The 72,089-nt window shown below is 33.5% G+C and overlaps 2 protein-coding genes and 1 long non-coding RNA gene across 7 annotated transcripts; 1 reads left to right on the forward strand and 2 right to left on the reverse strand.

The window, feature by feature from the left end:
* Positions 1 to 28,655: 28,655 nt before the first annotated feature.
* LOC121222992 (uncharacterized) lies at positions 28,656 to 34,702 on the reverse strand. The gene is made up of 3 exons (XR_005920344.1): positions 34,566 to 34,702; positions 29,905 to 29,968; positions 28,656 to 28,884 (listed from the first exon to the last, which is right to left on the reverse strand). It is a non-coding gene; the product is annotated as an uncharacterized lncRNA (long non-coding RNA).
* LOC107886295 (mitogen-activated protein kinase 17-like) lies at positions 34,534 to 39,210 on the forward strand. 5 transcript variants are annotated; one of them, XM_016810195.2, is made up of 12 exons: positions 34,534 to 35,005; positions 35,270 to 35,387; positions 35,954 to 36,362; positions 36,452 to 36,579; positions 36,681 to 36,740; positions 37,121 to 37,270; positions 37,362 to 37,517; positions 37,612 to 37,749; positions 37,855 to 37,928; positions 38,280 to 38,378; positions 38,480 to 38,733; positions 38,820 to 39,210. In XM_016810195.2, exons 3-12 carry the CDS (start codon positions 35,957 to 35,959, stop codon positions 38,924 to 38,926), a joined length of 1,572 nt encoding a protein of 523 aa, XP_016665684.1. In that variant the 5' UTR covers positions 34,534 to 35,005; positions 35,270 to 35,387; positions 35,954 to 35,956; the 3' UTR covers positions 38,927 to 39,210. The 5 variants fall into 5 exon arrangements, with proteins under 5 accessions (XP_016665684.1, XP_016665686.1, XP_016665685.1 ...); XM_016810197.2 differs by having other exon boundaries at positions 38,480 to 38,729; XM_016810196.2 differs by lacking the exon at positions 36,681 to 36,740.
* Positions 39,211 to 39,223: 13 nt separating this feature from the next.
* LOC107886296 (uncharacterized) lies at positions 39,224 to 41,853 on the reverse strand. Its single transcript, XM_016810198.2, has 4 exons — positions 41,375 to 41,853; positions 41,208 to 41,289; positions 41,002 to 41,118; positions 39,224 to 39,531 (listed from the first exon to the last, which is right to left on the reverse strand). Exons 1-4 carry the CDS (start codon positions 41,500 to 41,502, stop codon positions 39,481 to 39,483), a joined length of 378 nt encoding a protein of 125 aa, XP_016665687.1. The 5' UTR covers positions 41,503 to 41,853; the 3' UTR covers positions 39,224 to 39,480.
* Positions 41,854 to 72,089: the final 30,236 nt, after the last annotated feature.

A 72,089-nucleotide genomic window follows, 5' to 3' on the forward strand; every position in this document is an offset into this window, starting at 1 on the left:
GCCAAGAAGTTTAGACCAAATCTTGGAGGTTATATTTACTATTGAAGCGATCCAAAAGTAAATTTGCAAAATGAACTATTAAAACCTCATTTCGAACACAGTTTGCTAAATTCGAACTAAACCGTTTAACCATTTAGAATTCAAAACAGAAAAGCTAAGTTACTTAAAAACATTCGGGAATATGAATCCGTTGTTTCTAAAATTCAATCCAAAATAAAAATTTATACCAAAATTCATATAAAACATTTACAATACAAAATAGTTTAATAAAATAAGAATTGAAGAAAAACTTTGTTAGCTTGATTCAAAATGTATCACTCCAAGACCTTCGGCATACCGAGTCCAGCTTTAGAACATGAGAGTACTTGAAAAGGGAAAAACTAAAGGGGGTGAGATATACGAGCTCAGTGTGAGTCCGAATCGTAAACAAAAGACAAAAGATGAAGTTTCAAAAAGCACAAATTTTAGAGAATAGTACACAGACAAGGTATGAAAAATCTTACACCGGTAGTCAGACATATGAACCATTTCCATTAGTCATTCAATAAGGCCAATACACTACTCCAAACACACAAAAATACTAAACACGTCGGATCATTATTATAAACGCAACAATTTGAGGCTTTCATAATAAGAAGTAAGCATAATATTCCAATAGTTTTTAGTCAAACGAATTTAAATGCAATTAATACAAAACCCACCCAGACCATCCGAACACCACTTCAACCACCCTGCACACCACATATGAGCTATATCAAGCCCATCCACCCTGCACACCACATAGGACCATGTTAGGTCCATCTACCCTACACACCACATATGGTGGAACTAAGCCACTGGAAATAACAATATGCAACTAAGCTAACATATGTTTATATTGCGGTATCACCGCTATTAAGTAATGCAGTTAAACTATCGAATCAGACTTCCTTCTCCTCACATCCCAATCCCAGATTTTCATGCAGATGCACAATGCACACAACTTACTGACAATCATACAACATTCATATGAGAACAGAAGTGCACATATTCAATCGATCAGATTTAGAATCAGTTATGACTATTTTTATTTACTGGGTAACATCACATAACATTTAAACAAACTATTAAATCAATTTTATAATTACAATCAAACGTACAAACCCGAGTGAAACAGAGTCTCGACCACCCTTACTTAGGCCTAACCGAGGGTCGAAACACATAGAAACACAAAAAGAGTCACAATGTGACTCAGAACAAAAATCTGCGAAACAGAGCCACCCTGCCATGTGCCCCAGCCGTGTGGGAGGGTCTAGGCCGTGTGAAGATTTACACGCCCATGTAGGAGAGGCAAATGCCCGTGTGAAGAAGCACACACTCGCATGAAATTAGAGACACGACCGTGTGGCTACAACACACGCCCGTGTGACCGGATGACATGGCCATGCAAACAGCCCGTGTAACTCTCAGTCCAAATGTGTCAAAATCAAGTGCAGAGTAGACATGGCCGTTTGGAAATCTCACACGCCTGTGTGTCGAAGGGATACGACTGTGTGTCCCAAAACACACGCTCGTGTGAATATTGACTAAAAATCCCCAAATCGAAGCCACATAGCCGTGTGGCATCAAAATTTGCCCAAAAACCCTAATTTCCAAAATCACACGGCTATGTGGACCACCCGTGTGCAGCACATGCCTGTGTGGCCACTCATATGGTCAGAAAACCACACTGAAATAGACCAAAAACATGAATATGCATCAGCAAAACCATCCCTAACTACTAAGGATTTAGAAACATACCTTAAATTGGGATCTCAAGCACCAAAAACTGACCGATTCGCCTCCACAACATAGTTCTGAAAAATTGTTTACACAAATATACCAATCTATTATTATCATACCAAAATAACACAAAAGAATCAACCAAAAATTGTTCTACAACCAATCAAAGAACACTACTTACTCTACCTCTGCTCAATTCATTGAATTACCCGAACACCAATCAACGAAATCCAATGGAACCCAACGATTTCAAACAAAAATTAAAAGGAAAATAAAATGGAAGTGACGATAAGGAGAATTCAATGACAAAGAAACGTCAAATTTTAGAAATCTAAGAGAAAAGAAAAGAAAGGAAAAAAATGACATGAGGAAAAAATGAGAGAATAGAGGAACGTCAAAATTAAAAATTAAACATCATTTCCAAAATAATAAAATAAAAAGACTAAAAGTAAATATGTATTTAAACTTAAAAAAAATAGAATGAATTAATTCCTCAAAACACACAAGAGGACTCAAACCCAGAACCCAAATGTAAACTAACACACTCATCACCACCGAACCAGCAGACTCATTCTAACATTACAACGCGGAAATAAACCCAATTGCTCGGCTTACTCACTGACCCTACTACAAACCCCAAAATTTCTAACCCCAAATTCTGGGGTGTTACAAGAATACTTTTTTTCACAAGAGTACCTTTATACTAGAAGTTTTCATGGGTCGGGCCTAACCAAAAATTTAAGCTCGTCTCAGCATGAAAAATGAGCCTAAATTTTTGCCCAAGCCTAGCTTGGATAAAAAGCTAAAGCTGGGGCCTGGCCCGCCTATATTAATTTTTTATATTATTATTTTTATATAATTTTTTAAAAAATGTAATACATAAAAATACTAAAAATATTAAAATAAATGTTTCTCAACAAATTAGAAGTAAATTTTTTAAAAATATGTATACTTAAATAACACTAAGATAAGTGCAACTTAACAAGCAAATGCCTTTAAAATAGTAACAAAATTACCAATAAAACAAGAGTTATACAATATCCAAACAATAACAACATAATAGTAGCAAATAATAGTGAGATAGTAGCAAAATAATGAAAAACAATAAGAAAATAGAAAAAAAAAAAAAATAGTAAGAAACCATTTTGTACATATTTGGGCCAGATTAGGCTCGGGCCAAAAAAGCCTTACTTGAGGCCTGATCCATTTTCTAAACGGGCCTTATGTTTTTCCCAAGCCCATTTTTTGGCCTATATTTTTATCCAAACCCTCCCACTTTTTAGGCGGGCCTTTAGGCCGAACCCGGTGGCCCGGACCATGGACAGGTCTACTCTATACCCATGGATATCAAGTTTAGTACATGTTTTTTATTAATGAATTTCCTTAAGATTGAGGAGGGGATAAGGAAAGAGAATGTCAGTTAACAAGTACCTCGACACCCATGGTATGGAGTTATGTTTTATTTATTTAAACAAATCTTAATTTTCATTGCTTTTTAAAGTATTGTTTATTTATTTAAATAGACCTTGACTTTCATTGATGTGACATTTTGTTTCTTTTCTTTCTTAAATATATAAAACTTTAACTATAAAGTTTTGTATAGTTTTTTCCAATGGAATAAACTCTTAAAAGCTTAAAAAATTGTTGAGAGATTGGCTTTATTTATAGATGAAAGAATGAGTATAAAAGACACCAGAAAGGCTATGTAGAATTGTTGCAAAATTTTCAAATTTCACCAATCCAAAAATAAAATAAAGGGAAGATAAATTAATTTCCCTCAAATGAAAACATTTATATTCATATTACAATGGACTCATGGATTAAACAATATGTTCCATATGCCACTTTTTGTGAGTTAAATGGTGTGTTAACTAGAGGAGGAAAAAGATATTTCATAACATTCGTTGATGATTTTTCTTGATTCACCTATGCATTTCTTTATTAAAACAAAGGATGTAACCTTAGAGAAATTTAAAGAGTTTAAAACTATGGTTGAAAATCAAAAGGAGAAGAAAACTAAAATTCTTTGAAGTGATAAATGTGGTGAATATTTTCAAATTCATTTTTGATGTTTTGTGAATAGAATGAGATAATTCATCAAAGAATGACACCATATGCACTCTAACAAAATGGTATAACCAAAAGAAAGAATAAAAAATTAGTAAATATGGTTAATAGTATGTTGAAAAATGGGAAGTTACCTTATAATCTTTTTGGGTGAAGTATTATTAACATGACATATTACTGATATAGTCTTACTGAAAAGGTTTCAAGTATCATCATATGAATTATGGAACAATGGCAGAATATCAAGTTTAAATTATTTTGAAGTGTGGGGGTGTATAGCTTATTATGAAGTATCTAGTCCTCATAAAACAAAATTAAGCCCCAAAAGTATTAAAAGTGCCTTTGTTGGTTCTGCAAAAAAAATCAAAGGCATATAGATTATTTGATTTAAGATCAATGTTATTGTTGAATCCATACATGCAGAATTATTTAAGAACAAGTTTATTTCTGATAATATTGCTTGTGATGCAAGAAATTTTGATAATATTACTTTGGATGAAAAAAATGAGAAACAAAATGAATTGGACCCCAAATTGGTAATGCAAGAAAAAAATCAATTGTATCAATTGAGCCAAGAAGTCAAAGAATGAGAAAAGAACAACATTTACATTCTTACTTTGTTTTTCCATATTCAATTATCTTCTTAATTAAAAGATACAAAATAAAGTGTTATAAAAAAAAACCAATGCTTCTAAATTTAAAAGAAGATCCTAAGACTTTTAGTGAAGCAATGTTTTTAAGAGATGCAGCTTTCTAGAATGGGGTTGTAAATGATTAAATGAACTCAATAATGCCTAATAATAAATGGCTCATAGTTGATTTACCTAGATCTTATGAACTTATTGGTTACAAATGAGTGTTTTGTGAAAAAAATAAAATAAAATAAAATTAAAAACACACAAATTTTTACGTGGAAACCCTTTCGGGAAAAAACCACGGGCAAAGGAGAAGAAAATTCACTATGTCGAATTCGAATTTAATACAAGAGGAATAGACTATGTCTATTTATAGGCTTGTAAAGCCATATTCTAGTAAGACTGAAACACCTTATTCTAGTCATTATCAAATAGATAGAATTTAATAAAGTTTAAAAAACCTTACTCTAAAATAAAATAAAAGAAGTGTAATTCTATATGGATTCTTCTTTTATTTTATTTTACCATTGTATTTTACTTAAATAAGGATTCGAGTCACTTAATTCTAACAATCTCCACCTTGACACAAATTCTCAATGAACAAGTTCTTCATTGCGAACTCTCAACGAACAAGTTCTCTACCTCTTCCACAAAACCCCTTAAGGGTTTAACTTCAACAATGAACACCAACCAAGTCTAAGCAATGCTCAAACTTGGTTATAGGAAGTGACTTAGTCATCATATCTGCATGATTTTTATGAGTACTAATTTTGCTCACAATAATATCACCACGAGCAATAATATCACGAACAAAATGATACCGAACATCAATATGTTTTGTTCTCTCATGAAACATTTGATCTTTTGTAAGAAAGATGGCACTCTGATTGTCACAGAATACTGTGCTGATTTGAAGGTCTTCATTGAATTCACTAAAGAGTCCCTTCAACCAAATAGCTTCTGTACAAGCCTCAATAATCGCCATGTACTCAGCTTTAGTGGTAGACAAAGCGGCTGTAGTTTGCAAAGTGGCTTTCCAACTAATTGCACAACCTCCGATTGTAAAGACATAACCCGTGAGAGATCTTCTTTCATCAAGGTCTCCAGTAAAATCAGCATCAACATACCCAATGACTCCATCTCTAGTTCTTCCAAACTATAAGCAAACATTAGTAGTACCTCGTAAGTATCTTAGAATCCACTGAACTACTTTCCAGTGTTCTTTACCGGGATTCGCCATGTATTTGCTAACTGCACTAACTGCATATGATAAATCTGGACGTGAACAAACCATAGCATACATGAGAGATCCCACTGCACTAGAGTATAGAACATGTGACATGTACTCAATCTTATCATCTGATTGTGGAGACAAACCGATGAAAGTCTGAAATGGGCTGCTAAAGGAGTACTAACAGGCTTAGCATTCTGCATATTGAACCTGCAAAGAACTTTCTCCATGTACCTCTTCTGACTTAGGTACAATTTACTTGTTTTTCTATCTATGAGAATCTCCATTCCAAGTATCTTCTTTGCTGGTCCTAAATCTTTCATCTCAAATTCTTTACTTAGTTGGGTTTTGACCTTTCTTATCTCTCATTTATCTTTTGCTGCTATCAACATGTCATCAACCTAAAGAAGTAGATACACAAAAGAACCATCACTGTTTTTCTTAAAGTAAACACAACTGTCAAAACTACTTCTTTTGAAATCATGAGAAGTCATAAAGGAATTGAACCTCTTGTACCAATATCTTGGTGACTGTTTCAAATCGTAAAGGACTTTTTCAGCAAGCAAACATAGTCCTCTTTTTCTGAGACTATAAAAACCTCTTGTTGTTGCATGTAAATATCCTCCTCAAGTTCTCCATGCAGAAATGCAGTTTTTACACCTAACTGCTCAAGCTCCAAATTACGCATGACCACAATACTAAGCAAAGCTCGAATCGAACTATGCTTAACAATTGGGGAGAATACATCTGTGAAGTCCACTCCTGGAATTTGACTGTAACCCTTTGCAACAAGCCTTGTTTTATATCTGGGTTCTTCAACTCCTAGAGTCCCTTCTTTCTTTTTAAACACCCATTTACAACGAACAGCCTTTTTACCTTTAGGAAGTTTCACAAGGTCCCATGTTCTATTTTTGTGGAGTGATTCCATCTCTTCTTGCATAGCAAACATCCACTTTTCTGAGTTTTCACAGCTAACCGCCTCAGAATAATTAGATGGCTCTTGATTCGCATCTATATCTTCAGCCACATTTAAAGCATAAGCAACTAGATCAGCCTCGGCATACTTCTTTGGAGGTTTAATTTCTCTTTTAGTTATGTTTTTGGTGATAGAGTATTGTGGTGAAGAAGCAACTCTATTCTCAATTTTTGTTCTGGCTTGAGGAGTTGACTCTGTATTAATGTGATGCTCCACCTACTTTTGATTTTCTTTATTAGAAGAGTCTTTAAGAGATAAGTTAGGCAACATAACAATTTCATCAAAAACAACATCTCTGCTAATCACAAATTTTCTATTTTCAGGACACCATAACTTATACCCTTTTACACCAGCTTTATAACCAAGAAAAAACGCATTTAATAGATCTCGGTTCCAATTTATCATTATCAACATGAGCATACGCAGGATACCCAAAGATCTTTAAATTGGAATAATTAGCAGGATTACCAAACCATACCTCTTGTGGAGTCTTTTTCTCAATGGCAACGGATGGAGATCGGTTGATCAAAAAACATGCAGTAGAGGTTGCTTCTACCCAAAATGACTTCGGTAAGTTGGCATTTGACAACATACATCGAACCTTCTCCATGATCGTTCTGTTCATTCATTCTGCAACGCCATTTTGCTGTGGAGTATGACGAACTTTCAAGTGTCTCATGATCCATTCTGACTTGCACAATCTATTAAACTTATTAGAACAGAACTCTAAGCCATTGTTTGTGTGGAGGTATTTTATCTGTTTTCCCGTCTATTTTTCAATCAGAATTTTCCAAGACTTAAATGCAGAAAACACATCGCTTTTCTGCTTTAGGAAGAACGCCCAAACTTTTCTGGAAAAATCATCAATAAAGGCTAGCATATAATTAGTTCCACCTCGCAAAGGCACTCTGGATGGTCCCCATAGATCAGAATGAATATACTTCAATGTTCCCTTCGTGTTATGGATTCCTCTAGTGAATCGAACTCTTTTTTCCTTCCCAAAATCACATGCTCACAGAAATTTAGTTTGCAAATTCCTTGCCCATCAAGAAGTCCTCTTTTGCTCAATTTTGCCATGCCATTCTCACTCATATGCCCTAGGCGCATATGCCAAAGTTTAGTAATATCATCATCTGACAAGGAAGAGGAAGCGATAGCTGCATCATCAGTAATAGTAGAACCCTGCAAAACATATAACTTGGCAATCTTTCTCTGCCCTTTCATCACAACAAGGGACCCTTTTGAAATCTTTAAAACTCCACTTTCAGTTGTGTATCTGTACCCTTTTGAATCAAGAGTACTCAACGAAATTAAATTTCTTTTCAATTCTGGAACATGTCGTATGTCACTAAGTGTTCTGACAACTCTATCAAACATCTTAACTTTAATTGTTCCAACACCTGCAATTTTACATGAAGCATTATTTCCCATCAAAACAACACCTTCAGACACTGTTTCGTAAGTTGTAAACCAATCCCGATTGAGACTCATGTGGAAGGTGCAGCCTGAATCAAGTATCCACTCCTCGCTTACTTTAGAATCATTGATAGAAGCGACTAGAAGTTCACCATCGCTGTAGTCTTCTACAACATCAGCTTCACCGGAATTTTTTGGTTATTTTCCCTTTTGATTCGCAGCTTCCCTTTTAATCTTATTTTGTAGCTTATAGCACTCAGATTTAATGTGCCCTTTCTTCTTGCAAAATTTACAAGTTTTACCTTTGTTTGAAGACTTTGATCTACCCTTAGATTTACCGCGAGGATTCCGTTCATGTGTCCTTCCACGATCATCAACAGCATTCTGATCTTGTCTCCTACGAACAATGAGTCCCTCTCCCTGAGAGTCAGGTTTAACCATAAGATACTTCATCTTATCATACGAGATCAAAGAATCATAAACCTCATCAACTATGAGAGACTCGCGACTATATAAAATCGTGTCTCTAAAGGTTGAGTAAGACAGGGGCAACGAACAAAGTAGAATCAACCCTAGATCTTCCTTATCATACTGAACCTCCATGGCCTCCAAGTTTGAGAGAATTTCTTTAAACACTGTTAAGTGTTCGTGTACAGACGTACCTTCCTCCAAACGATAAGCATAAAGACGTTGCTTCATATGCAACTTGCTTGTTAGAGTTTTCGACATACATAATTGTTCTAGCCTCTTCCATAATGCAACGACGGTCTTCTCTTTCATCACATCCTGCAAAATTTCGTTGGAAAAATACAGATGTAATTGTGTTAACGCCTTTCGATCCTTACTCTTCTTCTCTTCATCTATTAATGTTAAAGGCATTTTATCTATCCTTAGCAGGGCATCCTCCAGATCCATCTGTACAAGAACTGCTTGCATCTTAATTTGCCACAACACAAATCTAGTGTTGCGATCCAACAACAGAATTTCATACCTCAAAGATGCCATTACCGTGATCGAGATGAACAACCCGGAAACTCTGATACTAATTTGTGAAAAAATAAAATAAAATAAAAATAAAAACATAGATTTTTACGTGGAAACCCTTTCGGGAAAAAACCACGGGCAGAGGAGAAGAAAATTTACTATGTCGAATTCGAATTTAATACAAGAGGAATAGACTATGTCTATTTATAGGCTTGTAAAGCCATATTCTAGTAAGACTGAAACACCTTATTCTAATCAATATCAAATAGATAGAATTTAATAAGGTTTAAAAAACCTTATTCTAAAATAAAATAAAAAAAGTGTAATTCTATATGGATTCTTCTTTTATTTTATTTTACTATTGTATTTTACTTAAATAAGGATTCGAGTCACTTAATTCTAACATGTTTAAAAGAAAATATAACATAAATGTTTCTATACAAACCTTTAAAGCAAGAATGGTTGCTCAAGGTTTTAAGCAAAAGGAAGGCATACACTACTTTGATTCTTATACATCAGTAGCGAGAATAAAGTCCATTAGGGTTTATATGGCACTAGCTTTTATCTATAAGTTACATATGCATTAAATGGTTGTTAAAATGACTTTCCTAAATGACGGATTTGAAGAGTATATATGAAACAACCAAAGGTTTTATACTTCCCAGAAAAGAAATTAAACTTTTCAAATTAGTTAAGTCACTATATGGATTGAAGTAAGCACCTAAACAATAGCATGGGAAATTTGACACAGTAATGCTATCAAATGGATTCAAACATAATAGGGCTAATAAATGCATATACTCAAAGTTCACTATGAAATATGGAGTAATAATTTGTCTCTATGTTGATGGTATGCTTATATTTAGTAATAAAATGATTGCCACAAATGAGACAAAAAGCTATCTAACCTTTATTTTTAAAATGAAACATTTAAATAAGGTTGATAAGATCTTAGGTATTAAAGTTAAGAAACATAGTAATGGTTATATTCTTCACCAAAATCATTATATTGAGAAACTAATGGCAAAGTTTGAACATCTTAATATAAAGAAGTTAATACTCCTTTCAACTCGAGTATAAATTGATTAAGAATCATGATAAAATAGTTTCTCAACTTGAGTATGCAAGTGCTATTGAAAGTGTAATGTATGTCATGCATTATACTAGAGACAATATAGCTTATACTAGAGCAAATATAGCTTTTGTAGTATGCAAATTTTCTATAAGTATACAAGTAAACCTAGTATGATTCATTAAAAAGCCATTACAAGGGTTCTTAGATATCTTAAAATAACTAAAAACTTCGGATTACATTATTTAGATTATCCCACTATTCTAGAAGGATACTCTAATGCAAGATGGATTACTAGTGCAAATGATGATAGATCTATAACATGTTGGCTATTTACACTGGGAGGAAGAGCAATTTGTTGGGCTTCTAAAAAAAAAACTTGCATCTCTTACTCAACTATGTAATATGAATTCATAGCTTTATCCATAGAAGGAAAAGAAGTTAAGTGATTATGGAATTTTCAATTAAATATAGAGTTGTGACCACAATCAATGCCAATCGTTACTTTGTTTTGCAATAGTGCAACCACTATGTCTAGAGCATATAGTAATCTATATATTGTAATAGCTCATTTTTCAGTGGCGTCGAAAATTGTGGTTTCAAGGCCACAAATCTGACAAGTGAGTTTGTAAATATTATTATTTAATATTTAAGTCAAAAATAGTATTATAATAAATTTTGATTTGATAATTTATGTTGTTTGAACTAAAGTTTAAGTGCAAGTGGTTTGTTTCGAAAGTCAAATGGTTTTGAAAAACGAGGTATTAGGACCTCATTTCTATGAACCGAGCCCATACATATTTTATTAATATTTACGGAGTCCTATTAGGGTTATACTAAAATTTGGTTAAGAAATTTTAATGTTTAGATAGTTAATTAAGAAAAAAAGACTAAATCGTGAAAAGTGCGAAAGTTAATCACTACTATAATTTTGGGCCAAATGGGTAAGAAATTAAGGTTACATGGTTTAAAATGGTAAATTGGCCATATTAAGTTATAGTGGATGGTAAACATTTAACTATTTTGTTATTTTTATTGTATTTTATATGTTATATAAGTTAAATTAATTAATAAGGTTAATAAAATAATAGAAACAAATGGAAAGAGGCATTCATCTTCTTCATTCTTTCAACTACTCAATCGAGCCACCCTTTTTGCATCAAGGAAATTTTGGCCAAGCAAGGTTCTTGCATGTAAGCTTAATTTTCACTTGTTTTTCATAAATTTTATATTTTTGAGATTGATTAGCTTAATCTAGCTAGCCTGAGGGTTAATTTGTAAAAATGTTAAAATTTTAGGGACTTGCCATGAATGGTTAAGCGTGTATTTAATTGATAATTTCTTAAGCTTCGATGATAGATAGAAGTATTTTGTTAAGTGATTTTTAGGAATTTTAATGTTAAAGGATTAATTTGTTAAAAGAGTAAAATTCATGAGATTTGATGTGAAATTTTGATGAAAATAGACTGTTTAGATATCCTAAGAAAATCTGTTAACACGGGTTCTCTTTTAAAAATGGTAAATTTGCAAGTTATGGTTCTAAAGTCTAAATTGAATAAAAGGAAAAATGTTGGGGTAATTTTATAAATTTACATTAAAATGTGTTATAGGCTTGAATTAATTATTTGAAGATATTTGAATTATTTAATTAAATGAATTTATATTATTTAGATCAAGAAATGCTACAATTGGATTTAAATCAAGGAAAAAGCTAAGGTTTCGGACTAGTTGTTGACTCTGTTTTAGCAACCGTTCTAATCGAGGCAAGTTCATATAAGAAATAAATTTGTTATTGTTGTTTTAGATGGAATATTAATTAATATTTGTGATATGCATAATTAGATTGATATTTGTGTATTAATTTTGGTATAATGGATTACGTTGTGAAGATAATTAAAATTAAAGTCTATATATGAAAAATATGAACTTCATTCAATGTGTAATAGAATGGTACAATGAAATGAAAGGAAAGAGTTTGGATGTGTATATTGAAAATGTGTACTTTATTAAGCATGTGCGAAATAATATAATATAATGAAATTTAAAGAATTGGATATGTACAAAGGTCTTGTTTGAACCTTGTGAATTCTTAGGATACAAATGATATGTCATTAGGGGTTATATGTTTCGGGTGCTGGTCTTGAATGTTCTGCCAATGGCGGAGGTCCTCAATTTGTTGCAAATTCTCCATAGCTTGTGTGAGTAACATCGTGTGAATAGCATCTTGAGCATTATTGAAAAGGTTATGGTTAGATGCAAAGGCGTTCCCGAGTATCCGATGTTATTCTATACTGTTCAACGGGTAAGAAAAGGTTAATGGAAATGCATGTATAAAAACTTAATGTTACTAATGTTCATATGAAATGGAAAGATGGATATGCATATATGAAATGAAAATGATGAGAATTTATCATGTGATGGATGAAATATGCATGGAATATATTTATTAATATATGTTATGTTTACTTACCATGTACTAATTATGTGGATTCAAATGAGAAAAATGTGTAATGGATATATATATATGTGATGGATGATATAGAAAGCCTAAATGCTTATTATAAATATACCATGATTTACTTGGAACTTACATGTAATGTTATACTTACTAACCTTATGAGATGGTGTGTATAGGAAAGGAAGTTTGGCATATGACATGATGAAAGTAGGTTAGGTTGTTTAATTTAAAATGTTCAGTAAGTTTAAGTTTCCTTTATATGAACTTACTAATCACTAATGCTTACGTAGTTATTTTCTCTATTTTGTAGATCATCAAAAAAGCTCAACCGATTGGAATCTTGTCAGAGATCGTCACACTATCCATTCGTCATTTTGGTAGTTATTGTTGTTTTGGTTAATGGTTATAAAGGGCATGCAATAGGGTTAAAAATGTTATTCCAATGATTTGGCTTGTTTAGGTTATGCTAAGTTTGTTGTGGTTAATGATATTAAATAATGACATGTGAATAATAGCTACAAGTATGTATGGATGAGCTTTATACATGCTTTATAGATGGTAGGTATTATAAGGTATAATGGCATGTTTTTTGAATTACTATTTGGCATGGTTGACATAGGTTCAAACTAGAACTTTGAGATGTGGTATGGGTCTAAAATTGGTGTGTGAAATGTGGTGTCTTTGACTGGCATATTAGTAGGTCTATGTTGAATGATTCTTGACTTGATTTGTGTTTATTTGAAGTTGAAATGGATGAATAATAGGTTTATGGTGTAGATTTTAAGCTTAGTCCATGTCAATTAGATGAATTTACTTGGATGTATATTTTATGGTACCAATGAGGGTACATTGGTTGAATGATGTAAAGGTGTTGCATATATGATGATTTTAGCATGATCTGGTCTCATTTAAGTGCATTTTAATTAGGTTAAAAAGGTTAGCAAATGGTATGCTTGTAGCTCAAGAAAGCATTTTTTGGTAAATGATGCATCGTTGAGAGAAAAAATATATCCTATCCATATAAAATAACAAAAAGAATAGTACAAGGGAAGTAGGGTCAAATCCTTAGGGACTGGATTTGAAAAAATTCTTGTTCCTTGAGATCCCGAGCAGAGTTGTGCCCAAGAAAAACGGCGTACCTAGAAAAAAAATAAAAAAAAATAGAATTAAAAATGTGGACGAATTGAGATGGCGTAAATTAAATTTGAAATTGTAAAAATAAACAGAGTTGAGAAAAAAAATCTTGGATTAAGAGATTCCAGCCTCCGGTTATCTCGATTCTCCTTAGGTTCAATCGTAGGCCTTTAGATGATCCTTCTCATGATAGAATAAGCCAGTTATAGTGGAAGAGGACGCCTATGACCACCAGCTCCACTTAGATTTTAGACTTACAATATGGAGGAACTTGACTCTAGCCAACTGTCACTTTTGTGGGACCGTCTTACACTAGATCATCACTTCTCAATGGCGAATTGCACACCATTTTGTCTCTTGGGCTCGACAACCACTGACGCAGTTCGGACCGACTGTGCAACCTTCCCAAAACATACAAAGCGGTCACCTTTGCACAAGATGAAAAGATCACTTTTGAAGGGACATGGATGGAAGCGTCAGTCCCGTAGTGCAGAGAGACGATGAATATTCAATAAGAATGCTAAGTGCGGATTCTAAGTCTTATGAACCCTTTTTGGGGAACCTCGACAACCTTTGGCTAAATGAAATTAGTGGCTCATGCTTTTTGGGAAAAAATAAGTTTGATAAAATGGATTTTTATTGAATAATAAAAGGAACAAAAGCTAGAGCTTTTGGAAGAAAAAGTTTTTACAGAAAAAGATGAGTGCAATTTGTGTCACTCCATCCCCTATTTATAGTACTTAGAAAACCTAGTTTATTTCGATTTAAATCTAAATAGTAATCTTAACAATAATCCTAATAAAATTCAAATTTAAATGGAGTCTTGTGTTATAAAATCTCTTCTTTGAACTTTTTCCCCCAAGTCTTCCACACTTTGTATTTTTGGCACCACTTCTTTCCTATTTAGCATGCTGGCCCATTTTACTTCCAATTCATGCTTTTTGCCTCTAAATTTCTTTTTTTGTTCAATTTAATCCCTACCAGATAAAAAACCATAAATAGCTTAAATTATAAGATCATACTCAAAATAAACATGTAATTAATAAATAAAAATATGTCATTCCAGAGTATTATCAAATTCTCCCTACTTAGCCCATGCTTATCCTCAAGTATGGTTCCTATCCACTGTGTAATTTAGATTTTACCATGAAAGAAGTATCATTCCAAATTTTTATAAAAATTAGACACAATGCATATGAAAATAAAAAGAACATTTAGCTTGCTTTAAGTAAAACTAGAAAAGTATTCCAATTTAAACACACAAAAATCAAAATTGACTTAAATTATTTCATGAAAATTAGGTAATTTACTTAACTTACCAAGACACCCTATTTGTTTCCACCCTTAGTCCCCAATGTAATTTATTATTATTATTTTTACTTTTTTTTTCTTTTTCTTTTCTTTTCTTAAGAATATATTGAACATTTTGACGCGAAGAGAGATGACAACCAAGAACCCCACCCTAGTTACTCATCCCAACACATTCTTAAAAATTTTTGTTTAAATTCGGTTAGTGGATTTTTACATAACACGTCACACAACCTTTTGACGCGAAGTAGAAAGACAACCCAAGCACCCTACCCCGGTTACTCAGGAAGTCACGTTTTAAATTGCGCTCATAACCACGAAGGCATCAAAATTTATTATTATCATGAAGTAGAATTTTAATTTTGGAGGACTAGGAAAAACAATCAAGTGTCAAAAATAAGTTTCAGCAACCACCTAACAGTCATGAACATAATTTTAGCATGCAATTGTATTAAATTTCTTCTTTGCATTAAGACTTAATCGATTTTACTATAAGCAAGATAGGGTTAACTCTATTAATCATAATTATTTTAGCCTAATAGAAACAAAATAGTGGAGATGAAATCAATATAGCAAAATCATAACTAACTTAATAGATAGGAATCATGCTCGCAGGTCAAACAATGGGCAATTCTGGTTAAAATCTTGGGCATGAAAAGAGGTAGAATATTCTAAAAAAATAAATGTTGGCAGAAACGAGCATAAGGCAACAGCAATAATAACACACACAAAAAAACAAACAGCAGATAAAATGACAAAAATAATGAGGAATGCCTCCCCTACTGAAAACACATTGTCCTTAATGTGAAAGAAAAAAGAAAAAGAAGAAGGGAAAAAAAAGGTGAAAGTAAAGGGTTTAGAAAAACTCCCTATGTAGTCATTGTCGTTCAAGCATAGCTGTAGGGAGGGGAAGGTTTGGCGTCGAGTGGAGGAGAGGAAGGAGGGGAAGGCTACAGTGCGGCTCCTATTCCTAGCCATGGTGGTTCGAAAATCGTCAGTGGGGGTGAGGGAGAGGATTAACGGTGGCTTGAGGGAGTTTTGGGTGAATATGGGTGAAAAATTAGGGTGTGAAAGTGTAAGAGTAAGGGTGTTTGGCTATAAGGTGGGCGTTTGGGCGTAGGTTTGGGTGAGTTTAAAGCAGAGATGCACTATCCCTACCTGAATTAGAGTAGAATATGGGGTTTTGCTAAAACATACCCATTCCTTCAAGATGTCATTCCAATTTTAATTTTTCTTCTCCTCGATTTTCTTGGATATAAGAAGAGAGAATAAAATTTATTAACATGCAAGAAAATAAAAAAAAAGAAAAAAATATATATAAATAAAATAAAATTGGGTTGCCTTCCAACAAACGCTTGTTTAACATCGTTAGCTTGATGCCTCAACTAGTATTGGGGTTGTTCCAACTGAATTATTTCATTCGTATGGGCTTGAAAATTCTACTTTTTTACCATATCCACCATATTTGTGTTCAATCATCCTTGCGCCTCTTGCTTTGGTTTCGTATTTTCCTCCAATCTTATGTGTGCATGTCAAGGGGTTAATCCCTTCTAAGTTGATAATAGTCTCATTATTCTCCAAAAATGTGAGTTTGAGATGCTCAGGAAGTGGTTTTAATTTTAGATCCGTGCCTGCACAAAAGAATGTAGAAGTTTAGTGTCCATAGGAGCCAATAATTCATTAATAGATTCGCAAATAGATCCTGAATCGAAATTATCATCAAACAATGTTTCAAGTTTATCTTCATAAGGTGACTCAAAAGTTTCTTCTGCTAATGAGTCAATTATGTCGACACAGTTTACGTTCAATATTTCACTCGGGTGACTAATAGGGTTGGAAACACAAAAATATACACACTTTTTCATGCCCTTTTTAACTCAAATTCATGCAGTTTCAGTAAAATGCTTGTCGAAAAATATTTAATTATTATAAAATAATTAAATTGTACTTAAATTATTAACATGTTTAATTTTACTTAATTTTATAATAAATTTTGACTAATTTTGATCATTTTTTATAGCTTCACACAAAGGGCAAAAAACGACTCGGTAGACACTGCTAGAAGCACAAAACCGAGAAGCAATTTTGAAGCATCAAGGTGAATTAATTTTTTAGCCTAAGACGGTCCAAATTATGTGTATTAATTCATAATATAATTAATTTTAATTTTAATCCAATTTAATTTGGATTAAATAAATTATTATTAATTAATTATGAAAAGTGGCCCAATTGAGCTGAACCGAGAAAACCGATCCAACCGAGCACTGGGCAGCCCAAAACCATCCCACATACTGACTCAATCAGCTTGCTTGGCTGATTATTTAACTTGAAAAATGGCCTTTGAAGACTCCTTCAAATTGCATTCAAACCCCTCCACTATTTGTGCCTTTCTAGATTTGCCCCTACCTTAAAATAGCAAGTTTGAATTCTTCAAACTTGGCAGGCCATGGGGGGACTCTGTGGGTGCTGATTTTTGCTAATTTTAGCAGCCATCTCAACCTATAAATACCCCATTTTCTGCTCACTTCAAACACATCTCAACCCTTCTCATCTCTTCACCTCTCTCTCATTTTTCTCTCTCATTTCCTTTCATTGTTCTTCATTTTCTTCCCCTATTCCCTTTCTGATTTCACCTCTTGAAAAAGAGTCAATCAACCATCATTTGGAGCAGCATTCAAGTGTTCATAGAAGCCTCGGTTCGACAAGAACAAGCGGAGAAAGAGGAGTGGAGCAAACTAGTCAAGCCACGGAGAAAACACCGGATTTAATTCTTTTTCCCTATCCTTTTAATTTTGTTATTGTTATAATGAACATATCTATGAATATTTGTAATGTTGATATGTTCAATTTAATTAATACAGCTTAAATTTAATTCGTATTAGGTTGATTTCATTTCGTCTACTTAATTTATTAAAATTGTGTTTGTGTTGTTATAGGCCTCGGTAAGATGTTTGATTAAGTAAAACCATGACTAAGTTATTCTTGCATTACAATTGTAAGGTAACTAATGAATTAATTAGTTAAACGAATTGAAATTGTAATTAATTGACATGATACTTAATCAGTGCATGTTTGATCATCTTAGGTAGCTGAGGGTTAAATTAGCAACAGTATCTAACGATACATTAGCCTCGCATAACTTGCAAGATTATTGTGATTAAACTGTTTCAAGGTAGAAATACATTGTTACCTCATGTAATCTTTTATGTGCTTACGAGGTTGAATTAATTGTTTGAATTAGCATAGAGATATGTACAAGAGATCATTTTAATTTCATAAGAATGTATGTGCATTAACACATTTTCTAATTAAAATTTGTTTAATCGATTGAATTGACATAGAGATATAGTCAAGAGATAAATGAATTTTTGGTAAGTAAGTATGTTCATAAGTTAGCAAATTACTGAGTTGCTGTTAATTTATTCGTAATAACACAAACATGAGTTTAATAATTCTAAGTTAAGAAATGTAATTAATCTAAAACAATTATGTCATCTTGATTAAAACCATCTTTTGAAATCGTGCATTGGAACTTTTATTTTATTTTTATTTATTTTACTTAGTTAAAATCCTAGTTTTTAATCACCTCCTCAAATCAAAATATTTTTCTTCACTGAAGTGTTTTTAAAATTGCATTCATAAATAATTCTTTTCATAGTCCCTATGGGTATGATAACTCGACATTTACTCGTCACTTTATTACTTGTTGCAATTGTGTACACTTGCACATTTTCATCATTCCAAGCATCATAAACGTTAAACTTCATCATTCCACAACGCACGTCAATATTAGTATTTACAGTACTAAGAAAAGGTCACCCCAACAAGATGCCTAAAGACCCATGAGTGTTATCCTCTTCCATTTTTATCACATAGAAGTCTACAAGAAAGATAAATTTGTTGACTTTCACTAATACGTCCTCAAGGACTCCTTCGGGATGCACAATAGACTTGTCTACTAATTGAATGATTACACTTGTTTTCATAAAAAAAACCCACATTAAATGATTCATAAATAGAAAAAGACATTACATTTATGGAGGCCCCTAAATCACACATAGCTTTTTTAATTCCTAAGTGGCCTATTTTGCATGGTATTGCAAACATGCCCTATCTTTGCAGTTTGCTAGCATCTTCCACTGCAACATCATAGATACTTTTTCACCAACACTTACTCTTTCATTTCCAGTTAATTTTCGCTTGTTTACCTTGGCATATCATGGAATTTGTTTGATGGCATCCAACAATGGTATGTTGATCTTGACGTTTCTGACTGTTTCAATGATCTCTTTTTCCTCCTTACCTCTCCGACTGGATTATAGGTATTAGCATAAAGGTCATATCGCCATTGGGGTGGTCCAGGAAAATTCCCCACAGCACCTAAATGGGTCATAGTATCATCACACAAACTAGGACATGCGTCTGTTGTATGTTCGGGTGCTGCACAAATTCCACATGGTCGGGTTGGTCTTATTTTTACCACAAAAAGAGAATTCATGATATTAACAAGTCGATCAACTTTATCTTCTAAAGATGAAATACTTAGCTAGTGAACCCTTCTGGTGGGCTTAGGATTGACTTGGAATTACTGAGTATTTGCTGCCATCGTGGATATAAAGTTCTTCGCCTGTTGGGGAGTCATGTTGACCAATGCTCCTCCACTAGCGGTATCTACTATATTCATCTCTATGGGCTTTAAGCCCTCATAGAAGTATTGGAGTAGAGACTATTCTGTTATCCTATGTTATGGGCAACTTGCAAACAACTTCTTGAATCTTTCCCAATAGTCGTAAAGAGGCTCCACATCTTTTTGCCTTATCCCAACGATCTCCCTTTTTAACTCAGCTACATGCAATGCTGGAAAAAACCTGTTAAGAAACAATCGGTATAACACCCCTTACCCGTATTCGACGCCGGAACAGGGTACGAGACATTACTGGACTTAAACACAAGCAAACATACATTTTGAGTTGTAAATTTGGCACCAAATTAAAACTTTTTAATAATCAATCACATCGTCCAAAAAAGAGCCTACGAGGCCCAAAACATGCTTTGGAAGTGGTTTGAGACTAAACCGAGAACCTTAGAAAATCTTACAACACTTAAAACATTTTTGCTAAACAGGGGTCACACGCCCGTATGGGCAGGCCATGTGGTCACACATGCCCGTGTCCCTAACCCGTGTAACTCTCTTTTTGTCTCCCAAGAGCAATTTGAAGTCACATGGCCATGTCACAGGCCTGTGTCTCGTGGTCGTGTCCTTCACATGGCTGAGACACACGGTCATACCCATGTGCTCGATATTAAGCATTCTGTTTTGCAACAATTTAGGTGCAGGAGACACACAGCCGGATCACACGCCCAGGGTCTGACCGTATGTTACACACGGCCTAGACACACGCCCGTGTGTCTACCCATGTGGACAAAAACAAGACTATTTACCAAGCCATTTTGCCACCCTTATTCACACATAGACTTACCCTAATTCAAAGGCACAAAATAAGACATACTTGGGCAACCAAAACATCCACATTCATGGTTAAAACATATCAACTCATGTCTTTATCTAACACATTCACTACATTTATTAAGCTCTAAGTCAAACATACAAATTTCACGTTCATTAGACTTCATTCAGTTACTTTCTAGTTACCAAATTATAATCAAATTTCTCATTTCATCAATAGGTCACATTTCCAAAAATTACACAATCATGCCATAAATCACATTTCCAAACATTTCACATTCACCAAGCATACCATGATCATATCACCATAGACATTAACACATACATGAATATACTTAGGCTTACAACCATGTTAGCCAATATAAGCTAACTTACATGGCCAAATAACAAAACAAGCCTTTGACGATTACTAGCCATTAGATTGACTAAAATCATATAACACATATAACAAAATGACCAAGTCCCTATACATGCCATAACTCAAAATACTTGAATTCATCAATACCCAAAATGATAGCTTGATAGTGTGATAGGATCTCCGACGATCTCCAACCCAAGCTAGCTTGACGGCACTAAAAAACATGGGAAATGAAGGGAGTAAGCTATATAGCTTAGTAAGTCTATATGAACATAATAAGCAACTCTTACCAATCATTTACCAAATCCAATGATATAAATACAAGATGATATAAATTGCATTAAAACTCACAATTATAACTAATTCAGTCACATTGTTTGTTCTATCAATTTGCAAGCATAATTTAACATGTCTTGATATTAGCCTAATAATCGAAATCTTTCCATTATAACCGTTTACCATAATCAACCAATTATTTTAAACCTCATAATAAACATGCACATTAATTATAAGTGTTCACTTTTCACGCATATATTCTAACATCTTTCAATTATTTAAAGCCCATATCTTCTCATTATCATTTTAATAGGCAATTATGTAATCTTTCCTTTTTCTCATATCCGATAAATCATAATTTGTATGATCAAACATGCTAGATCATAACTCAATTTGGCCTGAAAACCAACTACACAGTTGCCAACTAAATTAACCATATATCTCATACATCACAAGTATAGATCAATAATCACAAAGCTTTCGCAAAAACATTCTCATAAAAACCATCAACTCACAATATCATGAAGTCAATGTTTATAAACTTTATGTACATACCTGTACAAATTAATAATACTTACATGCTCTTTCTCTTCTTTGAACCACTTGGAATATTAAAGGATACTTGGGAATCTCGTACACACAGTACCATACCAATGCCATATCCCAGATATGGTCTTACATGTAATCTTGTATCGATGCCAATAGCCCAGCTATGGTCTTACACTAAGTCTCATATCGATGCCATATCTCAAATATGGTCTTACACATAATCTCAGTAACCCTAATGTCATGACATTTGTATCCTATCTATTTTTAAGGTTCAACCGGGACTTTCGCTGTATCGAATCTCTGTCGATCATCTCCGTAGTATTGTACTCAATAGCATTCACATTTCATTTCAATAATATAGCATTTACCACAATTATATCAATTAAGCATTTATACATATATAATTTAATGCTAATTAAACATACGAACTTACCTCGACATAAAAATGGCGAAAAGGACCTAACCGTCAAATACTCGTTTTTCCCTCGTTCTAAATTCGAACCTCATTTTTCTTGATCTATAATATCACATTTAACTTATTTAATCATTATACTATTCAAATCATCCAAAAATCACATTATGGAAAAATTATATTTTTGCCCCTAAAGTTTGACATTTTTACATTTAGTCCCTAGGTTCGTAAAATGAAATGTACTCAATTTCTTCAATACCCATGCCTAGCTAACCTTATACATGCTTATAGTAGCCCACATTTTTCTTTTATTTTCATTTTAACACCCATTTCACAACTTTTTACAAATAGGACCTTTTAGGCATTTTCATCTAAAATCACTTAGCAAAAGTTGTTTATCATACACCAAACATGCATTTTCTACCATTAAACATCAAAATACACAAATATCCATCATGGGTAAAATTTTTTACTTTGATTATGTCTTAAATTAGTGGTAGAAATAGATAGATCATGTTACAAGGATTTCAAAAACATAAAAATCATTAAAAATAGGGCTAGAACGGATTTACAATCGAGCTTGGAAGCTTGAAAAACCCTATCCACGGTTTCCCCTTGTGAATTTCGGCCATGGGAGGAAGATGGACAAAAATTGGCTTTTAATTTGGCTTTTTAATTCATTTAATTACCAAATTACTAAAATGCCCTTAATGAAAAACTTTAGAAACATACTTAACCATTTCCATTTTTTTCCAACAACTTAACCAATGGTCTAATTACCATTTAAAGACCTCCAATTTAAAATTTCATAGCAATTAGACACCTCTAGCATGTAGAACTTAACTTTTTCACTTTTTACAATTTAGTCCTTTTGACCAAATTGAGTGCCCAAACGTCAAAATTTTTGAATGAAATTTTCACGAAACCATTTCATAAAATTTTAGACCATAAAAATATAATAAAAATAAAATTTTCTATGTCGGATTTGTAGTCTCGAAACCACCATTTCGACTAGACCCAAAATTGAGCTGTTACAAACGGGAAAGATCAGTCCAAGTTGTAATAGATCTAGGAGGTAGGTAAAACAACCATTCCCCGATAGATTCTACTAGGGAGAAAGGGAAAGCACACAATTTGATTTGATCCTCAGTTACGCCCTAAGGCTTCATACTAAGACAAACCATATGAAATTCTTTTAGATGTTTGTGTTTCCATATGGTTTGTGTGGATTTTCATTTTGTAATCCGCAGAAAGTTGGCAGTAACTGGATTAATCTTGAATTCAATTCAAAATTAGCATCCATAGTAGGATATGCAATGCATAACGGTGGTTGTTCTATAGGAGCTTCGGCAAATTGCTAAATTGTTTGAGCCATAGGTTGATGTGCTAGATTCGGGTTTTCATTAACCCTAACGTTAAACACTACTTTTAGTGGATTGACTCCTATTCTTTTGTTCTCCAATGTTTGAGTAGGGTTTTTATTAACCCTAGACTCAAGTTCATCGCCTACTTCTATTTCTGGCGGTGGGTTACTTTGGGTCCCTACCACCTCTGACTGTTTTTTACGTAGCTTTGTTTCCTTACTATTAGCTCTCGTAGTCTTCTCTATTTCTGAATCAAACGCAAGAATAATTGGAGCAGATCTAGTCATAAGAAACAAAATAAACAATATTAATACATTACCAGTCCCCGGTAATGGCGCCAAAATTTGATGTGCCGTTGAGAGCACCAAAAATATCCTATCCCTATAAAATAACAAAAAAAATAATATAAGGGAAGTAGGGTCAAATCCTCAGGAAATGGATTTGCACAAATTCTCGTTCCTCGAGATCCCGGGCAAAGTTGTGTCCAAGAAAAACCACGTACCTGGAAAAAAATAAAAAAAAACACAGAATTAAAAATATGGACAAATTGAGATTGTGTAAATTGAAATTGAAATTGTAAAAATAAACAGAGTCGAGAAAAGAGATTCCTAGATTGAGAGATTCCAGCCTCTGGTTATCTCAATTCTTCTTAGGTTCAATCCTAGGCTTTTAGATAATCCTTCTCATGACAGAATAAGCCAATTATAGTGGAAGAGGATGCCTACGACCACCAACTCCACTTAGATTTTAGACTTACGATATAGAGGAACCTGACTCTAGTCAACCGTCATTTTTGTGGAACTTTCTTACACTTAGACCATCACTTTTCAATGGCGAATGCCACACCATTTTGTCTCTTGGGCTCGACAACCACTGACGCAGTAAGCTAACAAACTGACCGTGCAACCTTCCCAAAACATACAAAGTGGCCGCCTTTGCACAAGATGAAAAGATCACTTTTGAACGGACATGACAGAAGTGTCAATCCCGTAGTGCGGAGAAACGATGAATATTATTTGAGAAGATTAAGTGCTGATTCTAAGCCTTATGAACCCTTTTTGGGGAACCTCGACAACCTTTGGCTAAATGAATTTAGTGGCTTATGCTTTTTGGGAAAAAATAAGTTTGATAAAATGGAATTTTATTGAATAATAAAAGGAATAAAAGCTAGAGCTTTTGGGGGAAGGAGGTTTTACAAAAAAAAGATGAGTGCAATTTGTGTCACTCCATTCCCTATTTATAATACTTAGGAAATCTAGTTTATTCCTATTTAAATTCTAAAAGATAAATAAAGATAAAAGCTAAAATTAAATCGAAATAATAATCTTAACAATAATTCTAATAAAATTCAAATTTAAATAGAGTCTTGTGCTTATAAAATCTCTTCTTTGAATTTTTTCCCCCAAGTCTTCCACACTTTATATTTTTGGCACCACTTCTTTCCTATTTCGCATGATGGCCCATTTTACTTCCAAATCACGCTTTTTGCCCCCAAATTTCCTTTTGCCTTCAATTTAATCCCTACCAGATAAAAAACCATATATATCATACTCAAAATAAACATGTAATTAATACATAAAAAAATATGTCATTCCAGAGTATTATCAGTAAACTTGTTTTTCAATGCACTGTGTGTCACACACGGGCTATTTGTACGGTCTTATGTCATTTTTTTAGAATGCAGGTTTCACAAGGTCTAGCACACAGCCTGCTACATTATCGTGTGACCTAACTTCAAATATTCACACGATTTGGCACACGACCTATGACACAACTGTGTAGCCTTATTTCAAATGTCTACATGGTTTAAGCTATGTCACATGGCTGTGTGACCCCTGTTTCACAAAATTTTCATGTTTTGCCTACAAATTCTGATTTACTTTGAATAAGTCCCTGATTGTTTCCAAACTGTCTTTAAGGCCAATCAAGTTCGATTTAAGGCCCATAAAAGTATTTTTATCATATTTAAATTATGTTATTGAAGATAAATATGTGAATTGCATGTTGATCCATGTTTTGATGATTAAGGTTTTGTTTTGCACTATAATGCTCCATAACCCTTATCTGACGACGGAGACGGATTAGGGGTGTTACATATATAATGGAAAGTCTAGACATATTAGTATAAGACATGATTATGTTAGGGAACTAATCTCTAATGGAGTAATTACCATTACTTATGTCAAATTAGCTAGCAATTTGACAAATCCTTTAACCATATGATTACCAAGGGATTTGGTAAGTAGTATTACAATAGGAATAGGAGTGCAACCCTTATTAGATACCAACATTGGGAATCCCTCTTTTAATTATAAAGCTCAAATGGTAAAAACAAGTTGTTTCATGTGTCTCTGAAGCACTAGTAAATCCCATTCTAAATAGAAAGTGATTTGAAGACTAGTGCAATCCATTGTGTATAGATGAGTTGAAAATTTTTAATGGAGTTCATTGATTGATTCCTAAAATAATGGAGACAATAAAAGGAACTCTACCCACATAAGCATAAAAAGTGACGAAACTTCAATAAAAAGAATTAATGGGTTCTTTTGCAAATGTTTATAAAGGAAAGGATAACATGGTCATATTAATGCTAAAAATGAAATAACTTTAGAAAGAGTTATAAATAAAATTAATTGTGGTTTATTTTCAATTTTAATACAAGAAGTTATGGTTAACGTCAATAACTTTATTAAAATTCTAACGTACATTCACTTATTAGTGGTTCAGATTAAGAGATACCATCTTTTATTCATAATTTTATTTGTGTAAAAGGTAAAAAAAAAACTAACATTTCATACTAGTGGAGGATTTTTAGTGGTTTGCAATGTTAGTAATCTTTCATTGCAAAGAGATATATAATATAAATAATTTCAATAACAAATTCTTTATGACTTGTGTAATTGAGTTAGGTGCCTACCCCACTAAGTATGTGGACTTACCTATTAGGCTTTATATATAGTCAACCCTCTCTATAATAACTCCATTTGGTTGCTTAGATTTTACCTCTTATAAATAGGTGTTATTATACATCTATAACAACATAATCATTGTAAACTTACCATAAAATTCATATAATGAATTTCCATTAAATAAAGTGAGAATCAAATGAATAGATTTAAAATACGTATAACAGGTGCATGCATTATTTTTTTATGCACAATTTATTACATTCTATCACATGATTAATTATAAAATTCATAAAATTAATAAGTTCAATTAATTAACATGAATTATCAAATTAAATTAATTAATTTATCACGAGTAACTAAATTCAAGTAATCAATTTACAAGTTTATGATGTTCCAAATTTATAATAGAATATTTAATTAGGAAACTTAATAGTTTATTGAATTGATATTTTTAATTTCACTTCTTGAAGATTATTTTCATTTAATAAAATATGATTAATAGATTTTTTTTCACATGAAATTTAATCATTTTATTGAAATAATATTTTAATTAAGATCATTTTCATTTAATAATTGATAATTAATAGACCCACTTATATGAAATACCTATAATTTTACTTAAAAATTTAGACAATATGTTGTTATAGGGAATTAATTTAATAAAATATGTACTTCATAACTATGGATGATGCTCTTATAAGTAAAAAATTGTTATATATGATTAAAATAAAACATAAAAAATTAGTTCTACTAGAAACTTGGTTATTATTGCAAAATGTTGTTAAAGCGGGTGACTATTATAAAGAAAGCTGGCTGTATTTATGAATGAAATATTGACACTTGGGCACTTGGACTTGAGTTTGAGTTTAGTGGTGCAATAATATTTTTAATTATTATTATTTTTTAAAATAACCACGATAATTATTTTTATCAAAAGTTGCATCTAAATCAACATATTGAAATAATACAACTTTCCTAAAAAGTTTCAAAATGAACAAATATCAATTTTTTTTATTTTTTTTTAAATTGAAAAGTGTTATGTTGTGGAAAACACAACTTATGTCATAAAGTATGTACCAAGTGACACATATTTTGATGTACAACCATTCAATGCCTATATAATACTTAATTTATGCCATTTTCATGATTCTACTTGTTGTTTTATAGCTTGTTGTATCCTATATGCAAAATTAAAGTCTTAAGGAAATTTTCACCAAAAAAAAAGTCTTAAGGAAATTGATTCACGCCTCAAGTCAATTTCTTATTTCTCTTTCTTGCACACAAGTTATCTAATAGTTGGTTCTAAATATGGTAGTCTCGACATCATTATTGTTATTACGCATGACTATAGTAAAATGAACACCATCTATCTTAAACCCTGATATCTATACTTCAAACTAGATACACTTGTCATACTTTCAACTTTGATTTTTCTTGAATCCTCATTTCTATTTCTTCCAATGTGACATTAGTCTTAAACATGATGTCAACGCAATTGTCCGATTGAAAAATGATGCTTATGTCACCCATCGTAATAGATCCATTATAAATACTTGTGCAATAAATTGATTCATCATCTTTTCAATTCAAATTATAAAATGTTATTTTACTAGCATTAGGAATAATACTAACACAACAATGAATTTTTAACAATGCAAACATTTTTAATCATAGGAACACTTTCAATAATACAAAAAAAAATGACATCTAACATAACATTAAAATTCTAAAACGTTTAATAACACCAATAGTATAACAATTGCATAATACAAAAATACTTGCATGATAAAAATTTGTAAATTTGAGAGCTTAACTTTAAGAGGTTTAGAATTATACTCTAAAAGACAAATTTTAAGGATGAAGTAAAAAAAATTAGGGTTTGAACGAATAATTTTAAGGTTTTATTGTAAAAATTATATTAACCTCAGCTTCCATGAATTTTGAGGTTAATATGAAATAAGCCGAATTTATATAAGTGCAAGTACAAGATTCTTAAAGGAATCTTTGGTAAATAAGATTGATTAGGGTCATGTAACACCCCAAATTCGGCCTAGACGTTATGGAAAAATCTGGGAGTGTTACAATTAAGGGTTTTAAACACATTCTTTAGGTTAAAACTTTACATACTATTTGTTACCCAAAAGGGTACATATTTCCTGAAAAGCTCGTTTTTATATTCTTTATTAAAACAGTTATTTTTATTCTTTAATGTGAATCGTAAATTTGCAGCAGAAGTTGGATAAATCGTTATAGATAAAACCGAGTTTGTATTTTTAGAAAAATCTTTGTTTGCATAAAATTGTGATTTTGTCAAACATCGCAGTATAAAATTTAAAAACGCATCCAAAACCAAAACCAAATGCAAACAGTCCAAAGAGTCTCAAAATTTACAAACTCTCAAGAAAAACTAGAATCTAAAAATAAAATCGTTAATTTAAAGACAATTTTTGTACTAGTGGTCACCGCCGAGCCTTTGTCGCACCGACTCGCCGATGTCTGAGGATTACCTAAACAGAACAGACAATAGATGTGAGTTTTCAAAAAAAACTTAGTGTGTAACTTAACAGAGACACTTGTGTATATAGGAACAAAGTTTTCATGTATAGATTAGATACAGATAAGACATAAGTCCTTAACAGAAACAGATCATGTTAGAATCAGATAATTAGAACATATATGCAAAATCCTACCCCCCATCCTAACACACCATCTCTGACCATCCCATCACACCATGTGGGGTATAAAACACCCACCCATCCCTACACAGCACATAGTGTCTGTACGACACTTACCAGAATAGCATGTAGCCATGCTACCAGATAATAGGCGAAATGTCCCCTCACAGAACACTTCCTCCATATATACAAAACCCACCCCAGATATAGATACAAAATACAGATAACAGATATAACAGAATCAACATGTTTAGCATGCTCGTATACAGATATCATACATGCTTATATTGACAATCAAACATACATATCAATTTTACTAACTCAAATTAGTCTATTAGAATAACAGATCTTATGCATTAAGGGTTTGGTTAGCCCTTACCGACCCTACGAAAGGCCCACAGTAGATTGGAATGACTCAACTGACCCTAGGGAAAATTTCAAAATTTGGGCCTACATGCCCGTGTGGACCCACATGCCCATGTGGCCCTACCCGTGTGGCCCACACGGCCTAGCCCATGACCCACACACCCAAATTGACCTAGCCCGTGTGGCCCACACGACCACACCCTTGCCTGTCACACGGCTGTGTGTCGCACAAGGCCAGCCACACGGCTGAGCATGCCAGTATAGCATCAACAGGCCACTTTTTCGGCTTTCATCAAACCTCATTTTTTTCGTGCTTTTGGTTCATTTTTCAAAGAAGCCTAAATGATGAAATTTCCAATACCTAAAATCAGCAAAATTCAACGAATTAATCCCCACGAACTCCTCTAGTTCGAAGGCATACGACTTAGTACCCTAACATGTCGAAACCCAACAGCAGAACTATGCTTAATCGATAGAAACACTTACCTTCAAGACAACGATCCATACAATCACTTCACCGGAAGAGCACCCACTGACGCACAATTCTCACCTAGATATCAGTAAACACAAACCAAGAAATATTAAAAGGAAACCCTTCAACACCATCAAAAATCTCCAACCATTCACCTATTCCATGAAGAAACTTAAGTCAACCACGCACTTACCAAACAACAACCACCAATCTCAATGGCAGAGATGACCAAATAATACTTGAATTTTGTTTGAATTAGAAAAGTAATAGGACCATAAAGCAAAAAGAATAAGAGAATGTATGAGAAACGAAAAAAAAATGAACGTGAAAGCAGTGGCTGATTTTTAGGGAAAAGGATAATGATAAAAATTAAATTAAAAGTAAAATAATTAAATCATTATTTTCCCTCAACTCCCCACCAATAACCAAATCCCACTAAATTTGACCACTAACCACATCCAACTACCTCTGACTTTTAACTCCACCCAAACTTTCTTAAGCAATCAGAGCAAAAATTATCACCCACGCTCACACAAGAATTCAAACATAAGACCTCCAACCTCCAATAATTTAACTCCTTACCATTCAAACCAACAAGCTTATTCTAATGTGAGTTTACCAAAAATATAATATAAACCTACCTAACAGGGATAAGGCTAGGATAAAAAAATGATAGAATTTGCCAAAAATGGGACTTGAACCCAAGACCTCAAACATACCATCAAAACACTTAGCCACTGAAGCAAATACATATATTTATATTAAAATTCACAGAAACAAAGTTAAGAAATTTAGGGCAGGTCAACTCATTATGTCATAACTAAAGAGAATCAATTACTCACAAGTACGAAAATGACGGTGTCAAACTTGATGCTATTATATTTTTCTAAACATCCAAGACACGGATTACATAAAGAATTTAATTCCAAGAAAAAACGCATATGGGTGTCGAGGTCTATCTCAGAAACAAAATGTAGATTGATAAATAATTAAAGAAATCTAGAAAAACAATTTTTTAAATGGGTAAACAACCTAATTAGTTAACAAATTTTTACAGTTTTTCTATTTTGGTCACCTAATAATGAAAATTTTTAATTTAATCACTAAACTATTCAAAGTCATTTTTTTAGTCACTATGTTGTTAAGTTTGAAACAGTAAGGCATGGGCATTTATTTCTTGGATAAACTATATGAATGGTCACTCAACTATGAGTGTGTTTCCATTTTGGTCATCCAACTATAATTTTTTTTTGATTAAGCCACTAAAATTTTCCAAATTAGATTTTTTAGTCACATTGTCATTAAGTTGATAACAAAAGTTTGACATTGTCTTTTCTATTGGCCTAGCAACAAAATGTGCCCTTCAATTTTATTTGTTCTATCAATTTAATCTTAATTCTAAGAACACAATAAATTTAACCTTAAACATTCTTACAAGTATTTGGCGCTAGAATTTTTTTTATAATTTTTTATTTGACACTAGTAAGATTTGAGCTTTTTTGGAACTAAAGAACTACCGCTTTAACATAAAAAATTTATATAAAAAAAACTTTCAAATAAATTATAATCTTTTTTGCTGCTGAAAAAAAACTTTTATATTTTTCAATGTCGAAGAAGCACCATTTAATCTAAAGTGTTAAAAAAAATTCATCGATAGCATATAATCTTTTTGGCATAGGAAACTAGAAACCTTTGAGTTTTCCTGCGCTGAAAAACACTAGCCAAGAGCATAAAAGAATAGGCAAAGAGAAAAAAAAAAGGCTAATAATTAAAGAATGTTGAACCAAGCTTTATTTGAAAAAATATTTTGATATAACAAATATGATGTTTTTTAACAAAAATCATTTAAAACAAAATTTCGCAAAAATTCTATTTCAAATGATAGTTAAAAAGAAAAATTGTTGAAGTTGAACTTACAAAATCTTTTAAAAGATCAAGTTAGTTAAACAAACTTTCAAACAAGCTAAAAAATGCTCCAAGCAAAAAGGTATCGATTTGGTATCCATACTTTATTTTTTGTTAAGTATCGATAAATTTTGTTGAGTATAGATAGATTCACAATTTTATTGATAGCCTTTTTTGGTATCGATATTAAAATGACATTTTGTTTTTCATTGTATTTATCAATGATCAATATGGTAGTATTGATAATTTTTTTCAAGTATCGATAGCGGTACACTTGTATCGATACCTTTTTCCGTATTGATACGAAATTGGCATTCTGACTTTCAAAGTATTTATCAAGTACCGATACGGTATCGATACCTTCTACTTCGTATAGATAAATCTCTTTTGGCTTCAATATTGATGGCTCCAACAATCACTAAATAAGACATTAAATGCTAATAGTAGTGATACTTGTAGAGAAAGTATCAATACCTACTGTTGCAGGTGACATAAATACACTGGCATTTTCATCCCCAACAACTCTATTCAATATTCCAACAACCACAACGGTTGGAAATCAATTTGGAAGTATAAATACCATCCTTAAAAGGTTCTACAACAAAAAGAGAGATTATCCAAGCTCCAATTGCAATCAAACAACCTTTGTGCTTAAAATATCATACTTTTCTTGTACAAACTTGTGAGCTTTCATTGTTATTCAGTTAGCCCAAGTGTCTTATCGTTTCATTTATGCTCAATTAGCATACAATCCAATCTTTTAAGGATTAATTCTTAGTTTGCTTATTTGTTTCACTCTTTGAAAGAGTTGTATCTTAAGGTTTGGGTAAAAACCTTAAGGGAGTTGTAAGGTTAAACCTTGTCATCAAAGGTTAATCAAATTAGTGAATTTGAGAAAATCCTTAGTAGTGGAAAACTAAGGTAGTGGAGTAGGCAATTGGAGCCGAACCATTCTAAATTAATGTGTCCAATTGTTCTATCTTTTCTTTCAAGCATCCACAAATTTTTAAAATCAATTCACCCCACTCTTGGTAATTTTAGATTGACTAATCGAGCTAACACAATTAAATTGATAAATTTTGTGCGTGTTGAGGGTTAAATTGATTGGTTTTAATAGAATTAGAACTAAAAGGAATAAGTATTGAAGGACGATATTTCTTATTAACCCAATAAAAGAAGGCCACATCACATTTCTGTTATCAACTTAACGATATGGTGATTAAAAAAAATCTAACTTCAAAATCTTTAGTAATTAAATCTAAAAAAAATTATAATTGAACAATCAAAATAGAAATACTCTCATAATTAAATCACTGTTCATATAATTTAAACCTTCATCACCCAACCGTTTTAGACTTAATAATATAATTAATAAAAATGGAATTTATATAATTTAATGATTAAATACAAAATTTTATTGTTAAGTCACCAGTAAAAAATGCATTACATTTGTTTCAGAAAGTCAACTAATGATTATGGATGAAATTTAAGGGAAAAAATGACAAAAAGAAAATAATAACAGGGGAGTGATTTTTTATTTTAATTATATAATCTTTATATGAATTTAATTTAAAATATCATCAATAATAAAAAAATTATTTTAAAACGCGTGAATTAGGAAAAACAAAAGCACGATCTTAATTTGACATTAAAAAGGGAGATTATATTGTTTGTCCACTAAATACTAAATTATTGATAAGTTTTCGATTTGATTAGTTAATTAAAAAAATATAATTTGGTCATTAAAATTTTAAAAATTTTTTTTGACACTTTTTTAATTGGTATAATAATAATTTTAATTCTTAATTTTTATACTTTCTATTAATTTGATTTTAATTATAAAAAAATAAAAAATAATTTTTTTTAAATTTAAAAATTTCTAAAAACAAAAATAAAAGTAGATAAAATTTTCAAAAATAGATTAAGTGAAAGAAAATGAGAAAAAAATATTTTTAAGCCATCCAACTTTTTTCTTTGTATTATTTGTATGGAAATATACAATACTCATACTTTAAAAAACATAAAAAAAAAGCAAAATTAATGGTTGATTATTTTTTTTTTGCATCTTCTGTTTCTTGACATAGCTTTCATATCCTAAGAAAAGAAAAAAACAAATAATTTGTTTTTACAATTTTAATTTTGAAAATAATTTAAATTAATTAAAATTTTGATTTGAGTTTGAAAAAGAAAATTTTGAGGTATATTTTAGCTAAAAAAAATGACAAGCTTATGTAAGATCAATTTTAGATTTTCTTTAGGGGTATAAAACTTAAATTGAATATATTACTAATTTAGTTTTGAAACATTGATAAAGCATGCAATGTAATGATCTAACTGTTTTTTGTTCAGTTTTAAAATTGTTATTTAATTATAATGAAAGACAATTTTTTTTATTTCTCATACATATTAATTCTTTAACGACAACATTTTTAAAGTTTTATTTTTCTAAATTTTTTTATAAAAATTTTTTATTTTTAATTAATTTTAAGATTTTTAAAATTTGAATGTAAAATTAAGATCAAATTTATAGAAAATATAAAAAATGAGGACTATTAATATTATTATATTAAGTAAAAAAGTGTCACACTTAGCAGTCAGATTAGAGGAAAAATAATTTTAAAAACTTAAAAATAATCAAATTGAAATTTTCTTACTAACTAATAAGTTTTTCCCTTAAAGATGTTGACTATTTTCTTGGCCCCAAAAGAAAAGAAAAGAAATCTAAATTGATATATAAGAAATTTCCAATTTCATAGACGAATGATGTTACCTTACGTAACACAGACGACAAAGTTACTCCCTCAAATTGCAGTGCAAGACATTGAACTCCAAATGTATTTTGCGTACGTGGCACCACCTCCTTCATTATCATCCCCAATACGAAATTTGGCCATGTTAATAAAACCATAAATATAGGGCGTGCGGAAGGTGAAGGGAGGGAAGGGAGAAGCGACGGAGCTCAACCCTAAATCACCCTTTCACCGCACGAGTTTCATCCACTCAGCGATTCGCAGCCTCCGCGTCAAAATCTCAACTCAACTTGCCTTGCTTTGCTTTCCCCTTCTGATAAATTTCATTCTAATTATTAATATTACAACTTAATAGCAATCCTACTTACTATCATCTATGGCCGATGCCTGAAACGACATCACCTCACCTCTTCCCCGATCCTCTCTCTTTATAGCTCCGGAAACGTGGGGATAAGATAAGGTTCGAATTTCGATCAAGTCCTTTTTTCAGATGAATATGCCTTTTTTTATTACAAAAGAAAAATATGATGATTTTTTTAAAAAAATTCGGTATTTTATCAAATTTATATTTGTGACATAAATAGTAATGATGACCTTTCTGACAGCAGTTCTGTTTTGACATATTCAAGTTTTTGTCAGCATCCTACTTGATACGGGGTATTATATATACGTATAAATATACGTTTACGTTACACTGTATTTTCATACGTAGAAGGTGTTGCAGGTGTTATTTGAGCAGTTCATATCTTGTCTCCGCGTTTATTTGAAGGAAGCTCTTCTCTCATCACTCATCAATATTCAAGCTTCTGCTTTGGCCTCTTTTGCCGACAAAAAAAAAAAGAGTAATTTCTCTTTTTGCTCCTTAATCAGTTAAAGTATCTGTTTTTCTTTTAAATGAGACTTTTTTTTTTCTTTTTCTGCGGTTTGAATGTCTGTTAGATGTGTGATATTGAAGCTTGAAAGTTTCCTCATAGAATGAAAATTTTAGCTTTTACGATGAAAATGACTGAAAAACAAAAGGGGATTTATTTATAAGTTTATTGGGTTGAATTTCTTTTATTGAGTTTTAATGATAGTTAGTATTCGTCTGCATAAAGCTTTTTCTTTTCTCCTCTTAGCTATTTTCTTGGAGATTCTTATTAGTCTTGAACATTCAACAAAGGGTGACAGTTATTCTTATATTTAGAAAATATTTTGAACATAAATCTGTAGTTAGATCCATTTGGCTCTATATAGAAATCTACCAAATCAATGGCTTTGAGTTAATCATAACATTCATATTATATGATAGGTGGTTTGATATGCTTCTCTTGTATAACTTTTAAGTACACTGTGAGAATGCTTAGGAGTAAGTTTTTTCATGTTACTTTCTTTCAGATTGAATCTAATGGTTATTTGTTTTAATCAGAAAATGTTTGGCAAAGACTTTTTCACCGAATATGGCGAAGCAAGTCAATATGAAATAAAGGAAGTAGTAGGCACAGGAAGTTATGGTGTGGTTGCCTCTGCAATTGATACTCACACTGGAGAGAAGGTAGCTATTAAGAAGATAGCCAATATCTTTGAGCACACATCTGAAGCCACACGTATTCTGAGAGAGATCAAACTTCTACGGCTGCTGCGTCACCCTGACATAGTTCAGATAAAACACATAATGCTTCCTCCATGTCAAAGAGAATTCAAAGACATATTTGTTGTTTTTGAGTTGATGGAATCTGATCTTCACCATGTTATAAAAATCAATGATGATCTAACCCCTGAGCATCATCAGTTTTTCTTATACCAGCTTCTTCGGGGTCTGAAATACATTCACACAGGTTGCCTTCTTTTACATCTCAATTGTTGTACCAATTTGTGATTATAAATGACCCACTTTTTATTAATCTTTTCCTTTCAATTTTTTCAGCACATGTTTTCCATAGAGATTTAAAGCCAAAAAATATACTTGCTAATGCGGATTGCAAACTGAAACTTTGTGATTTTGGACTCGCTCGGGTGTCATTTACGGACGTTCCTTCTGCTATTTTTTGGACTGTTAGTGCTTCTTTCTTGCTTCTGACTGCTTTGCTATTCATAACTATTGTGTGTACCATGTTTGCTGTTTTCACTATCTGATCATCATTTAATCTGTTAAGGATTATGTGGCAACTCGATGGTATCGTGCTCCTGAACTGTGCGGTTCATTTTACTCCAACGTATGTACTGTTGTTTTCCTTTTCTTCAATTGTTTTAATATAGGAATTGTTAGTCAGATGTATAATTAATTTTCAGTTGTCCTCTTTTAGTCTTTTTAGGGATTTTTGTGTTAATAGGCAACGACAAAAACTATATATTTTAGTTTTCTTCTTGTGTCATGCTTGCTACCCTGCTTGAGGAGGTAAAATGGCCGGTTCTTGAGTAAGAAAGAAGCTTCCTTGCATATACTTTGTGAATTGAAGAATGTCTAGATATATCATATACATGTCATACGCATACACTGCTAGTAGAAATTATATTCTATTCAGGTGAACCAAATTGAGCAAAACTTCTCTAGGAACTTTGTTTAATTGATTTTTAAACCCAATTATTTGTGCAGTACACCCCTGCGGTCGATATTTGGAGTGTAGGATGCATATTTGCTGAGTTGATCACTGGAAAACCATTGTTTCCAGGGAAGAATGTGGTGGACCAATTGGATCTTGTGACCGATTTGCTTGGCACTCCCTCTGCTGAAACAATTGCAAGGGTTTGCCATCTCTTTTAAGATACTTCCCTGGCTTTTTCTAAACAGGGACAACATCTTTTCTAACCATCTTGATTCTTCATAATATCTGCAGATTAAGAATGAAAAAGCTAGAAATTATTTGAATAGCTTGAGAAAAAAGAAACCAATTCCTTTCTCAAAAAAATTCCCAAATACAGATCCATTGGCCCTCAAATTGCTTGAGCGTCTGATCGCATTCGATCCTAATGATCGTCCATCCGCTGAAGAGGTAAACTATAGGGGTTCTAATAGTTTTAAGGTTTGAATCTCTTTTCTTCTTACGTTATTGTATTTCCTAACTTATATGATTGTTCTTTATGCAGACATTAGCTGATCCATATTTCCATGGATTGGCAAATGTGGACAATGAACCATCCATGCAACCCATTTCAAAATTGGAATTTGAGTTTGAAAGAAGGAAATTATCAGAAGATGATGTCCGAGAGCTAATTTATAGAGAGGTATTTATGTGCATAGAGATTAGTTCTTGCCTTAGTGATAAATTATCCATTTTAATGCCCTCTTCTATTTAATGTTTACTTCATCTTATTTTAAGTTGCAAATAGATATTAGAGTACCATCCACAGATGCTTCAGCAATACCTTCAAGGCAAAGATCAGATTAGCTTCATGTATCCAAGGTAAAGCATCCAAACTGATAGTTACATTGAACATGAGTGTCAGGCCTCAGCTGCTGGAACTACAAAGTGATGAAGTATTAAGTTCCTTTATATTCATAAACTGATAGTGATACTAAAATCTTGTATTCCACAAAAGATTACAGTGTTGCATGTGCTGAAAGGTCGTGATGAGCAAAACTGTCATTCGTCATGAATGATGTTATTATGAACACCTATTTCACATTATCATTGTTTTAAGTACTGTTCTACATATGCTTGTTACTGCAATATTTGTCATAACTACAGCTTACATCCCTATATTGTTACTCTAAATGCTGCTGAATGTTAATCAAGTGTTTTATGTCAACGCAGTGGAGTTGATCGGTATAGGCAACAATTTGCCTGTCTTGAGGGACAAGGCAAAATTGAAAGAGGCATTCTGCTCCAAAGGAAACATACATCCTTGCCAAGGTAAATATCCGGAAATAGATGCATATGTATATTCTTATCTGCGATTTTTTTAATTGAATGTGTTGCTTTTATTGTACTGACTACGATCATTTGTTTCTTAGGGAGCGAATCTGCAACGATGATACTGATCACATTGATGAATCAAAAAAACGTACAGTGGCTTCTGCTGGTCGTGCAACCCTTCAGAGCCCTACAAAGTTGCAAGCATCCGTGGAACCAGAATATGTAAACCAAAATGTGGCAGGGACTCAGAAAGCCTCTGGCAAACCTGCGCAAAACGGTCGTCGCCTGTCAAAAAGTGAAAGCATTAGTGCTTCAAGATGTGTGGGCGTCATTCGAAAACCTCAAGGGGCATGTCATTCTCTAACTATGTATTTGACTGTCGTTCATCAATGTTTTTTTTACGTATATCATCTTATCTCACTTCCTTTTGCTTTCCAGATGCACGGAGAAGTGCAGAAACTGGTCGCTTAACATGCTTGGGAACTTGCAAACGTTTGACTAAGAAAAATCTGCCGATTCTTGGTTTTCTTTTGCTATGTCCATGATATTCCTCTGGAGGTTCTTAATCTGTCTTAATAAACTAATATGTGCTACCTGTAGTTACTTTATTGTACTCTGGACAAGGAAAAAAATTGCCTGACTTATGATTTGGAAATTATTTAAGGCAGGCAATCTTGCGGTGACAATTTGGGTCAATTCCCAATAGTTCAGCAGGATTCAGCTAATGCACTCACACATGAATCAAGCAATTCAATTACGGGCAGATTTTGCCATATTCTTATTGTACATACCATGGTAATAAATCAAGAAACATGCAATTCGACTTCAATTGGTGGCAGATATGGATGCATTTGAGATTTGTATATATTGATGTGATGTTTCTCGGTAAAGTTCAACAAATTCATACGAGAGAGAAAGATGACATTCACGTATCAGAAAACATTAAAGTCAATGCTATATAGTGCAAATTATGGTCTTAAAGTCTAAATATAGTTCGGACCATTTCACTTGTAGGGTACTAATACGCTTCTGCTCATCTAGCAGTGAATTTCCTCTGCTCATCTAGCAGTGAATTTCCTATCTCGTACTTAAAAGCCTTCTAACCACTTCCATCTAGTTGACCATGAGAAAGGAGGTGGGCCATGTATTGCTGCAACCAGATAACATCAGAATTAGATAGCATTGACCAAAAGCTCAAAATTTAAAAAGTCATCCAATTTGTATCAAGTCAAAAGGACTAGAAGTTTTCTATAAGCGATGCATTACATAAAAAGATGACATCTTAGCAAGTAAAATGGTCAAAAGGATGATGCATGGGTCGATTTTCAGATAAAGGTTATGAGTTTCCATTTTTCTTTTTGGTTTGCTTGCCTCCATAGCAGTATAGGCTATTGGTTTATGCCGTTGCTATTTGTTTTTTACTATAATATGTTTGCCTCTCCTTGTGCGAAAAAAGCAAAGAACAAAAGCATCGACCATCCAGTCATAGCAGAGGATTTCTATTTAAATTATTATGAATTATAAACAAACTGGAACATTGAAGGAAAGAGTACAAGACAATTTCATTGATGTACATCCATGGGGGAAGGTATGAGTGAATTTAAGGCCGAACAACAGCACTCAGTGATGTCTATCCTTTCTAGGTGTATCAGAGTACAATTCTATCCCTATTTGAAAGAAAGGGATTTAGAAGATAAACCATTGTGTCAAAAACGAGGAAATTGTTAAGCAAATACAAATAAGGCCATCTGAGAGGGAAAATTAATATAGGCTGAAACCACTTAGTTACACCCCTTAAACAGTATAGTTAACCTAGTTGCATCAATGTGGTGTTTTCCTCCCATTCAGTACGACAGTACTTGGATGATACGAAAATCAAATATAATCTTGCCTGTAATCACAGTCCCTTCAATCCCAGAGAGTGATTAACGACCAGATAGTTACTGTCCAAGAAAAAGTGCCTAGGTGCCCTGTGGTTAACCAACTCCTCTTTATGGATAAGGAAGGTTGATATGGTAAAAGGTGGAGAAGAACAAGAAGACAAGTATCGTGGGTATGCAAATGAAAGAAGTAACTCCACTCAACCCAACTTGGACTGCTGACCGGTACTATCTCAACATACAGAGAGAATTCTAAGCAAGCACCTTTCTAGAATTCATCTTGTGACCCTCTTTACCACCGTTTTATTCTGGTTGCAACTTGCTTTAATTATCACAAGAAATTTAAGTTTGATCAGTCATTTTATAGAGGTCTGTTTGAAATAGGATCAGGAAGTAATGGTAGATTGTTCTACATGACATTTTTGGGAACAAACTATTTTCTAAATTAGGATCAGCAGAAATCGGGAAATATTGCAAAAATTACACTTAAGGATACTTGTACAGTTCAATTTGAAGCAATTACTTCAAATTTTCATAGAATCAACATAAAAAAGAAACAACCAAATCATGCTTGAATGATGCAGAGACAGAAAGCGCAATTCTAATTAAGGTTTCAACTACCATGTAAAACAGGGAGGAAAAAAAAAACCTAATCTTGCATACCAGGAAAAAATCCTAAGTAGGTTATCAAAAGAATGCGTGCACACATGAAACATACATAATAGCAATGTGTAACTTACCGAATGATAGGCATATGGTGATTTCCCCTGACGATCGAAGTGTTTAGCCATGATACAGAACTCAATCGGACCCCATTCCTCTGATTCAAAGCAATTGCCTAATGCCGCTTTATATAACTATCCAAACCAAGAAACAATCAAATGTCAACCAAATATGAAATTAAAATGATGGGAAAGCAATAAAACTAGAGAATAAAAGAGGGTACCTTAGCAGTGTCAGTTAAAAGCTCCGTTCCAGCAGGATAAGAAGCATAGAATTGATCAGCCCTCGAATACCCAGCTCTAGTTCTGCAAAATAAACGTCGAAGCAAAGCAATTAAAAGAAAACGCTAAAAAATGATAAAAATCCACAAAATCTAACAATTGAATGTACGTGTTGTTTGTATAAGCGTAGCTCAAAACAGCAACAAAGCAATAGAATCCAGTGTATGACACAATTCTTCGGAACTTTTGAATCTTCAGAATTTCTTTGACGCCGTCGAGAAGCTTATAGAGCATCATGGTTGCCTCTGAAATTTTCAAGTATTTCTAGGAAGGAACTCTTTTATTGTAGAGACATTCTATCGAACATGTACTGCGGCTGTTGCTTGAAACCGTGTAACCACGCGCACTGCCTTAAAATTACTCTCTTTTTCCAACTGTTTTTATACTAAAAACTCTTAAATTTCGAGTTTGAAAATGTTTAATTAAATCAAATTATTCAGTTTAATTTAATAAAAGAAAATGAAATTTATTTTCTAATTTTGTGTAAATTTTGATTACAAAATTCAGCTCCATCAAGATTATTTTTTATTTAACTTGGCGAAAATTTATCTAACATCCCTGTTATACTCTTCTCCCCAAAAATACATATGTCAAGCCCAAAAGATATTGTTGATTCTATATTGACTCTCTGAGCACAACTATTCGGCCCACTTCAAACAGAACCTATCATCTATGTTCATAGGAGAGCGTTATCATAATGTGAACACACTTTCAAGACAATAATGAGCCTATTTAGGTTTAATTACATCATAATGATAGAATCTCATAATACGTGTCCATGAATATTCATTAGGCATTTAACGAGATGGATAAGGAGACTTTTTCTTATAAATACCCTAGAAAACTATGGGTAAGGGATCGACCATTTTTATTCCCTAGAGTTACTCTGAGCATTCATCTTTTCAATCAACCTATCTTATTGTCTTTATTTCGGGTCTCAGCCTTTACAGCTGAACCGACCTCCACTACATCACCTTGATCTCCTTATTCCACATGTCTTCCTCCCTTGTTATACTTTGTATCAACAATTGGTGCGGTGAGCGTAAACAGAACAAAATGTCTCAAAATGAGAATGATGTTACCCACAACCTCATTAACAAACATTGACACTGACCCTGCAATTTCTCCAGTCTAATGAATGGCGACGATATCAAAAACATTGAACTTTCTTTAACTCAACCCAAAACATCGAATCGCTCAACCATGACTACCATGAAAGCCCTCACACAACTCCTAAATACCCTTAATACTCCCTCAATTAATCTCGCCACTATGGCATCGCCTTCAATTCCTAACATGCCATCCTCTCCTGTCACCCTACAAGACCCCAAAGATGATCTCTTAAAATAAATCCTCACTTGTTTAGCCTCGCAATATCAACCTACTATCGTGGCTATGCTCCCATATCAGAATTCCCAACAATAATATCTACTGAGTTCCTAGCACCATGTTGCTAAGATGCAAGAAAAGATGTGTCTCTTGGCTCGACAGTGTTAATTCTAGGAACAGTAGGAACGTTAACACTTGTTAGATCAACATAATGCCTGCAATGAGCAACTGATCACGGAGTTGCATGTAGCAAAAGATGATGTCAAAGAGGATGAATTACCCCCTTCTGACAGAATTAAAAAATAAATCACAATTAACTATCTATAATGATAAGAAAGGGCATAATGATGATGAGATTTTACAAGATCCTCAGCCTGATTATGAGCCTTGAAACAAAACCATTCTTTTTGAGAAACAAATTGCAGCACTTCAATTAGAATTTTTACAAGAGGCTAAATGTTCTGAATCTAATGAAGTTTCTTAAAGCTACACTAACAAACCTTTAGCCCCTTATGCATTGGCGCATAACTTGTTTGCCTCTTTCAAGTTTCCCAAGTTGGCTTACATTGGTACTGGAGACCCGGAATGTAATATCCCGAATTAGGGCCTAATCGGAATAGTGGTTTCGTGACCACAAATCTGAGATAGAAATAATTATTTTATAATTATTTTGATGATTATGATATGATTGCATGATTGTGTGAAAATTTAGTGATGAAATTCTATGCCTAAAGTGCTTAAATTGAAAGTAGGGACTAAATCGAATAAGTTGCAAAACTTGCATTCTAGAAGTTTTTTGTATGAAATTGTTTTGGAATATTAATGAGGAGGTCTTAAATAGAAATTTGACCAATTTTAAGTTCATGGACAAAATTAGGACATGGAAGGAATTTTTGGAAAGTTTAGTAGTAAGGGTATTTTGGTCATTTAGTTATTAAAATGAATTAATAACAAAATTAAAAGCCAATTTTTGTCCATCTTCTTCATTAGGCCAAAATTTCAAGGGTTCTCCATAGCTAGGGTTTTTTTTAAGCTTCCAAGCTCCATAGTAAGTGATTCCAAGCCCCGTTTTTAATGTTCTTTACGTTTTTGGAATCCCGATAGCTCGATTAAGCTTATGTAGCAATAATTCAACCTAGGGTTTATATTTGGAAAAATACCCATAGGTGAAATTTGTGTATTTTGATGTTTTATGATAGAATATATGGTTTTAAATTATGTTAGAGAACTTGTACTACTCGATTTTAAGCAAAAACGAGTAAAAGGGCTTAATCGGTAAAAATACCTAATAGTCATAAGTACATGTTAGAGTGAGAATTTGATGTTGCCATAGAAGAGAAAAGTGATCAGCATGTTGTAAAACATAAGAATAAGGAATAAAGTTTAATCCCGAGCCTAGGGGCAAAAATGTAAATATGCAAAAGTTTAGGGGCAAAATTGTAATTTTGCCAAAATTTGAGTTAAGGATTAATTTGATAATGTGAGTATTAAATGAGCTAAATGTGTTATTTTAGATCAAGAAAGACGTGGAATCGACCTCAATCGAGGAAAAGAAAATATTGTGGACTAAATTGCAAAATCTTTATATTTTGGTACCAAGGTAAGTTCATGTGTAAATGTAGTAACATAATTGTCATTTTAACCAATTTAATGTTGTTTATATGATATGATGCTGATTATTATCATGAAATATTATGCTTTGTGGTTATTGTTGAATAATATGTAATTATGTGAATTACTTGTTGAGTATGAACTACCACCGAAGTATCGATTTCGATATTCCGTGGAAGACGGCAAAGATGTGTGATCGAGGAAAACGCCCGTTTAAACCTTAGGAATAGATTAGGATACAAGTGACATGTCACTAGGATGGTTGAGCATCCGAACTCGTTGAGTTGAGTCCGAGTTCACTTATGGATGCGAATGTCCGAACTCGTTGAGTTGAGTCCAAGTTCGTGAAATGTAACTAGGCATCCGAACTCGTTGAGTTGAGTCTGAGTTCACTTATGGATGCGAACGCCCGAGCTCGTTGAGTTGAGTCCGAGTTCACTTATGGGCGGGTTACATGGTAGCTTGATTACATATGAGGCTCTTATATGCAAATTATCCATGTATCCGAATTATATTCCGATGTGTTCAACGGGTAAAGTTTTACTCAAATGGAGGAATACTCGAGATGAAAAGAGACGTATTGGTAAGTGATGAGAAATGGATATTTTGGACAGGTATGTATTTAACCCTCGGGTTGAGTGTTAATTACAACCACGATAAGGTAATAAGATGATGGAAAATGATTAAAAAAATGTGATAAGTGTGTTGATGATATATGCTAATGTTGATTAGTTTGATTGTTTGTTATGTTAATTATTATTTACATATGAACTTACTAAGCATTTATGCTTACTCCCTCCTTCTTACTCATTGTAGTTTTGGACAAGCCAGTTCAGGAGTCGGGATAGGTCGAAGGCTCAGTCACACTATCAGGAAGATTTTTGGTAAATGGCTTGTAAATTTAAGTATGGCATGTATAGCAATATACTTATTTTGTGTAAATGATCTTATGATATGGTGACAGAATGGTTGAGAAAATATTTGATAATGATAAATTATGAAAATGGTAAGTTTAGATTATGTTTGATGTTAAGGAAAATTATTAAGATACTTAGTGCATAAAAACTCATAAGAGGGATGAAATTTGCCATAAACAGAATACTGCAGCAACACTGACGCGAGTTTGAAAATTTACTAAAAATCATAGAAATTGAATTTGGTGATGGACTACATATAAAATTGAAGCTTACTATGTCTAGTTTCACATGAAACAAATGAAACAGGTAAAGAAATTATATGTTAGAAGATATTTGAATTTTAGTGAAACAGGTTCATAGCAGTTTCTGAATCCCCTGTTCCTACTTTATAAATTCACCGTAAATTTTAAAGATATAATTAGGTGGTGTATTTTATATCCTAAGAATCCTTATTGAGTCTAGTTTTAGGAGAAACAAATCTCATAGTCATATGAATTTTTTACAGAGAGAAATGTGGTTCGAAGTAAATAGAGGTCAGACCAATCAAGTCCTGAAACAGGGGTAACTTTAACTAATAAACTGTACTAATTGGCCCAACCAAAAAATTTATAAAAAAATTAGTAGATATTTATATGAGCCTAGATTTATGGAAAATTTACGGATCTTGATTTCGAGTTTCGTAACTCGAGATATGATTTTTCTTGTGACTGTGACGCAAGTAGCTTAAAAGCTGTGAATGTAGAAACAAATAATCCAAAGTTCTAAAAATGTTAAATTAAGCTTAGTAACACCTCATACTCGACTCCGGCGACGGTCTCGGGCGTGGGGGCGTTACACGGAACATCATCTAGACCACTATAAAAACCACATGAACATTCTTGGAGCCTTGAACGCTATGAAATGCAGAGCTTTCCCTATGACTCTTTCTAGCATAACCCAAAAATGGTACCTATAATTTCCTTCAAGATCTATAAATAATTTTTACTAGATGGTTGGGTTATTCATGAGTAGATTCTTAGCTAACAAAAACCCACAACAATCCCTAGCCTCCCTCATGTCCATTCAATAGAAAGAAAATTAACCCTTCCGTGATTTCATGAAAAGATTTAATGTTGCAACTATGATAACCAAGGGTATTTTCAATGCTTTAGCCATCCAAGCGTTATTGGCAGGAACCACTCACAAATTCCTCCGACTTCACCGCATGGGTAACCCTCCAAAAAAGTTATCTCAACTATATGAAAAGGTCTATCGTTTCACAGAAGGTGATCGGTTGGACATTGATCAAGCTAAGCTGACATCCCAAGCAGCCTAAACATACCCTTTTTTAAACTACCTTTCCCTCTACATCATTCAGTAACAACTCGCCAACATCAAACACAACAGAGAACTCCCCCTCCAATAGGTGAAAGGCGGTTCTAACAGTATAACCCACCATAGTAAAAAAAGGATAGGTGGATAGTTAATACAGTAGATCCACTAGTCACCCAAGATTTGTGAGAGACAATCATCCCTACCAACATCAGCGAGAGTGAGTCCTTTATAACTGGCATTGCACATACCATCAACTTAACTACTCTCTCACTTCCATAACTTTTTACCAAATCAACCAACCATGCCTTTTAACTATCACCTAGATGATTCACCTTTTCATTAACATTACCACAATGTGAGAGGCCATACCACGAACCAAAGTGTTCAACTCAAGGATATAATAGAAGATGTCATCCAAGTGTTAAATCTAGTGCCCTAAGTGTAGTATATTCGTTTGTACACTTGTAATTTTTTCGAACAGATTGGTTAATAAAAGTATTCATTAATTACATTAATTGTAACACCCCAAACCCGACCTAGACATTATAGCCGAATCTGGCGTGTCACATCAAACCATTTTTCAAATTTGACCGTTCCGGTGAAAATCCATTACTGAATCTAAATTCCTTTATTATTATTAAACTAAAGTTCTCATCAAAACGTTTACCAATTTGTTTGCCTTTGGTATATTACCTCATTTAAAATCCCGGAAGCATTTTGAAAACTTTGTTGTTGGAAGCTCGTATTCCTTAGAAAAATCATGCCATTTTGAAATCTCGAGTGTTCCTAGACTGGCAGTTTAGTATAAAAAACCACAATCCAAATTAAAACTTAAAATCCACCAACGGCCTAATTACATAAAAAAACCCAAAACGAAATCTAATTACAATTACAAGAAACAGAAACAGTGTGTGGCCATCTCCGAGTCCCTCGCAGCTCCAAACCATCTAAGCTTAGGGATTACCTGCACAGTTAGAAACGGGGTGAGTTTACGAAAACTCAGTGTGTAATCCAAATAACAAACAAATAGTGAATAACACAGTATCAATACAATCTGGGCCAAAGCCCTATTCAGTCTCGACATATACTGGGCCAAAGCCTTTCGTTTAACGGTTCTAGGCTGAAGCCTTTTCATAAATCATATCACTGGGCCGAAGCCTTTATTGCAAATGGTATGGCCCATACGCCCATTTCAATTCACATGTAATACCAATGGATGTATGCAAGCTCATTTGGAGAGACTACTCAACCCACCATCCGCTACTCTCCACCTGTACCAACCAAGCTCTCCATGTGGGAAATAACTCAACCCACCCAACCAAACTCTCCACTGGCAGCATAGCTGCTTTATCATATAACTGGAGGCCTAGCCTCTTTTAATAACTGGGGCAAAGCCTTTTTTGATAAACTGGGGCAAAGCCCTTTTCGGTAAACAGGGGCAAAGCCCTTTTAGCACTACCTTTATTTATATCAAACCCAACCCATGCAATATGTCATGTATGCAGAATGTCATGCCCATATTTGAATCAAACAATCACAGTCAAGTCATTCATATCACCAACATATATTCACAATCAAATCTGTCAACCACACAATCCAAGTCAGTCACTTGCCCACAAGGGCAAAACAGTCATTTAACACCCTAGGGGAACATGATAATTTTACCCCACATGGGTATCTCGGTAATTCTACCCTACAGGGGTATTTCGATATTTCTACCCTACAAGGGTATTTCGGTAATTCTACCCTACAGGGGTATTTCGGTAATTCTACCCTACAGGGGTATTTCGGTAATTCTACCTTACAGGGGTATTTAAGTAATTCTACCCTACAGGGGTATTTTGGTATTTCTGCCCTACAAGGGTATTTCAATAATTCTACCTTACAGGGGTATTTCGGTATTTTACAAATCAAGGGTATTTTGGTAATTTTACAAACCAGAGGTATTTTAGTAATTTTACAAACCAAGGGTATTTTGGTAATTTTACTGATCGAGGGTATTTTGGTAATTTTGTAAACCAATGGTATTTAGTAATTTTGTAAATTGAGGGTAAAACGGTAATTCTATAAATCGAGGGTAAAACGATAATTCTATAAATCGAGGGTAAAATGGTAATTTTATAAATCGAGGGTAAAATGATAATTCTGTAAATCGAGGGTAAAACGATAATTCTATAAATTGAGGATATTTGGGTAGTTTTAGAAACCGTGGGTACTTTGGTAATTTTACAACTGGGGGTATTTCAGTAATTTGGTAAACTAAAGTATTTTAAACAGGGATAACAATACGAATGGGCCTAAAGCCCTTCTCGACCCAAATGTGCCCATACGCTCGGGTGACCCTTTTAGCCCAAATCTAGCCACAGATATGAGATTCACCTAGCCTAGTCCAATATTTACTACACAATCAAACAACTTATCCAATTGGGCCCTTAGGCCCATTGGGCCCACATGGCCCGAAGTAGCCATCCTACAGCTAGAGTAGTGAGAAATACACACCTGATTGGAAAGTGGAGTTAATCCACGCTCCGAGCACTCTAAGCCGACGCCCAACCCAAACTAGCACGCCATAAAGCGAAAAGGATCAGCCAAGAAAGGTACCCCTACTCTCCTCATGGTTCTCTCTATTTAAAGCCAGCTTCGCATCCCCTCTTATGTTAGCTTCCCGATGTGGGATCCCTCCAACATTAGAGTTTAAATTCAACACCAACTCTTGCCGCCCCCTGTTAGCAAAATAAATGCTCTTTGATTGCCATGAGTTTCGAACCCTAGACCTCCTTGCCAACTCTATGACACCACCTTGCCACTTCACCACATGCTCTTTTTGTGTCATATTTTATCCCCAATTAATTAAAAGGTCTAAAGGCCAAAGTCCAAGTTACCTTAAAAAACACCAGAATAAATTGCAAGAGCCAAGGCTTGAACCCAGGCTCCCATACAACCTTAATGACGCCACAACCACTAGACCACAAGCTTCCTTGTGTCATTTATTTTAACACAATAATTTAAAAGGCCCTCATCCAAGCATCTAGGTTTTTTTTCACTTAATACCAAAATTTTTGCTAAAGCCCAAGTTTGAACCCAAGATTTCTCCAACACTTCTCAGGGCCATTAACCACTAAAGTAGACATTTAATTATGTCATTTCATTGCACAATTAAATACCTATATATAACCTCCTTACAGACCCACACTCAAGGCTCAATACTTTTAGGCCCAAATTCAGGGTGTTACAATTCTACCACCCTTAAAGAAATTTCGTCCTCGAAATTTCCCACTTTCAGACTACACCACCACACCTCCACTGTGCACTCTGATACTAATAATACTAACATACACCCAAAACATTTATCCATCGGAGCGGATAGATTTCACATGCAAACAATTTCTACATTTCTAGAACACACACCAAATAAATACTAAATCTAAATTCAAGCGTTACAGTTTACTCTAACTAGAGAGTTCCAGTATAGTGCTACTATCTATAGTAGTTTCTCAATATAACATTTCAATCTATAACAGTAAACAGAGTTAGAGAACTTACAGATTTGGTGCCGGAGACTCGGTGTGCCACACTTTCAGTAACATCTTTTCAGAAACAAGTCAAGTTTCGTTGATAAATTTCAAAGCAAAATTTTAGAAAAACCCTTTTCAAACCCCAATTTCGAAAAAAGAAAGAAAAAAAAGAAAAAAAATAACAATAATTTTCTGCTACCCATACCACAGTCGAGTTTTGTAACCTGGCTCTGATACCATTAAATGTAACACCTCAAACCCGACCTAGACGTTATGGCCAAATCTGGCGTGTCACATCAAACCATTTTTCAAATTTGACCGTTCCGGTGAAAATCCATTACTGAATCTAAATTCCTTTATTATTATTAAACTAAAGTTCTCATCAAAACGTTTACCAATTTGTTTGCCTTTGGTATATTACCTCATTTAAAATCATGGAAGCATTTTGAAAACTTTGTTGTTAGAAGCTCGTATTCCTTAGAAAAATCATGCCATTTTGAAATCTCGAGTTTTCCTAGACTGGCAGTTTAGTATAAGAAATCACAATCCAAATTAAAACTTAAAACCCACCAACGGGCTTATTACATAAAAAAACCCAAAACGAAATCTAATTGCAATTACAAGAAACAAAAACAGTGTGTGGCCATCTCTGAGTCCTTCGCAGCTCCAAACCATCTAAGCTTAGGGATTGCCTGCACAGTTAGAAACAGGGTGAGTTTACAAAAACTCAGTGTGTAATCCCAATAACAAATAAACAGTGAATAACACAGTATCAGTACAATCTCGGCCAAAGCCCTATTCAGTCTCGACATATACTGGGCCGAAGCCTTTCGTTTAACGGTTCTGGGTCGAAGCCTTTTCATAAATCATATCACTGGGCCGAAGCCTTTACTGCAACTGGTATGGCCCATAGGACCATTTCAATATCACATGTAATACCAATGGATGTATGCAAGCCCATTTGGGGAGACTACTCAACCCACCATCCGCTACTCTCCACCTGTACCAACCAAGCTCTCCATGTGGGGAATAACTCAACCCACCCAACCAAACTCTCCACTGGCAGTATAGCTGCTTTATCATATAACTGGAGGCCTAGCCTCTTTTAATAACTCGGGCAAAGCCCTTTTTGATAAACTGGGGCAAAGCCCTTTTCGGTAAACTGGGGCAAAGCCCTTTTAGCACTTCCTCCATTTATATCAAACCTAACCCATGCAACATGTCATGTATGCAGAATGTCATGCTCATATTTGAATCAAACAATCACAGTCAAGTCATTCATATTACCAACATATATTCACAATCAAATCCGTCAACCACACAGTCTAAGTCAGTCACTTGCCCACAAGGGCAAAACAGTCATTTAACACCCTAGGGGAAAAATGATAATTTTACCCCACATGGGTATCTCGGTAATTCTATCCTACAGGGGTATTTCGGTATTTCTACCTACAAGGGTATTTCGTTAATTTACTCTACAGGGGTATTTCAATAATTCTACCCTACAGGGGTATTTCAGTAATTCTACCCTATAGGGGTATTTCAGTATTTCTACCCTACAAGGGTATTTCAGTAATTCTACCCTACAGGGGTATTTCAGTATTTTACAAATCAAGGGTATTTTGGTAATTTTACAAACTAGGGGTATTTTAGTAATTTTACAAACCAGGGGTATATTAGTAATTTTACAAACCAGGGGTATTTTGGTAATTTTACTGATCGAGGATATTTTGATAATTTTGTAAACCAATGGTATTTTAGTAATTTTGTAAATCGAGGGTAAAATGGTAATTCTGTAAATCGAGGGTAAAATGGTAATTCTATAAATCGATGGTAAAACGATAATTCTATAAATCGAGGGTAAAACAGTAATCCTGTAAATCGAGGGTGAAACGATAATTCTATAAATTGAGGATATTTGGGTAGTTTTATAAACCGTGGGTACTTTGGTAATTTTACAACTGGGGGTATTTCAGTAATTTAGTAAACTAAAGTATTCTAAACAGGGATAATAATACGAATGGGCCTAAAGCCCTTCTCGGCCCAAATGGGCCCATACGCTCGTGTGACCCTTTTAGCCCAAATCTAGCCATAGATATGAGATTCATCTAGCCTAGTCCAATATTTACTACACAATCAAACAACTTATCCAATTGGGCCCGTAGGCCCATTGGGCCCACATGGCCCCTTTCGGCCCATCGCGGCCCAAAGTAGCCATCCTACAGCTAGAGTAGTGAGAAATAGACACCTGATTGGAGACTGGAGTTAATCCACACTCCGAGCACTTTAAGCCGACGCCCAACCCAAACGAGCACGCCATAAAGCGAAAGGGATCAGCCAAGAAAGGTACCTCTACTCTCCTCATGGTTCTCTCTATTTAAACCCAGGTTCGTATCCCCTCTTATGTTAGCTTCCCGATGTGGGATCCCTTCAACATCAGAGTTTAAATTAAACACCAACTCTTGCCGCCCTCTGTTAGCAAAATAAATGCTTTTTGATTGCTATGAATTTCGAACCCTAGACCTCCTTGCCAACTCTATGACACCACCTTGCCACTTCACCACATGCTCTTTTTGTGTCATATTTTATCCCCAATTAATTATAAGGTCTAAAGGCCAAAGTCCAGGTTCCCTTAAAAAAACCAAAATAAATTGCAAGAGCCAAGGGTTGAACCCAGGCTCCCATACAACCTTAATGACGCCACAACCACTAGACCACAAGCTTCATTGTGTCATTTATTTAACACAATAATTTAAAAGGCCCTCATCCAAGCATCCAAGTTTTTTTTTCACTTAATACCAAAATTTTTGCTAAAGCCCAGGTTTGAACCCAAGATTTCTCCAACACTTCTCAGGGCCATTAACCACTAAAGCAGACATTTAATTGTGTCATTTCATTGCACAATTAAATACCTATATATAACCTCCTTACGGACCCACACTCAAGGCTCAATACTTTTAGGCCCAAATTCAGGGTGTTACATTAATACCCTTTATATATTGTCTTCACATGGTTTTTTTATGCAAAGGAAAATAAAAGCAAATATTTGTTCATTGGCTATGTAATGTTTAAACTAATACTAAGAAATTTCACGTGATTGGATTGTAATACGGAAAAATAACTTATATTAGCAGACAAACCTAAACATGTCCTTAGTTTAATCGAAAATGAGCAAACCGATTGAAAGACTAATATGTCATCTATCAAGTCCAATCGAGGAGATGCCTTTTCTTGGGCATCAGAGCGGATGGCTCCCAGAAGATAGAGACATATATGTGACTGACTGGACTGGTAGTACATCAGATTGTATCCATGAAGAACTTGAATTTGTTTCTGGATTTATTCACTTATGACGTTCAAAGTGTGGCATACCCTAATCCTAGTGGATGATGGACTATGTATGCCTGAATCTTATATTTTAATGTAAGTAAAAGCCTCAATTCAAATAGATAAGGAACCGAAAGCTGGTGCATTGGGTATACGACTTCTGCAGTATGTAGCATCATTCATATGATGATTTGAAAGTCAGTGATATCAAAAAGTGTGATTTTAAAACCCCATTTTCGTAAATAAAAACCATAAATATTTTTTATTAAATATTTACAGATTTAAATTAGAAGTGAATTGAATTTTGATAAAGCAATTTTGTCGAAATAGTGTTTAATTAGAGTACAAGGACTAAATCGTAAAAGTGTCAAAATTTTAATTATTATTAAATCATAATGTGGAACATGACTAAGGGACTCATAAGGCAATTAAACCATTGGTTTAATAGTAATGGATGGTAAAGGAGAATATTACTTATGTATTTGGTGTTGTATTAGTAAAATAAATAATAATAAAATAAGTATAATAAAACATATATTAAGTTAATAATGAAAGAGATGTTGGAAAGAAAGAGAAACAAAAAATTCTCGTTTATTTCTTTCAGCCAAAACTTTAAGGGAGAAGAAGAGGGACGAACGTGTAACAACTCATTTTTAGTCAAATCAGAACAGTGGTTTTGGGACCAAAATTTTGAGGATAAAATATTTATTTTATTATTATTTTAATGTTTAAAGCATGATTGAATGATTGTGTGAAAATTTCATTAAGAAATTTTATCTTTGATTGGTCAATTTGATAAAAAGGACTAAATCGCGTAAAGTGCAAAAAGTGTTGTTCTATTAGTTAAAGATATTCAATAGCTATAGAACCATAAAGTTAACATCCTTATGTTGTAGTTATTCCATTAATAAAGGTAATGGACAAATATGGACATCATTAATGTGACTAAGTAAGGTTATATAAGTAATTTAATTAGTAAATAATTAAAATAGGTAAAACAAAACCAAATTATTTCATTCATCATCTTCTAGCCGAAATTTTAGGGCAAAGAAAAACCATTTTTAAGCTTTCAAATTCGGGCAAGCTTGGGTTGCTAATTAAGGTATGGTTTTTGTTCCTTTTTTAATGATTTCTGTGTTTTTGAAATCATTGCAGCTAGGTCTAGCTAGCCCAAGGACTATTTTGCAAAACTGTTAAAGATTTTGAATGATCCCATTGATGAATACATGTGTATTTTGAAGTTTCTTGATAGATTATGAATGCTTGTTGATAGATATACAAGTTTTGTTAAGTGATTTTTAGTGAAAATGCAAAATAGGGATTAAATTGAGAAATGTTAAAACTTTGTGGTTAGAATGTGAAATAAATGAAAAATACGGGCTACTAGAGATATAATGGTAATTCGGCTAGCATGGGTTAGTCTTGAATTTCATGAATTTGTGATTTTTGTGTAATAAGGATTAAATTGTAAAAATATGAAAGTGTAGGGGCTAATGTGTAAAATAGCTCAAATGAATATTTTGGATTGAAATGAATAAATAGAAGAATAAATAAGCTAATTTTGATTACTTATAGATCAAGAAAAGAGGAATTTAGAATTAGATCGGGGAAAAAGCAAAGTGATTGAATAGCCGGTTCGTTCCGTCATTTCGTATACGAGGTAAGTTCGTATAATTGAACTTAAATGTGTACTTATTCACCTGATGGATGGTATTGAGATTGTAATTATCCTATAGTTAAATGAGTTTAATTTAATTTAAATGTACGATTAAAGTATACGAGTTGCTGAATAAGACCATTGCAGGGCTATGACAAATAGAAAATAAGACCATAACTGGGTTATGGCATGTGAATGTATGACCACGGCAAGGCCATGGCAATGTATGTGTAAGACCATAGTTGGACTAGGCATCGGAAAATCAATGTACTCGTACCGTAAGCATTTATAAACTCGAAGTTATTTGATAAGTGAATTGGTGAGAAATAGATACGTATAGATACATGTATGTATGGAAAACTATTCAAATAACGAGTTAAAAGAAGTTGAGAACTTATGAATTACTATGTGGTTCCATTTCATGTTAACTCATTGAATGATGCTTTAAATGCAAATTTATGTTATTTAGTTTGAAATATTAATGAATGATGAGATTATTTCATTTTTTTACATACAAACTTACTAAGTTTTATAGCTTACTTTGTTTATTTTTCTGTATTTTATAGTATTTCAAAGCTAGCTCGAATCCGGGGATCATCAGGGACTTCATCGCACTATCGGACATCTATTTTGGTACTTTTAAGTTGTATATATGGTATGTGGCATGTATAGGCTTTGGTCATTTTGGTGTGGTTGATGGAAATGTATTTTGGCCATTAGAGGTAACTTATGAAAGTTATGTAGTTTGTTATAAATATTGCCATGTGATATGGTTGATGTTGAATTATGATACTCAAATGGTTATTATGATATGAGGTATTTATTTGATTGACATATGTTTATTGTAGATTGGTTTTGGATGATGAACTAGATGAATTATGGTACATGATATACATATGTGTAGGGGTGAGCATTCGATCGAATCGAATCGAATCGAAAATTTTCGAGTTAATCGAGTTTTCAAATCTTATTTTATCATCCTAACTTTATTTGAAATTTTCTTGAATTGAGTCGAGTGAGATGGAATTCGAATCAAATCGAATCGAATATATTTGTTCGAGTTAAATTTTAAAAAATAATTTTGGGTCCTTGTAACCACTGTCACCCATCGTAATAAAATTTGTCCACCTTAATTAAAATTTTTATTAACTTTCATCACCTCATAATTTATTTATTAATATTTTATATACGGGTTAGCTTCTTTGTTTGCTTAGTTGCTTCAATTATCTTCAGATTCTTGTCACTATATATTTTCGAATTAAAAAATATATTAGATGTAAAAATGTGATTTTTTAATAAAAATTATTTTAAAGATAAAATGTGAAATTGATACCAATATAAAATTTTAACATGAATATTTAATGGCATAATTAATAATTTAATTTTAATATAAATATTCAATATGACTAAACAATCCAATAATATAAATAATATAAAATGTGAAATTTAATTTAATAATATAAATAGTAGATATAAATAAAATTATTACTATTTATGTTTAGTGATTTTTTTTAGATAATTTTAATTTTTTATTTGAGAGTATAGGGTGAGAAGTAAAAATTTAGGGGGAAAATAAAAAGTTTTGGGAGAAAAAAGTTTTGAGGGAAAGTAAATAGGGGAGAGTAAAATTTTGGAGGGAAAATATTAAAAAAAATTGGGGGTGGATTTGGGGTAGATGGGAGGTGGGATTGAAAGGAAGTAAAAATTTTAAGAGGAAAGTGGGAGGGAGTAAAAATTATGGGGGAAAATAAAAATTTTTGAGTGTTTTTGGGAATAAAATTTTGAGAAAAAGTAAATGGGAGAGTAAAATTTTAGTGGGAAATGGATTTTGGGTAGATTGGGGGGTTGGGATTGAAGGGGAGTAAAAGTTTTGGGGGGAAAGTGGGAAGGAGTAAAAGTTTTAAGGGAAAAGTAAAAAGGTTTGGGAGTTTGGGGTAAAAATGTAAAATATTATAGTTTGATATTCGAATTATTCGAATTATTCGAGTTATTCGAATTCGAAAACTCAACTCGATTCGAATTCGAAAACTCAACTCGATTCGAATTCGAAAACTCAACTCGATTCGAATTCGAAATTCGAAAAAAAATTCGAGTTGACTCGAATAACTCGATTAACTCAAATAACTCGATTCTTTTAACTCGAAATTCAAATTTTTTTCGATTTTTTCGAGTCGAATCGAGTTTTGCTCACCCCAACATATGTGAGTTATGTCTAGTGAAGCAAGTTGAGTTGATAGGTATTTGAATTGGTAAATGGCATTGAATTGAGTATTGAAATGGTTGGTAATGAAATGGTATGAATTGAATATTGGATGATGATATTTGACTACTTATTTGTGTCTTGAAATGAACTATTTAAGCTTGTATAGGTATGTGCAAAATGGGTGGCATAATGGCTTGGTAAATAGCCTTTTTTTTTCTGTCCACACGTGTAGAGACACGGGCGTGTGTATCAGCCGTGTGTGACATATGGTCATGTTACACGACCGTGTGTCCTCTGGTGTTGAAATTGAAGTCAAGTAGTATGCTCCACACGGCCTCACACACGGGCATATGACTTGGCCGTGTGGCATAAGTTAGTATACCCTACAGGATTGGCGCGGCCTAGTACACGGTCTGGCACACGGGCTTGTATGGCCATTTTTAGGGCACACAGGCTAGCCACATGGGTGTGTGTGTTGGCCGTGTGACCCAAGTCAGAGAATTACACGGGGTCAGACACGGGCTGGGACACGGCCATGTGCTTCCATATCGAATGTCCACACGGCTTGTGACACGGGCGTGTCTGGTGGCCGTGTAAGACACACAGCCTGGACACACCGGCGTCTGTCCCCTGTTCTGGAGAAAAATTTTCAAAGTTTCATGAAAGTTTCTTGAGTTATCGGTTTAGTCTCGAACCACTCCCAAAGCATGTTTAGGGCCTCGTAGGCTTGTATAAGGGACAAATTGATTGAAATTGAATGATGAATGCATGAATTGAGAAAATGGATGTTAAATGGATGTTTAATTATTTTGTAAGTCCAGTAATGCTCAGTAACCCTATTTCGGCGTTGAATACTGGTGAGGGGTGTTACAGAACAAATAGGGCTCCAAAATTTTCAAGCTTCAATTTGGTTAGTTCAATTTAGTCATTTTCTTGTAATTTTTATTTTTTCAGAATCTCGAGAACTTAACCTAGCTGACCCATGTTATATTCTTCGATACTTTTAAATAATTAGAAAGCTTTCATTGTTAGATAATTGAAGCTTTTGGTGCTATTTTGATAGATTTTAAGTTGGGAGTTGAAAAAAGACTAAATTGAAAAGTCAATTGACGATTTTATGTAAAAGGGACTAAATTGCACAAATTTTGAAATTTGTGGTAGAAATGAGAAATAGGAAGTTTAATTGGGCCTAGAGTGAAATCGACATTAAAATTTTTGGTTAAATTTGAAAGTTATGTTAGTCTCGATTTTAGGGGCTAAATTGAATAAAATGAAAAAGTTGCATAATTTAGCAATTAAATGTGAAAATGGTTTTGTATTGATGAAATACCTTTCTTGTATCAATCCGTAGCTAACGTCGACTCAAATTTCTTAAAAAAGAAAGGAAAATAGAAAGTCGTCGATGAATAGCTCAAAGTTTACGATTTGTGTTTCTATAATCCGAACAATGGTTTCATATTAAACTGTTGTTGCATGGTAAGAACATAAGGTGAGACATTTTTATATGATGAGTTGTTTTGGGGTTGATGTAACAGCCCGATTTAGGGCCTAGTCGGAATAGTGGTCTTGGGACCACAAATCCGAAGTTAGAAAAAAACTATTTTATTATTTTTATGAGGTTATAGTAAGATTTTATTAGTGCATGAAAAATTTGGTGAGTTAATTTTAATGTTTTCTAGCCCAATTTCGAAAAAGGACTAAATCGCATAAAAGGAAAAAGTTGCATTTTTGTACCCAAATGAGTTAAATAGCTAAAGAACTTAAATTGAGGGCTTTTAAAGGGAAATTACACCCTTTTTATTAGTGTTGGCCGGCCATGTGATGGGTTTTAAGCAAATAGTCAAAGTATTAGGTGGATGATGTCATGATTTGGTGATAAAATGATGCCTAAAAGCCTAGCTATCATTTCTTACTTCTCCATCTCTCTTATCCACCAAAAATATCAGCAAAAATGGAGTTTTGAAGGCTGAAAATTTTCAGCAACTAAAAGCCCTCACAGGTAAGTGGTTCCCACACCATTTATTGATGATTTTTGCATTTTTGAAACCCTTGAAGCATGAGTTTTCAAATGAGGGTGATATCTTGCAAAATGGTCAAGAGTTTAGAGTGTTTCCATGAAAGGATTTGTGATGTTTATTGAGTTTTTATGGAGGAATATGAGTCCTAGTTGTGTTATAAACAACTTTTGCAAAAAGGTGTTAGCATGAAAACACCTAAAGGGGCTATTTTGCATAAGTTGTAAAATAGTTAATAAGTATGTGAAATAGTGATTATTTGAAGTTGCTATAATAGCAAAAATAGTTCGGTTAGGCCTAAGATACAACGAAATTCGATAAAAATAGATTTTCGGGCATAGGGGTAAAATGGTCATTTTGCCAAAGTCTAGGGGCAAAATGGTCATTTTACCAAAGATGTAAATTTATGATTGCTTAATCCTAATTAGTGACTAAATGAGTGCATATTGTCATTATAGATCAAGAATTACCAAATCCGAACCTAGATCGGGGGAAGGCCAAGCAAACTGACTAAACCGAATAGCCAAGTACTTTTTGGAAACCGAGGTAAGTTGTATGTAAATGATGTAACTACACTGTTAATACTTGTATTCATATCGCCATTGAATTAATATTGTATGAGTTTTCAAGCTATGAATTAAGAATGCCTAGTAATAATTGAGATAATAGAAATATCCCGTTGAAACATTAGAATACGAATTGGATATTCGTACCAAGGCATTGGGTGATTTGTGCGCTAGTGTAAGACATGTCTAGGACATGCTTCGGCCACTTTATGAGAGCCAGTGTAAGACCATGTTTGGGACATGGCATCAGCATCCAGATGAGGGCTAGTGTAAGACATGTCTAGGACATGCATCAGCCATACTAAGATAGCCAGTGTAAGACCATGTCTGGGACATGGCATCGGCACAGAGATGAGTGCTAGTGTAAGACATGTTTGGGACATGCATCGACCTTGACAGAGATAGCCAGTGTAAGACGTGTCTGAGACACGCATCGGCTAAGAGTTGTGCTAGTGTAAGACATGTCTAGGACATGCATCAGCATGCGTATATGAGAGCCAGTGTAAGACCATGTCTGGGACATGGCATCGACAATATATCCCATGTTGAAGGTTCATAGAATATCTAGTAGTATTCCATACGTTTCAATGATGAGAGTTATAGATCAATTTTGATAAAGAAAGAATAATCATGTTGTGAGTGGTACAGGTACCTATATGGTAAGCATGAGTAACGAGCTTAATTTAGAGAATGTGACTCGAGTAGATGATAATGAGTAAGTTAAATTATGTTTACCTTTGAGCTATAAGTATGATGACTATTAGTGAGATTGTTGCTGTATATTTATTTATATGCAACTTACTAAGCTTTATGCTTACCCTCTTTCCTTTCTCTCTTCTTTCAGTGTTATCAAGCTAACTTAAAGATCCCTTAAAGTCAGAGATACCGATCACACTATCGGCCGCAATAACCGGTATAGTTGGATTTATATTTTTGATGGTGGAATGTATAGGGCTAGACTAGGATGTTGTATTAAGAGAATGATTCATGTATTTTGCCTTAAGTCAAAGGCCCTTCATTTTGTAATCAAGCCAGGAATAATAGCTATCATTCATTTTGATGAATGTATATAATGTTCTTTCTATAGATGAATTAGTGCCCATTGTGATGAGATTTATATATTGAAATGATCTTGTGTAGGTTGTGCAAAATAGGTGACAAAAGGGCTTGGGAAATAGCCTAGTTTGTCCACATGGGTAAGACACACGGGTGTGTGTCTAGGCCGTGTGTGACACACGGTTCACACCCATGGGCGTGTGTTATGGCCGTGCGTCCCCTGCACTTAAATTTTTTAAAGTCATTTTAGCACATGGGTAGGCCACACGGGCGTGTGCCCAGGCCGTGTCATAAAGTTAGTATGCATGCTTGTAGCACACGGACAAGAGACACGATCATGTGAAGGACACAGTTATAGGGCACGGTGTGTTCGTGGGCCGTGTGGTTTTGGCAGAATGCTTATGATTTCAGACACGAGTTCGGGACACGGGCGTGTCCCTGGCACACGGTTGTGTGTTCTATACCCATACGGGCGTGTGGAGTCTTGATGCACAAAAATTTTATAAGTTTTCATGAGGTCTCGGTTGGATTGCAAACGACCCTGGATTTATGATTGGGCCTCGTAAGCCCATATACGAGATAGTTGCTTGTGAAAAGAGAAGTTTTTAAATTGTTTGAAATTTCACAGCCCAGTTTTATACAGTTGGTTGAGTTTAAGTCAGGTAGCACCACGAACCCTATCCTAGCGTCGGATACAGGTGAGGGGTGTTACAGTTGATTTGAATTGAATAAGGTTAAGGAAGACTAAATTGAAATAATGTGAAAAATGTATACGTTTATATAAATGTGTAATTGAATGCATATAAAGATGATTGATGTTGTCATCAGTATGAATCAATGATTTAATGATGAATCTATATATGAAATGAGATGTTGATTGACAATAAATTAAGTAATGAATACCCTATTATTTGTTTGGGCAGAGTCGAATATAGTTGGCATGCCATATGATAAAAAGAGTTCAGGGTTACTTTGACTACGAGTCGATGAGGCACTGGGTGCCAATTTGTTTCAATTATACCGATGAGACATAGGCTGTCAAACTTATTGATAAGCGTTGGGCGCAACTATTTACTTTGGATATATCCAATGAGGCATTGGGTGCCAAATTGTTGTGTTGGCTGGATCTGTGTATCCGTCCGAGTCCGAGTCGTGTTAATAGGGAATTAAACGATAAAAAAAATGTTTATAATTGAATTGATGATATTGAATAAGTCCTCACATCCATGTGTTTGAAAAGAATATATATGAGATGTAATTGTTGTTATTGAAATGGCAAATGGATAAGAAATAGAAATGAAATGTGAAATGGGATATTAAATTATGAAATGAGTTGGAACATTGGTAGAAATGCTTATTAAAATCATGGATTTGGAAATTGAGATGGAATGTGCCATCATATGAATTGAGATATCTAATGATATGTGAAGTAGATTTGCCATGTTATAACATTAGTAAAATGTATTAGATTTAAACAATGAGTATATGAATTGACATGTTAATTGCATAGCATCATCTAATTTAAACTTGGGCATTTTAAATGTATTATGTTTTGTTTTAATGTTCTGATTATAGAAATACCTCTGAGTTATACTCAGCGTACGATTTTGTTTTACGTACGCAGGTTAGGTACTTTATGGTTCAATCGTCAAATCAGTATCTAGCAGTAATCCCGAACTCAAGTGTTGGTGATGATTTAATTTTTGTCTCGGCATGTACCTAGGGTCTGATTTGGATATATGTATATATAATGTTTTATGGTGGATTTATGTTGATCATTTTGAGAATTATGTATATATATGTGTATGAATGTTGGCAATGACCATGATGATGATAATTTGTTAAGTAGTTGGCATGTATGTTATTTGCTTATATTGGTATTTAGGTGATATGCCATGTAGTAGATATGGAAGAGTGATATCTATGCCTATGCCATGCTTGAAATGATTTGGTAGATTTAGAGCATAAGTTATAAGGTTGATTTAGAGTTAATTGTGAAATGCTTTGAATAGTTAAATGAATACATGTTTGGTATGGTTGAATGTGATCATTTGGTTGATTTTGAATTGTTGATTGAGGTGCCAATTGTGACATATTGGTTAGGCACTTAGGATAATTTTTATAAGTGATATTTTTTGTATGATTTTGATGTTCTTGAATTGGTTGAGACATGGTATAATGCTTGCTTTAGAAAACTTGCATTGAAAGATATTTTCATGTGCACACGGTAGGACGGTATATGGCATAGCTGTGTGGTTTGTGTGTTTTGAGTGATTTTTGGTGCACACGGCCACAATCTAGTACACGCCCCAACGACATGATCATGTGACATCTTTTGAATATTTACACTTTTAATCCACACGACATCAGTGAGATACACGATTTGTTCGCACGGTTGTTTGACTCCAACCCTACATGGCATTAGGTTGTTACACAGCTTGCTCACACGACCATGTGATCCACCCCACAAAGCCTCAGCCTTCCACACGGTCGTGTGACCCCTGTTTACATATTTTTCCTAACCTTTTCTTTTGTTCCAAATTGATCCATGTTTGATACCAGGTTGGTTTTAAGCTTTCGCAAGCTCGATATAAACCCAAAATTGATTGAATTACATGTTATACTTGATTATATGTGATGTAATGATTTTTAAATAAGATTTTTTATTAGTAAATTGCATGTAATTGATTTGTAATTGTTTGTAACATTCTATTACTCAAGATCGGCGATCGAATTGGGTAAGGGGTGTTACAATTCACATTAGTGGAATTCATAGCCCAAGATATAGGTAAATCATATCCTTACATTGGCATTTCATGATAGATGAAAAGTAAACGTGGTCACGATTCATTCGTCTTTATAATGAACGACTTAATTACTATTTGATAGTAATTAGCATTTCATGAAGAAAGATGTAATAGTTTCCATGAGATAAAATAATATCATATTGGGAGAGAGATTTACCCCAAAGAGATTAAGGATATCTTATGAGGATAACACACTTATGACAAGGCCATTGGACAAGCATTGATCGAGTTGCTTTCGTAATAGTTGTCATTAGGGAGAGCTCAGTCACGATACTATAGTGGAATAACTTCATGACTAAATGAGTTTATAATTAATAGGTGAAAAGCTGAAACTTAATTATAAATCATTTTAGCCCTAATTACATATGTCCAATCAGTCCCTTTGCTAGCTTGTTGAAACCGTAAATGAATTGGATATTGAATCAAATGAACAGAAATGGTAAAGTTAGAGAAATGGGAAACATTTGAAAATGAATGTGGTTTTCTCACTAAGTATGGAAATGACCTAAGAATTAATTTATGTTTTTTGAATTATTATTGAATTATTTACAAAATTGAAGTTTGAAAATGGGATTAAATTAATTGGTCATAGTGAATTCCTTGAATGTAAAAAAAAAATTAAATATATCTTCTCATATATTCTTTTATGGTAAAGTTGCCACGATTTTAATGGAATTAGAATCGAGTTGGGAAAATTATTTAATTGAAAAGTTAATTAATTAAAATTAATTAAATAAATAATGTCTATTTTGATAAATAAAAAAAACATGTACTGGTTAAATTAAATTATAAAGTCTAGGAAGCACATATAATTGGACACAATACATGAGAGACCCGAATCCCCATCATAATACATATAAGGGGAAGCACACCCCATTAGTCCCTCTCTCTTTCTTTCTTAGTTAAACTAGGAAGTTGATTGTCTTATTCTCCCTATAAATAGACTTTTGCTAATTTAATAAGGGTTTCACTCATTCTCCCTATAAATAGATGGCATCAGCAGGGCTAAATACACAATAATTTTTACACAACTATGAGATGTTGTCATTTTGGCCAAAAATAATAAGAATTTATTTTCCAGTATAATTTTTATTTTCTAGAATAACAATTCTATCGTTTCTATTGAAGAGAGATTTTTGCTTTCCCACTGAAAGTAAAGTAAATAATTTCTAATTCTATGTTTGATTCGAATTTGTTCGAGCCACACTCAAAGCAGTTCGTGGTATGAGAATAGTAGAGAAGGCCGTTTAGTTGAAAGTTGGGAATGACAAGGATCTGTCTAACCGAAAAAACAAGTGCGATTTTAGGAAAAATTTTATTGCTATAAATATTACAAACCGACTTAGTTTTAAAATTTTAAAATTTCTGTTATGCAAGAAAATCATTTTCTAACCAGATTTTTTCCAACACCGAGAGGGTCAACTACAAAATATATTGTACAAGAAGTCTATCCACTGAATAGGACAAATAACCAAGAAGCAAAACCCTTTAATAATTGGCATGAGGATAAAGGGAAGCGACCCATACATAGAGTTATAGATGTTTTGATCGGAGGGAATAAAGAACGTGCTAGTTCAATCACCAAGTGAAAAGCCCATCGACGTAGTTTCTTATTTGTTTCAACTTCAATCAAGAAGCCTAGATCATCCTTTTTGTGTTTGAGATTTTCGAAGATAGACGAACGAGAAATTCTAGACTTGAAAGGGAATGATCCTCTTATTATTTTTGCCACCATTTCATCCTTTCAAGTTAATAAAATGAAATTGGATGAGCTAAATTGGATTATACAGATCAAGTAAAGCAACATGCGGATTTAGATCAGTGAAAGGAAAAAGTATTAGATTAGTTTATCATAAATTATCATTTGTGATCAAGGTAAGTTTGTACATTTAATTAAAGTTGTATTATGCTCTATTTACATGCTTTTATGTTATATTATAGTATTACGTCTCTATGGAAAAATCCAACGAAGTTTCGGTGACTTTCAAATCCTGTTTGAACCTTAGAAATATATAGGATACAAATGACATGTCATTAAGGATTACCATGTTTTGAGTGATGGTCTTGTACATCCTACCGTTGGCTGAGTTTTCGGCATGTGTTGCGGTTACTTAATAGCTTGTGTGAGCAGCACCATGTAACTACGTCTTGACTGACAGCTTGTCTGAGCAGACTCATTTATGGCTAGTGAGAGCATTGATACGAGATATGAGATAATAGTGGTTTTGACCACATGATGGCACATAGTGTGCGAGATTCCTGCATATCCGATATTATTCTAGTGGTTCAATGGGTATGAAAAAGGGAAGGTTTAACAAATGCTTCAATATGTGTTGCTATGAAAGTATGAAAAGGTATGAGTTGATGATGTTTGAAATATGCTTAGCCATATGCTTGAAAATATGAATGCTTATAAGTAGTGTGTACAAAAGCTATGATGTTTTGAGATGATTTGCTAAGCTATGTGATTATCTAACTTGAAAGGTTGTTGTTGGTTAGGCTATTGCCAAGTCATGTTGGATTGTCTCAAATTGTTTTTATGATTATGAATTGAAATGGTAAGCTTTGTTTATGAATTACAAACTTACTAAGCATTATATGCTTACTTTATGTTATTTCTTTTGTGTTTCTAGATAACCGAAAGCTCTTTAGGATCGGAAGTTGTTGAAGATCCATCACACGACCTATTGGTTATATCGATATATTTTGACGATTTTGAGTCATGGTTATAATGGCATGTATAGGCATTTTGTTTAATGGTTTTAGCCATTATGTGTGGCCTGTATATGTGTTATTTTGGTGTTTGAACTAGTTGGTATGATAATAATATTATATGGTATTATGTGTGGTTGTTAATTTGACGTTTGTGTTGGTTAAGTTGATGGTAAGAAAATGTTGATGGAAACAATATGGTAGCTTTCAATGTAGTTGGTTTTGGTCTAATTAGTAAGATGCATCATAGGTATGCAAATGGTTATAATGGTATTTATTATGAATATATTTTGGTGTATGAACAATATGGAAAATGTGGCTTTGTAATAGGCAAAAATAATAAAAGGATCATTCCCTTATTATGGTTGCACAAGGATTCTATTTTCAAAGATAGACACACGCCCATGTCTCTGCCCGTGTGGATGAAAAATAGGCCATTTTCAAGCCATTTTTCTCACCCAAATTCATACCACTTCTACAAGCCAGAAACACTTATAATCAAGCATTTAAAACTCACTTAACATATGCAAAATTCAAACTTAAACAACCTAAAACTATCCATACAACCAATATGCCAAAATGGCACCTCAACTTCCACAATCAAATTTACCTAAACAACAATCCAATTCATTCATGTTCAAATCATACCAATTGGACAACAATAAAGCCACATTTGCCATATTGTTCATAAACCAAAATATATACAAAATATGTACCATTATAACCATTTGCATACTTATCATGCATCTTACCAATTAGACCAAAACCAACTACATTCAAAGCTGCCATACCATTTCCATCAACATTTTCTTACCATCAACTTAACCAACACAAACATCAAATTAACAACCACACATAATACCATATAATCTTATTATCATACCAACTAGTTCATCAACCAAAATAACACATATACAAGCCACACATAATGGATAAAATCATTAAACAAAATGCCTATACATGCCATTATAACCATGACTCAAAATCGTCAAAATATACGATGATAAATGCCATATTATACATATTTTACCCGAAATACTTAGCATATTTATGGATGTTTATTACTAGATTTGTGGATTTTGGTGCTCTAAATCCGGTTATTTCATGTTTTGTACTCAGGAGAGCACCAAGAGTCAAAAGGAGCCAAAAACGAGCAAAAAAGGGGACAAAACAGACCAAATCGAGAAGATGACACGACCTAAGCCTTGCCACACGAGCAGCTTACACGCCCATGTCTTTCGAGGGTGTCGACCAAGGCTTTCACGATTTACACGGCCTGACCATTGACCCACACAGTCGTGTGCAATTTAACAGATTGAACACGGCCTGGAAATCACGTCACACGGTCGTGGCACACGGGCGTGTCCCTTTTTCAAGAAGCTGTATTTTACACGAAAAAAGGATACTTAGGGAGGAATAAAGCCAATCCAATGCCTATATAAACACCCTAAGTATGACTTAGAAAGGGGCCTCCCTCCAGAACTTTTCTGGAGTACAAAACCACACGCCGGGAATTACTTGAAGGAAGTCAGACAATCCATCCCAAAAGCCGGAGCTACTCTAAGACTGAAGATCCTCAGAATTCCTTCAGGGGTTTTAGAGTTTTCTTTATGTTTTTTTTATTTTGATACTTTTGAGATGTACTCTTATTTTATTATGAACTAAACCCCTTAGATACCTAAGGGGGTTGAAACCTATGATGGATCTTGTTATTATTATCTGAACTGTATGATAAATACTTGATTTGTTCTTAATTATGTGTTCTTAATGCTTGAGTTAATATTCCGGGTATTGATTCATGATTTGATGTGCTTATGCAGAGGAGCAAAAGTCCCTGTCTAAAAGTAGATTTGGCATAATTAAGCGGAGTTGATCGAACGCCTAGAAATAGGGTTACGAGATTTTACCGGATTAGGGTGAAACCTAATATGGGAGTCTATAGATCGATTTACTGCTTCCCTAGGGGTTTTAATTAAGAAAGAGATTTCAATTAATTCAATTGAGGGTTAGACGTTATTAGTCTCGAAAGAGATAATAATATAGGTTAGGGAGTCTCACGGATCAAGTCAAGTGAATAAATCGTCTGGTTCAGAGTTAGATAACAAGTGAAATCTAGGTGGATTCCTCCTTGGGTGTCGTCTTTATCAATTACTTTTCTTCAAGTCTTTCTCCAAATTTTCTCTTTGCTTTAGTTTAATTAGTTAATTAGTTTAATAAATAACCCCTCTTTATTTCTAGGTTAAATAATAAAAAGATAGTTATTCCTAGTACTTTTGGTTCCCTTGGGTACGATATCCTGGTCTTGCCATTACTATACTATTGTTCGATAGGTGCGCTTGCCTTTTCATCGTGATAATAGTTAGTCTAGGTTTGATCTTCATTATAAATATTTATTACTTGTTACGAATCACGCGATCAACCGATATAACTGATAGATAGTGTGATGGATCTCTGATAACTTCTGATCCGAAAGAGCTTCCAATTATCTAGAAACACAAAGGAAATAACACAAAGTAAGCATATAATTCTTTGTAAGTTCGTAACTTATAAACAAAGCTTACCAATTCAATTTATAATCATAAAAACAATTTGAGACAATCCAACATGACTTGGCATTAGCCTAAGCAACAACAACCTTTCAAGTTAGATAATCACATAGCTTAGCAAATCATCTCAAAACATAATAGCTTTTGTATACACTACCTTTTCATACTTTCGTAGAAACACATATTGAAGCATTTGTTAAACCTTTCCTTTTTCATATCCATTGAACCATTAGAATAATATCGGATATACGAGAATCTCGCACACTATGTGCCATCATGTGGTCGAAACCACTACTATCTCATATCTCGTATCAATGCTCTCTCTCTAGCCTAAATGAGTCTGCTCACACAAGCTGTTAGTCAAGACGCAGCTACACGATGCTGCTCACACAAGCTGTCAAGTAACCGCAACACATGCCAAAAATTCAGCCACCGATAGGACGTACAAGACCAGCGCCCGAAACACGGTAACCCCTAATGACATGTCATTTGTATCCTACATATTCTTAAGGTTCAAACGGGATTTGAAAGTTATCGAAACTTCGTTGGATTTTTCCGTAGAGACGTAATACTATAATATAACATAAAAGCATGTAAATCGAGCATAATACAACTCTAATTAAATGTACGAACTTACCTCGATCGCAAACGAGAATTTATGATCAACTAATCCGATACTTTTTCCTTTCCCCGCCGATACTTTTTCCTTTCCCCGATCTAAATCCATACGTTGCTTTACTTGATCTATATAATCAAATTTAGCTAATTCAATTTCATTTTATTCAATTTAATCCAAAATTAATATTTTGGCAAAATTATGCTTTTGCTCCTAAAATTTTGAATTCATTACAATTTAGTCCCTAACTCATAAAAATGCAAATTCATGCAATTTAGCCCACACCCATGCTAGCTGAATATTAAATTAGTCCATAGCAATCCCTATATTTCATTTATTTCACATTTTTTCCATAAACATTTTTTCTATTTTTCAATTAAATACTTAAATGAGAAATTCATCAAAAATTCTTTTACAAAAGTTACTCAACTATCATCAAATATTCATTTTCATCCATCAAACATACAAAAAATCAATATACATTCATGGTAAAACCCTAGACTTTTAACAGTTTTGCAAATTAATCCTCGGGCTAGCTAGATTAAGCTACAACGACTCCAAAAATATAGAAATCATTAAAAACGAGATGAAAAATACTTACATCCATGAGAATATAGATTGGCCGAATGTTTGAAGCTTAAAAATGGTGGTTTTCTTCCTTAGGCATTTGGCTAGATGAAGATGGACAAGGTAATGTGATTTTTGTTTTATTTATTTTGTTTATTTATTATTAAATTACTAATATAACCTTTATTAAATATATTAATGGTGTCCATAATTGTCCAAAACTTAAATTAAGGGTTTAATTACCATTTAACGCCACTCATGATTAAATTTCATAGCAATTTAACACATTTTTCTAATAGAACATAAGTTCTGCACTTTATGTGATTTAGTCCTTTTTATCAAATTAAGCGTGCAAATGATAAAATTTCTTCACGAAATTTTTATACGATGCTACTATCATGCTACAGACCTTAAAATAATAATAAAATAAAATTTTTGAAATCAAATTTGTGGTCCTGAAACCACTATTTTGATTTCACTGAAAATAGGTTGTTACAAGGATATTTGAAGTACGATCAGAAAAAGGCTAGGGAATATCACATCATATCCTTAAAGCTTATAAAAAAAGAAATGAACCTTCCTCATTCCCTTCTTGAATGCTGCAACCATATCTAACAAAACTTATTGGTTGGAATAAACTTGATCGATGGAAGAAATGTAGTTTTGGAGAGTTTAGAAGTACTATTGATCTGTCGCAATTTGTTGTGTTAGATTAAACTAGTTTTCATACTTACGGATCTTGAAACGAGCAATCTTATTATGTTTTACTTAATTTTTCTACTTTAGTTTCAATTTAATAAAAAGTGTGATTTGAGCTAATTTTATGACCTCAGGGGCCGAAAGAGCCTAAGGGAAGACTACGTACTTAGTGAATGTGTAGGACACCATTCAAAGGCATAAGGATTCAAGGTTGGTCACAATGTTGCAACATAGTGAACATAGTGCCAAAATGCCAAGTATGCCTTTGGTGTCGTGACACACCCCTGAAGTTGAGCCTAATCCAAGTAAACTATCTTCAGTGTCGCAACACAGGCAGTGGATGTCGCGACATCAACCTTATATGTGAAAACATTAGCAAGTTGAGGGCATTTTTGTCCTCAAAATGAAAATTATCGTAAAAACTTCAGCGGACCTAGGAGTTAAGGACAATGGCCAACCCTAACATTATAAATAGACTCATTAAACACTTGAGTATGGAACCCTTCTGTAACTTAGAATTGTCCTTTCAATGTAGTTTTTAGTTTTTATTTATTTTTAGACTTAGGATTTATTTTCAGTTTTGTTTTCGTTCGTGATATTTAGAGAATCTCCTTTGTGGAATTAGGCGCTTCAATCAACCGATACAATCAGGTTTTCTTCTTAAACTTTTATTCTTGATTCATTACTCATGTTTACTTTATTTATCATGTTTACATTTTTTAAGAAATCCATTAGGAACTAATCCTTTTATGGGGGATTACCGATTAGATGTGTGATTAATTAATTTATATGTAGGGTTTTCTTAGCAGATCAACTATTTGGGATAAGAAGAACTTAAACCCTAGGCCTAACAACCCTAGGAAGTCATTTAGGTTGAAATTAACTCGAATTTGGTATTGTCTATCTATGAACCCCTTACCCTAATCAGGTTTGGACTGTGAGGTTAAGAGATAAGTAGTTCTTGCTGACTTGCTAGTTTAATGGAAGATTGAGAGATCCTACTAGGGTAACGACTAGTTGATTAAGTAGAAACCCAAAATAGGAATTAGTTATGACTACAGAAGCGAGCTAATTAACCATGCTTAGATTTGGTTGAGTTACTGATGCGGTCATTGAGAGTACCAAAAATATCCTATCCCTATAAAATATTGATAATAATAAAAAAATAGTATAAAGGAAATAGGGTCAAAACCTCAGGGACCGGATTTGCACAATTGCTTGTTCCTCGAAATTCTAGTTAGAATCGTGCTTAAGAAAACCTGCATACCTGGGAAAAAAAGAATTAAAAGTTTTGATTTGGGAAAAATAAAATAAAAACATAATTAAAAGTTTTGATTGAAATTCCGAAAATAATAGAAATAAATAGA

This window comes from Gossypium hirsutum, chromosome A03 (assembly GCF_007990345.1).
Source record: "Gossypium hirsutum isolate 1008001.06 chromosome A03, Gossypium_hirsutum_v2.1, whole genome shotgun sequence".
Lineage (NCBI taxonomy): Eukaryota > Viridiplantae > Streptophyta > Magnoliopsida > Malvales > Malvaceae > Gossypium > Gossypium hirsutum.

Bases quoted from the DNA above. Each gene is read 5' to 3' on its own strand.
- LOC107886295 (XM_016810195.2), top strand. From the start codon at position 35,957: ATGTTTGGCAAAGACTTTTTCACCGAATATGGCGAAGCAAGTCAATAT. The intron at 36,580-36,680 runs GTTAGTGCTTCT...TAATCTGTTAAG, and splicing joins CTTCTGCTATTTTTTGGACT to GATTATGTGGCAACTCGATG. The intron at 36,741-37,120 runs GTATGTACTGTT...TTATTTGTGCAG, and splicing joins GCGGTTCATTTTACTCCAAC to TACACCCCTGCGGTCGATAT.
- LOC107886296 (XM_016810198.2), bottom strand. From the start codon at position 41,502: ATGATGCTCTATAAGCTTCTCGACGGCGTCAAAGAAATTCTGAAGATT. The intron at 41,290-41,374 runs GTACATTCAATT...TTTATTTTGCAG, and splicing joins TACGCTTATACAAACAACAC to AACTAGAGCTGGGTATTCGA. The intron at 41,119-41,207 runs GTACCCTCTTTT...TGGTTTGGATAG, and splicing joins TTTTAACTGACACTGCTAAG to TTATATAAAGCGGCATTAGG.